Source organism: Mytilus trossulus, chromosome 7 (assembly GCF_036588685.1).
Source record: "Mytilus trossulus isolate FHL-02 chromosome 7, PNRI_Mtr1.1.1.hap1, whole genome shotgun sequence".
NCBI classification, from domain to species: Eukaryota; Metazoa; Mollusca; class Bivalvia; order Mytilida; family Mytilidae; genus Mytilus; species Mytilus trossulus.
This window is the reverse complement of record NC_086379.1, coordinates 48,391,589-48,463,677: the sequence shown is the minus strand read 5'-3', so window position 1 is coordinate 48,463,677 and position 72,089 is coordinate 48,391,589. Positions and strand designations below refer to the sequence as shown.

Genomic DNA, 72,089 nt, shown 5'->3' with positions numbered 1-72,089 from the left:
AACAGGAAATTTATAAAAATGACCAAATTATTGATATAAGAACACACCCGCGAAATCGCGGGCATATACAGCTTGTGAATTGTTGTAGGATGATTCTTTGTAAAAGATATCATGTATGGAGAATTTCACAAAAGGTATCAAAAGCCTTCTCCCTAAAGTTTGATATTTGTTTTCGTGTTTCTGGCCTCAGATCACAATTATTCTTCTCCTTTGCTACGATGCTTCTTTTGGTAAAAGTCAAATCAAATTAAAAAATTTCATTGTTTCAAACATGAAATAAATGTAACTGCTTACATATAGACCATTATTAATCTAAGAAAATATGCTTCTAGAACAATCCATCGGTGATTTTTCTTTTGAGAGCCTTATTAACATGCCAATGGTATGATATGAATCTTGTATAAATGACTAAGACCGACTAAGGCTAATTTGAGGGGTGGTCGGAGAGGTCATAATCCCGAAATCCCGGGCTATAAACAATGAAATCCCGAAATGCAGAATTGAAAGAAATTCATATCCCGAAATCGAAAAAATATATTCCCGGATCCCGTAAGGATCAATCCACAAATCCCGATGTCTCGATAAGGTCATGCCTCCCTCTAATCTCTACCTTACTTTCATTTTTGCCAAATCACTTTTTTCCCTTTCAACAATAAATTTGTATGCCTCTTTTATGGGCATTCTGTTTCTATAGTCTGTGCATCCGTGCGGTTCGTTCGTTCTGTCGTCCGTCCGCCCGTCTCTCCCGCTTCAGGTTAAAGTTTTTGGTCGAGGTCGACTTTCTATACTTACATAGAAAGTCCCTGGTAGAATACAGAGAGTCTCTATATATTTTAAAAAGTATTACAATCGTAGTTTACTTATAAATAAACGCGAAAAGTAATTGTCCTCTCTAAGGAGGTTTAATAGTTGTGGTTTATTGCGATCTAAACACCATGATATGAAACGCGAAAAATAATTGTCCTCTCTAAAGAGGTATAATAGGTGTGATCTAAACACCATGATATAGAGAATGCCATGAATCGCTTTTTTATTATCTATCATACGATTGGTTGTACTTGTGTCACATGTTTTACTTTTTTTAATATTTATGCAACTGGTATGACCCCTTAAATAGTAAACATTTCGAAGAGAACAGTAGACAGAATACAGGGAGTCTCTATATATTAAAGTAGTATAATCGTACTTAACATGTGGATAAACGCGAAAAATAATTGTCCTCTATAAGGAGGTATAATAGTTGTGGTTTTTGCGATCTAAACACCATGATATGGAGAACGCTCTAATTGGCTTATTTATTTTTCATTTTTGTAATCTATCATACGATTGATTGTTTCTGTGCATGTTTCAAACCGGAAGTCTTATCCATGACTAAAATTTAGTCTGATGACGGAATCATATCCGGACTCCTTTTTTTGTCGTTTTTCTCCCAAAATAACTCAATCTGAATAGTCATAGAATAGATCACAAATGCGACTACACATGTTACCTATAGGACACAGAGGCATAATGATTGATTTAGTGTGGAAGGAAGAGAAGCGACACCAAAAATGAGGTCTTCTCGTGTAATAGTATAGATTCATGGCAACGCCAAAATGTTGACTACTGGGCTGGTGATACCCTCAGGGACGAAACGTTCACCAGCAGTGACATCGACCCAGTGGTAAAAACAGGATGATAATTTAGTACGCCAGACGCGCGTTTCGTCTACACAACCACATCAGTGACGCTCATTCCAAAAAGTTGTGCCAAACACGACTAAGGTAATCTATACCTGGGATAATAAACATGTACTGACATAATACTGCCAAGTACAACATCACTTGCACATTTAGAAGAAACGACCAAAAGAAATACGACAAAATGAAATCAATGAGATTTAATGTTATTATCTAACTACTGATTAAACCTTACAGTAATGTCGCTTGTCATACCTATGTGTGCACAAGCAGTTTGAAAATTTCATTCCAGCTTGCAAGTGTTATTCTATGTCTTCTTCTTTCTTCGTCCATAGAAATTAAAATATTCACGGCAGTTCTTAAAACCAGTTTAAACCTAATACATGTAATAGCGGATACGTGTTATGTTTGTGAATTGTACCTTTACAGCGATACTCTTAGAAACCAATATGAGTTGATATCGGAAAACGTTTTAAGCGGGATATTAATTACGGAAAATATTGCTCTGCTCCAATGAAAGATGATGTCACACGATAATATGTAAGTGACAGTGAGATTTTGATAGGTTTCGGTGTAGATAATTTAAACCCTGTAGATAGAATAAGATAACATAAGGTTAAATGTGCATGACGTATCTAATCAGGCCAGTCAAACATGTCTGCTCCCTCATCCTGCAATAATCCAAATATTTTGTCATGCTCGTTAATAAATGCTATATCAAAAGGTGTGCGTCCATCACAGTTCGCTTTATTTAAATCGGCACCCTTTTCCAATAATAGTTTTACAGTTTCATAATGACCTGCCTTGCAAGCTGCATATAGAGGTGTCCATCCAAATATATTCACTACGTTAACTAAGGAATTTTCTTCGAGGAGTATCCGAACAATCTTATGATAACCACCTTTACATGCAACAAAAAGAGGCGTCTCAGCTTCTATATTAACCTTTTTGACACTAGCATGTTTCTCCATTAATATTTTAACTATTTCATCATGTCCACGGACACATGCGACATGGAGAGGTGTGTCTTTCGTAAAATTATAACAGTTAACATCTACATTCTCTCCTAGTAATAGCGAGACTATTTCAGGATCTCCACTGTAGCATGCGTTGTGGAGGGGGTAATTTCCTTGCACATCAAATCTATCTAAAACTGTTCCTTTTTTTAATAAAAATTGAAAAACGGAACTGTTTCCACCTAAGCAGGCGAAATGCATAGGTGTCTCTCCTTTTGAATTGCCTATATCAATATCAGCTCCCTTGCTAACCAACAGAATAACGGTGTCTGTATGTCCTTCACTGCAAGCAGCAACCAAAGGGGTCCATCCGAATTTATTGTACTCATTTACAGTTGCTCCGTTCTCTAACAACAGTTCAACTACTTCAGTATAGCCTGCTGAGGCCGCAGCATACATCGGGTTCCAACCATATTTTGTCGTTTCATCTATATTAATTTCTTTGTTCATTAGGATTTTAGAAATTTCAAAGAACCCCTTTTCACATGCAATATAAAAAGGTGTTTCATTATAGTTATTTGATTTGTTTATATCAGCATTATTATTTACCAAGAGCTCGACAATTTTTTCATATCGTCCAACGCTTGCAACATGCAAAGGAGTATCACAATAACAATTACTTTTATTTAAATCAGCCCCCTTTTCGATTAAAAATTCCGATATTTCATGATGACCCTCGCGACAAGCAACAAACAATGCAGTTTCACCAGAATCCGAAGCTACGTTTATAACTGCTCCTTTTTCTACCAAAATTTTCACAGCTTGGAAATTACCTACAATGGATGCATCGTATAAAGCTGAAAAGCCACAACCATATGTACTATTAATAATTGCGCCATTGCATACTAATAAATTGACTAATTTCTCATTCTGACACTTTACTGCAGCATGCAGAGGTGTCTGACCATCGCCCTTTTGGGTGTTAACGTCGGACTGTTTTTCTATCAGTAACTTTGCTATTTCGTAATCTCCTATAAAACAAGCAGCATGCAAAGGAACATAGTTGTTTTCAGAATAATTAGCCTTGCCCCCTTTTTCTAGCAGTAACTGTACAATATTCTCGTATCCCCTAAGACAAGACACGTACAACGGTGATCCGCTATTTTCGTTTGTTGTATTGATTGATGCTTTCTTGCTTAAGAGTAGTTGGACTATAGACTCAAATCCACCGTTACACGCAACGTTCAGGGACGTGTTTCCAGATTTTGTAGCATAATCAATTGTGGCACCATGTTCTATCAATAACCGAACAATATTTTCATGTCCTCTCTGGCATGCAGCTAATAATGGCGACTCTCCATTTTGAAATGTTTTATTCACTGATGCACCTTTGTTGACAAGTATGATTACTATCGACTCAAATCCTCCCCAACTTGCAGCGAAAAGGGGAGTATTTCCAAACTTAGTAATATGATTGACACCTGAACCTTGCTCAACAAGCGTTTTAACTATGCTTGCATGCCCACCTGTGCAAGCAGCATATAAAGGTGTATTCCCGTTTTTATCTGCTTTATTTAAGTTGGCACCTTTTTTAATCAATAAGTCAACCGTAGAAACATTTCCAGATCCACATGCAGCTGTCATTGGAGACAAACGTGTATCTTTTCCAAGAATATCAGCGCCCATGGAAATAAAGTACAGAGCAATGTCATCATAACCATTTAAACATACTGTTATGAATGCATTGTTAGCATTGTTATCTCTTTGATTTATAATTCGTTTTATGGAATTCTTGCTTATTGGCTTGATGAGTCCAAGAAACTGTTCCCTGTAATTTTTGTACTTCATATTCACGTTGTTTAAAGCATTTTTTAGGCTGTCATGCCGAATATCGTTTTGGAATCTTTGAGAATATTCCCTCTCATATTTCTTTTCAATAACAACGGTATACCTATTTCGACAAGCTTGGGAGGATTTTAATTGAATAGTACGCTCTATTAAGACATCAATACTTGCGTACTTTATTACCAATGAAAGTCTATTTTTACCGAAATAGTAACAAAGAAAGTCGAACATTTTGTCATGTATAACTTTATAAATTTTCCCTATTTTAATGAAATAAGTGCCTACACAGAAATCGAGTTTATCCCGTATTAAAGATAATGTTGAGCTGTTTTCAATTTTCAAACTTTTAAATACATTCTTAAGTTTATTCCTATCATCTTCACTTGCTTCATAGAACAATGATTCGTTGATTGTACCATTAAAAATTACAAACATGAACAGTAAGCAGTACTTATGCGGATCGTTACCTTCCAACGCATCCCACTCAGAACTGAAAATGTTAAAAGGCTCATTTAAGAGTTCATGACGGGTAATGGTTTCGTATTTTGAAAATAAAAAGCACAGCAAGGGCGAAAAAGCAAAACTCCCTAGAACGTCTTTAAGATTCTCACAATCTTCGCTGTTCATATATTTTCCAGCGATGGCTAATTTTTCTTTTGGAGAAAGTTTGTATTTGGAGGAGAGATCAAAGCTATAAGAAATAAACGGCTTCAAAGATCTTTGTACTTTTTCCTCATTAAATATTTCTAAACGAGACGATGCTAGTATTTTAATGTTGCCTTTTCCTAGCATGATTTTTAATTTGTTTATATTATTGATCCAGTTGTCAATATCAAATTCGCTTACTGCGTATTTACCACATATATCATCAATGACGAAAATAAGAGACTCATTTTTTTTGTAATGGTTTATTACTTCCTGAGGACTATGGCAAGGTATTATAGTCCGTCCGCCTAAGTGGCAAATTTGTAACGCAATATGGTGAATGATCGCTGATTTTCCCATGCCAGACGCACCAACAACAACAACGAAATTTTCCGTTTCTAAATATTTGATAATGTCGTTTACTATATCAGTTTCAAAGAACGTGCTATCATGTTCTTGCCACAAACTAACATCAAACTGGTGTGCATCTAGAGTAAAAAGAAATATTGCCAGTTTAATCATACGCCCCTCTTTTACTTCTTCCTTTGCTTTGTAAAGATGCATGTAACAACATAAGGAATATTTATCTAAAAGTGTTTGACACTATTTTCCGTAATTTAAATTTATTCTATTAGGTCGGATTACTAATTTTGAAACTAGATTATATCAACATGTTGATGACTAAAATTGTGTCATTATTTATTACAGTTTACATGAACGAACAGATACTGAAAAAGCAATTTAAGGATATTCCCTGAAGATAATGTGATAAGCATTAAACTTGGATTACTTTGAAGTAAGGGAAGTACTGCCAGTTGCATGAAGACACCATTAAAGTTGTGAGAAACACTAGTTGCAGCAGGCCATGTTAATTTCTCTATAAATTTACATAAAATGCAACCACAAATTATGACATTAATTCGAGAGTATTCCGAAGGGAATGCACCAAGTATTGTAACTATATTCAATAGAAATTCTTTATGTAACATAATTGAAAGAGTGCCAAGTTCCGTCGAGCTTTATCGATAGTTTTTAAAATGTACGAAAACTTACCATGACAAGGACATGGTGCATGGGTAATCAGGTTCTTCGGTTCAGTCGGATCTGGAATGTATATAGCCATTAACAAATAATGATAATAATTAGTTTGTTTGATTGACAATATTAAATCTTAAATTAAGAAAAAGTACATGCAGGAATAAATCACACTGATAATAATTAGGTCTTTCCACTTTTCTGTGGAAAGACCTATTGTTTTTCTTCTGATTATTTTTTTTTTTTTTTTTATTTCCGCCTAATTTTGTTCTTGCGATAAACATTTGTTTCGCAATAAGTCGCTTATATATTTGGTATATGATATCGAACAGTTTATGCGCTTTTGAAATTTACCCTGCGTAAACGAATACTTTTCTTTATAGGAGTTATCTCCCCAAACACTGTTTTTCTTGTTAGCGCAACTCCTTCGCAACCGTAAAATATTATGACAAATTTATTTTACAAAATTGCTCGTTATATCCTTAGCATGATTTGTCCTATTTTGACCGAAGTGATATGAACGCTCCATATGAGAGTTATTTCCCCTTATGCATTTGATATAAGTGAATTGCATTTCTAACTGGTAAACCATAATTGATAGAGACTTAGGATCTTTTGATTTGAGGTCCTTGGTCCAAAAAAAATGAAAATTAGGTCAAGGTCAAAGGTCAAGGTCATATTCTAATTTTTAAATTTGGCTCATTTCCACTCATTTACGGAAACCTTATGAGATATCGACAAATTATTTTTTCTAAATTGTTTGTTGCTACATGTCGTAACACGTAAATTTTGCTTGCAAGGGTACGTTGAATGAAAAAGGGAGTTTTCTCCCCTTTGGTATTTAAAATACGCGTATGGTGATATAACTCATTAACTAAACATAATTAAGACCTATGGTCTTTTGATTTGAGGTTCTTGGTTAATGACCTTGAAATTGATCTCAAGGTCATAGTTTAATTTGACGTTCTAGATTTTGACCTTTGCTTTTACCTCATGTGTATACATGATAAAGCCATGAGACTTTTGGCAAACGGTATCAAACCATTTAACCTTGAAAAAACAACCAGAAGTGACCTTGTGTAAACCGGAAGTATCTATTTATTGTACTTTATTAATATAAAAGTATATAGAACAAGATATTTTTGGAATCAGTCTCAAGTTAATAGTCAAATATTATCGGAAATAGCGTTTTTTTAACCGGAAGTAAGAAATTATCTCCCTTATCTAAAAAAATTTTGTTTAGAAACCATATATTTTTGGAATCAGCGTACAATAAGCTATCATTTGACGATTGAAATGACATTTTTAACCCTATTTTTACACTTTTCATATTAAAATACATTGTTTTGGTGGAAAGACCTTCAATTGTTCTCTGAACAATTGGTTTTTAATTATTCCTGGCATTTTTTCTCATTTACACAGTTGACAATACTAAAATATATTAACCATTTTATATATTTTTGAAGACAAAAATAAAAGTAAAACAATTTAGAATGATTTTTAATACACGTACATTAACTTACAAAATTAATCTACATGTAAACAGATGTATTTACAAGTCACCATACCACCCTTAACAGGTCGCAAATTTACATAATTTAATCTAGTGTTTATATTTGTCAATATGTTGATGCGATTAAAATCTAAAAACCATGATGTTTTCTTAATTTGAATTAAACAATAAGTTGCATTCAGGAATATGTTACCTTAGCTGTATTTGGTAAAACTTTTAGGAAAGTTTGATTCTCAATGCTCTTCAGCTCGGTTCTATATTAAACCATTTTACCTTTCAGATTCGTGCGTCACTGATGAGTCTTTTGTAGACAAAACGCGCATATCGTGCAAATAAAAAAATGTCAATCCTGGTATCTATATATATGATGAATGATGAGTTTACTTAGTTGAATTTTAATATTTAGGGCACAAGTTATCAATGCATACCTGAACTGCTACATGCTGAATCTTTCTGAAAAAAAATCGAAGCCAAATAATAATTACATCAGCTCAATTTCTTAAGATTTAATTTAGTGACTTAAACGTAAAATGGTATAAAAATTACATATGACATAATATGGTTGATAAACTGTGTAACTATAGCTGTTTTGACATACAGATGTAAAAAAACATAAAAAAAAATTGAATAGGAATTAAAAAAAATGTATTTTTTTAAGAACATTCGTTTTTCTTTATACTATTGATAAGATGCCTCTAAAATAAAAATAAAATGATAGAATTGGTTTGTACTCTGCCAAGACGTAATATCTATTGATATATGTTTAAAATTATATTCAAAATGATTGGTCACCGTGCATTTTATCAAGCTACAGGTTGTGACAAAATGACACATTTTGTATGGATTATACAGGAAAAACACTATTTTTTTTTTATTAGAGACTAAACAAATGATAAAATTGTAAAATGAATTAGAAAAAGATAGCATTCAGACAATGCTTTGAGAATATAAAAAGAAAAGATTGGGTCACCTTACGTTTCTGGCTAAAATACAAAACAGGAAAATGCCATGTAGTTTCCGTCTGAAAATGCACTGTTTTAGAGTTATCTCTCCTTAAAATGGCAAGTCAAAAGCATTTAAAAACAACCAAAAATAATCTACACTTGTAAACATATTAATATTTATAAGTTCTTTTCTTCTAAATTGGCTCTTTAAAATGAAAATTCACATTAAATATCTACATTCCTGCATCAAATTTTGCTAACTTGATTGAAAATGTGGACCTTAGGTTCTCTGTTTTTTACAATTCAAGATAGCGAAAAATACCAAAACCACCTTAAGGAGGCTCGAAGGTATAAAAATTCAGCAACATTTTACACACTTTTTTTTTTCATTACACATTTATTTCATTACACTATTCGTTGTTACTCTATGATATGGTACAACAATCAACCAAAATAATCGATTCGTTTTGGCCCCAGATATTTTAAAAAGTTCATATCATTGAAAAAGCTCAAAATTATCTCCCTTTGGTACTGAATTGACATATTTTTTGCCATATACTTGAAATATCTTTTTCATCGGCGACCTATATTTTTTATTATTTTTCTGTTCTTAAACTAAAAAATGGTAAACTTTAATCGGTTAATTTAATATGGTTCTTTTTTTTTATATTCCATCTATTTCTCCTACTAGTTCAACAGAAAAAAGTAACTTAGCAAAAATGCATGCTTCTTTCAAAGGCAAATTGTTAGCTTAAATGAACAGTGACCCCATTATTTTATTTAATTTTTCTATTAAGTTTATGATTAAGTTCATTTAGAGAAAAAATAGCAGAATCCTATATTTTTAAAAAAAATGGATTTACACCCTCGACCCCCTTAAATTTGACACTTTCGCTCTTACTTGTAAGTACACCTTTGTATTGACGTGCAAAATAGCCAGATTATTGCAATGAATTAAACCCTTACAACATACCTTCAAATAAAAGTTTCAAAGTAGATTAAAAATTCGAATTCATGAAATAATAAAACACAGATATATGCAAAAACCGAATTATACATACATCATAACCTTCCATTAGATATTTTCCATTATCAGTCATTAGCTTATCAATTTTTTTCTCTATTTTAGTAAGTTCTTTTTGTAGTTCAATACACTTTAAAGCTGTTTCCTTGGATTCATGTTGAGAAGCGTTAGCGTTTTGAATCATACTAACTAATTCCGCCCCAAGTAAGGATATGTTGATGAAATTCATACCTAAAACAGAATACAGTTGTTACATTCCTTACACGTCAATACGAGTTATCAAGTAATTCTGCTTTCATGAGACATGCAAGTGCATCTATTGGATAAAAACATATTCGCGTTTGCGCTGCATCTTTTATTTATATACTTATATTATGATCATTGTTGTCTTATGAACATCTAAGTTGGTTTTGTAATTTGTCAATTTGTAAAACGTTTTTTAGAACGTTTTCGAACATACATATTACACACCGTGACATTGAACATCTAAAAAAAAAACATAATAAGGCCGTACGGTGACCTATAGTTGTTAATTTCTGTGTCATTTGGTATCTTGTTGATAGTTGTCTCATTGACAAGCATACCACATCTTGTTATATAAAATCTAAAAACATAGTCTAAATTAAAAAGTCTGAGCACTATTATTTCTGTCAACTAACTTACCATTTGTTTTACAATTGTGTAAGTCACCTAGAACTCTATTTTCTTCTGTTGCGTTTACGTGCAAACTTTTTATAAAGCTTTCCAAGCTGGAAAGACGCATAGAATTTCGCTATATCCCATAGCATAACATTACAGTGTGCCCAACAGTTCCTTATTACTGTACGAACCTGAAATTGTTTGATAATAAATTTTCACTTGACCGGCAAAATAAATCATCAAAGATTTATATACTAGTATATATATAGGTTGCAGTCTTGTAATTGACTGCTCCATAGGCTTACATGCAAAACAGCTGATCTTTGAAAATAAAAAAATAAAAAATGCTACATAGAAAATAAATTTCATGTTCATATCATGTATGTACTAATTTGAAATTGTGATTTAATCGAAAAAAAAAAGGGTGTTTTGCCACGAAGAATAAAAAGTTACGCAATCTGAAGTCAAAACATTTATTTTCTACTTTCTGTTTGCTATTTGTACTAGGCCGCACCACTTCCAGTAAACATGATATCCTTCCACTTTCCTGGATTGATATCCCCAAAAGATACAAGATTTTTTTTAAAGTCTATATATATGTTTCAATTCAGCATAAACCTATAATCAAATAGAAAAAATTGAGTTCAGAAAAAAATTCAGAAAAAAATGCACTTTTTTGTTTCCCTCCATGTTTTGGAGTTGTAATACAAGACTGGTACCTATATTTAAATGCTGTTAATATGGATGTCATTATTATCTAATTAGTTTAAAGTCGAAAACCTGTCTAGTTACTACACTAAGTATTGGAAGTCATTCGCTTGGAGGTATTTTGAGATTGAATTTTCGTTTCAACACCATTAAGGATGATTGCTTGTCATGTTTTGAAATTTTGTCACATTTTCGAAATCTTCTGGTTTTATCACATTGAATTTGCCCATGGATCCCCATTGTTCTTTTTATAAAATCTTTTATATGATTGTATAATAATAAGCCATTTGTAAAAGTTTATAAAATCTTATTTATTTTAAATAGTTTTTGAGAACTGGTCAATGATAAAGCTATAAAAAAATCAAGAGATAACATTTACCGCCAAAATTGCAATGACTAATATCTCGAAAACAAGCACATTGATCCCTATTCTGTTTTTGCTTTTTTAATTCTTCAATTAATTCCCTATCAATTTATACTAGCGTTATGGAAAGCTATTTATTTTGAAACTGAGCATCGAACTTCCTGAAGTTAATTTCTCTTATGTTGAATGATATTAGTTGTTTCAATCTAACTTCGTATGGTGACTTATCGGAATTAACAGGGTTGTGTCCAAGAGATTTTACGTTGACAGCAATCCATCAAATCTGTAACAAACATAGCGATTAAATATATCCTTAATTTTCTGCGATATATATTTAATAACACATACCTTAATGGCATCCTCTTGAACAGGTAAAGGAAACTGATCAATATTTATAATTATCGCTAGTAATGCTGACGCATCGCATGATTCATCAAATGCTACGTATTCGGCCATGTGAGTCTGTAGGAAAAGCTTGGATAGGTCAACAGGATTTTTAACATTATAGTCGTATATCGACGTCTGTCGACGATAACGCTTTTTATTGTCATTGATTTGTTCATAGTTTAGCATCGTATTTGTTGGTGGGTATTTGTTCAGATAATTTTTAAACTGTTGATTATCAATATTGTATTGTTTAACCAATGATTTATACATCTGGTCAACAATAGGAGTGACATATTTTCTCAATGCTGGAGTCAAGACACTGTTCAAACAAATCCCTATAACTACCCATCTCTTGACATCGTCATCAAAGTCTAATATACCTAAAACATACCAGTTTATTTTATGGAAGGGTTACTCAATAAAAACAGGTTCTAACTCTAATCCAACATATGTTTATGTTCTATGTACAGCAGTACTCTCAATATCATAATTATAAAAACTCATTTTCTTTCATGTTTTTGACTAGATAACAATTTGTTTTTTTCAAAGCTGGCGCTAGGTGATATTATTTACTAGAATTATTAATTTACGCAATTTAAATAAAACAAATAGTCTTTCTTAGTATAAAAACAAGATTTATCTTATTCTAATATAGGTTTCGACTCAAAGTAATGTTATCGATATATAAATATTTCATATTTACAACCTTTGCTGCTAGAGGCTGATGCCTGGAGCTGTCCTTGTATGCAATGTGGCAATATTGGCTTCAGTGATGACATGAGGTTTTTTACTGCCATTTTTTCTATGTCAGCTTTTACTCTTTTATGCTATCTTCGTTGATTTCATATCTTTATCGTTACTATACAATATAAATGAACAGAACTGCAGAACGATTAAAAGGTTGAATTGCTCGCAAGCTGTGTTGGAATTTTTGTTTAAGCGTTCTAATCATTGTTGAAATTTAGATGACAGTGGTTATTTCTGTATGTTACCTATATACATTTATTAAATTGAACAATGCATAGTTTCATATTGTGTATTGTAAGGATCAAAACCTTAGATAATGCACCATGTAATACATATTATTTTAAGCTGTATCATTTAAGAATTGATTGTGGGGAAAAAAGATCAAGTTTAAAAAACGGAATAGGAAATAGTTTGTGCAATTCTGAATGAAATTTAAAATCATAAACTTTTTCGGAATTTTCCCGCTGAGGTCCAGGTTAGCTGTATTTGGCAAAAAGTTTAGGAATTTTTGGTCTTCAATGCTCTTCAACTTCCTACTTTATTTGGCCCTTTAAACAATTTTTTGATTCGAGCGTCACTGAAAAGGTGTTTTTTTTGTAGACGAAACGCGCGTCTGGCATCAATATAAAATGTAATCCTGATATCTATGATGAGTTTATATTTTAAGATCCTTTGGTTGGATATGGCTGTTTTCTGTTCTTTGGTTGGGTCTCTGTCTGTTTCACGAATTCCCCTTTTCAAAAGATTATGCTATCATTATATGAAAATCAAGCATTCTCCTTGCCTGTAGGGGTTTAGAATCAGTCTGTCATAAAATAAATGAAGAGAACATAACCCGTATCATGCCAACAACTGGTTTTAGAATAAATGTGTTTATTTCCGATAAAAAGACACTATGAGTGCATCTGCCACGAAGAAGAAGTTCCCTCATAATATGAATTTTAAATAGAAGAAATGTTCTGAAATGTTATTGCCACTGCAATGAATATTACAGTATATGTGTATAACATTATAAATGGTATAAAATTGAGAGTGGAAATGGGGGATGTGTCAAAGAGACAACAACCCGACCAAAGAGCAGAGAGCCGTGGTGTAGTGGTTAGTGCATCAGACTACTAACACAAAGGTTCCTGGTTCGATTCCCGTTTGGGATGAAAATTTCAGGAACTCAATTTTCGGCTCTCCCTTGACACCATTTGCGAGTATGGTCTTGAGGAAACGAAGATAGTCCGTCGGACGGGGACGATAAATGACTGACCCGTGTTAAGAGAGAGCCATATCTCTTGCACGTTAAAGACACCCTTGTAGATTTCGAAAAAGAGTAGGCTAATGCCGCTACAAGGCAGCACTCGCACCCGAAAAGTGGAAAGGGATTAATATATTAAACTTGTAAAACTTGTTTCCCAATCCACTATAAACAAATATGTTTAAACTAAAGAGCAGATAACCGCTAAAGGCCACCAATAGGTCATCAATGAAGCGAGAAAATCCCGCACTCGGTGGCGTGCTTCAGCTGGCCCCTAAAGAAAAATGTATAGTTCAGTGATAATGGACGAAAGATTATGTCTTTATCATATGAATATCAAGCACAGGATAAAATGGATGAAATCATTTCCTGGATATACACATAGAAAATGGATAAAAGTGAGGTTTTTTTTGTGTTTTTTTTTTTAATCGATTTATGAATTTCGAATATACTACTGTTGCCTTTATTTATAATCTTGTAATAAGACATTATACAATAATGGATAAGAATTTCTTTGAGAAATCATCAAATTTATAAATTCAGCCGTCATAGTTTTAATTTATCATTGTTATAATATAACTTTCTCTGACATTATTTGTTTTTGACACTTTTAGCCATAGAATTCTTTTGATTATTTTCTTTCTTCGTGTTAATAAATTACTTTTCCACTTTGTAAGGGTTATAAAAGGCATTTATTTATACTCAGAACATGGAAATGAAGATAATATATTTATAGTAAAGGGAATTCTCCAGAACATAAGACCCATAATTGTTATTTAAAGGTTGATTGCGTATATTGTATATTTATCGGTAAAAAAAATTCAGTCGTCCTTAAATTTCACCGCATAAATTATATAATTTAATAAATACATATAAAAGGAAGTATTCTGCAAGTAAGTACAAAAGTTGTTTGTATTTAAGATTTCTATCGTGGGATTATAAAAAGTTACAAAAGCATGATTATTTCCTTGTCATAAAAGTTTATAATGGCATGTACTATTTTGTGAAAATTCATAACGTTTTCATAAATGTTCAATTGGAATCATTCGATGACAGTTTATCAAACTCAGCTATAAACTATATGATAAATATGTCCATTTTAAGTAATATGATGATTTAAAAAAAAAAAGGATTCTTATTAAGATCAATTTCATTTCAAATCAGAAAGGCATTCATAGGACTCGATTTTCTGAAGAAGTCTACAGGTCATTATGAGGGTAGTGTATAGTGATAAGTGTAAAAGGTAAAATAACGAAAATACAGAACTTTAAGGGACATTTAAAACGGAAAGTTAAAAATTGAAAATTAAAAAGCTTAAACATAACAAATAGATAGAAAACACTTGTCATATTCCTGATTTGGTATTGACACTTCCTTATGTTGAATAGGGTGGATTCAATCTGGTTTCATAGCTACCTAAACCTCTCACTTGTATGACATAGTCTCATGGAATACTATTATTGACAATCATGTGTGAACAAAGCAAACATAGTTTTTGGTACAGCAATCAACATTGTAATATAATCTGAAAACAAATAACAATTTCAAAAAAAGAAACACAATTTGGCATCTAACAATCTATTAATTTTTGTTACTCAATTCGCAAACCTGTGTTTTTACTGCAAATAGCGCATACATCGACAAAAAGAACAGTATATGTTTTCACATATTCAACTTGAATTCTTGATATATTTCTTAGTTAGCTTTGAGATTAAGATGTATATCCTAATTGTTCCACATGAACTGGTAGTAAAAAAAGTTCAGGTTTTGTCTTCAGTTAGTTGTATTTTGCCTCTTTTTTAAATTATTATGAAAAAATGAATCCTTTATATTTCCTCTCTGTCTCTCGGATGGAGCTGTTATTTATAGGTACAGTTAGTTATATGTCCTTATATTTTAATTTTAGATATTGTTTACATTAAGAATTCAAATATCTTTAAAATTTTAATCTGCTATCTTTTATATGAACTACATGAGTTTCTTGTGCATCTAAATTCACCGACTTTTTCACAATTGCTGTTAAAGCAAGTAAGTTTCCTGTAAAACGTTTTGTTATTATAATAGTAATTTGCCTTTTGATCGTTTTTACTTTTTCAAAAATCAAGATTGTACATACTCCTATACACTGTCACCTGACAAGCGCGTTAAAGAGTTAGATATAGAAAATATAGCAGTATACACTTTGTGTTGCTGAGTAATTGATTGTTCTCACTCTCTCACACACTTTTTTTCTATAATTTTCAGACTTTTTAATCCTTTTTCGCTTCAATAAATATGTATCATGACTTACTTGTTAAGCAATTAGCCTTAAAGACAAGCATAACTTTGCTCGTACCATATGAATATTTTATTTTCATCAAATTAGAAAGTATGAAACAATATTTAAGGAAGTTTTACATGTAAAGGAGACCATGCATTTTTTTGCACAGACTTGGATTGTATTATTTTTCTTACATTATCACCGTGTAGAACGCCACATGCGGGGTGTCGACTATGTTTGACATGGGGTGGCTATTTTGAAGCGACAAAAAAGTAACAAGGTAAGTTCAAGCATCAAAATTTCTTATTTTAAGAACTCCCAGTACCATAAAATGTATTGCACGGAAGGAACCGCAACGTAACCTATTTCCTGAAAGCAGAAGCAGTCGTTTTCAGTGCTTAGTTTTCTCAAACACCTCGCCCTAGTTTTCCGTGTTGCAGATTTTGAGGCTTTATATGCAAATTTAGGTATAAAAAACTTCTTTACACAACTACCCTCCGTATTATTTATATAGGATTGTATTCCTCTCATGGACATCTACCAAATACCAGTTTCTTAGTTAAAATTAATTGGTTTTAAAACTATTATTCATCAAAATATAAAGTGTCGCTCGGGGTGTCAGATTTTGCATGTCAAGGGGTAGAGGCTTGTCATAAAAAAGATATATTTGCATGTAAATTAGTCTTCATATGATACATTTTATTTCAGACACAACGCCTATACTATGACAAAATAAGGTTACTTCATTTTGCCTGTTTTAGTCTTATAAAAATATGCTTTTGATTTCATTCATAGTACAAAATGGCTCAAAATATTAAATTTTAAAGCTGGTAAATGATTTCTTTTCCTTTACAGTTTACCATGGTCAGACAAAAGTCAAGGCTATGGCTCAATAAACCAAAACCTGGTGGAAAATCACAAAATAGTTCTCAATATAAGATCTGCCCGAAACCTCCACCAGCCAAACTGCATCATACTTCATCACCAGGTTCATCTAAAAAGCACTCGTGCACGCCGCAAAAATGCATCACTCTAAAAAGAATTAGAATAATCTCTCCAAAGAAACACTCACCGGCATCGTTTTCATCGAATGACAACACAACTTCAAGTAATCCTGAAGACAATGATACTACAATTTAAATTATTTCAAAACAGCTATTAAATTTAAAAAAAAAAAGTTAATTTGGCTGCTGAATTTCTATCATTTATCTAAATGGTAAAAGACAATACATTTCCTCTAGACGATATTTCGCTTTTTTCCTGGAAACAGTCAGATTCATGTTAAATAGAATAACATCAGATTGGTCTGTTCAAAGCATTTCATTAATTGTATTCCTATGCAACTTAATTTAAATCATTAATGATTTGATAATAAATCGGGTACACCCTTCTTCATTCATACGTGTAATTTTCATATTCTTGCGTGCATTTGTCAATATTTTTGTTATTTAAAGGTATGATATAAAACAAATAACATTTCACTTCTATTCATATACAATATTATTTTTCTACTTTGAGGCTCTATTTGCTATGTTTATCAATAAAAATGCACATTACTTAAAAGACTAAAATATGGACCAAATGACATACCTTAAGTTTGTAATTTGTCATCATAACAGTGTAGGTGTGTTTGAATTAAAAAGTATCAGACAGAGACCGATTTATAAGAAAATGTATTCTTTTTTTAATGACAAGCCTCTACCCCTTGACATGCAAAATCTGGCACCCCGAGCGACACTTTATATTTTGATGAATAATAGTTTTAAAACCAATTAATTTTAACTAAGAAACTGGTATGTGGTAGAAGTCCATGAGAGGAATACTATTCTATATAAATAATACGGAGGTAGTTGTGTAAATTAGTTTTTTATACCGAAATTTGCATATTAAGCCTCAAATCTGCAACACGGAAAACTAGGGCGAGGTGTTTGAGAAAACTGAGCACTGAAAACGATTGCTTCTGCTTTCAGGAAATAGATTACGTTGCGGTTCCTTCCGTGCAATACATTATATGGTATTGAGAGTTCTTAAAATAAGAAATTTTGATGCTTGAACTTACCGTGTTACTTTTTTGTCGCTTCAAAATTGCCACCCCATGTCAAACATAGCCGACACCCCGCATGTGGCGTTTTACACGGTGATTATGATAATTAAAAAAATGTTACTTCTTGATCCTCTTGCTAATTTATTTGGTTTTGTTTCATTGAATAAAAAAAACATGTACAAAATAATGTTTCACTATATTTGATAAATACAATGCCACAATAGGAATTTGTATTTTTTTTAATATATTTTGGCTTTCACCTTACACAAAGTTTTGTCTTAGAAAGTATCAACGGTGTTAGAATTATCCAAATATGTTTCAAACAGTTCTCTTTAATGGCAATTTTCAAAGCGTAAATAGTATGATACTAAACCCCTAACGGGAGGGATTGTGCTTGATATTTATATGCTGAAGACATATTCTTTAAATCAGTTCAATTGAGGTCTGTAACTGGCATGTCAGTAACTGCTAGTAGTCTTTTGTTTATTTTTCTATCATTGTCATTTTGTTTAGTTTCTTTGGTTACCTATTCTTACATCGGACACGGATGTCTTTGTCCCGAGTAAAGAGCCTCTGGCTTTGTTAGTCTTGTATGATTTTAAATTTTTGTTTCTTTTACATAATTAGGAGTTTAGTATGACGTCCATTATCACTGAACTGGTCCGAGAACACATTTGTTTTGTAGGGCATTTCTATAAGACAAAATAAGAAAATTTAAAAATCTCATCTGCGCTTTCTGAAGAATATTTTAACAGTGTGTTGTACTACTTTTGAGACAAATTATATCAAAATTATAGAAAACTTCATCAGCTCTAACCCAAAATATGGACAATTTTATGGTTAAGGGGTCTTGAAATGTTTTTGACAAATTCCGAAATTCTAATTTAAAACTGTTTCAGCTGGACCAAATGACTACCTTACTTTAGAATTCATAACCCAAATTATTTTACAGTGTAATTTTATCCTCCTGCTTTCTATTTGTTGCATAAAAGAGGAAAACATAAATTTGGAAGGGGTACAAACAAAAATTGGCAAGTACACACTATCCACGCTAGGGACTATATTCGTGGACAACGAAAATCAAAATACGATAACGGTGACTGGATTCCCGGACCAACTAGTACACATTTTTGTTTTGAACCAGCTGAAGTACGCATCCGGGTGCGGGATTTTCTCGCTGTATTGAATACCCATTAGTGGCCTTCTGCTGTTTTCTGCACTTTGGTCGGGTTATTGTCTCTTCGACACATTCCCTATTTCCATTCTAAATTTTATAAGAAATCTAAAACAGCTTTTCCCCCCAGGAGATGTAAAACCCTTTCAGCACCATATTGAATAAGATCTGTAAGTAACAACTATTATCAAGCCACTACCAGGGTGTTTCACACAACTGATTTTCAAATAGAATATTAAAGGAATGAAGATGTACGTAATATCATATTAAGTCAAACATGTGAATATAACTTAAGAATTGAATGCTTCTTTTTGTAACTTCATTGGGGTGTAAAAGCGTTGACCGAAGTACATTTTATATGAAGCGCGGAAGCGCTTCATTCTAAAAATGTGCGCACGGTCAACGCTTTTACAACCCTATGAAGTTACAAAAAGAAGCATTCAATACTTATAATTACATTTTATAGCTATGATCATGAAAACACGCATTTTATAATTGTTTTATTTAATTCACCTGTGCACTTTATTGTGGGACCTCGTGTCATCATGAATGAAAAGTTTTACTGAGTAATGCAATTGCTTAAGGAATAACACGTGATGTGCAGTTAGCCAATCAGAATAAAGTATTATAATGAAACATACATCTAATGTAATTATTTAAAAATGTGTTTCAATTCCACACGAAATCATAAAACAATAAAGTGATCTAAGTTAATCTCGAATGGGATATGTTTAGCAATGCAGGTATTACGTATACCAACTTTGAAATAGCTTTTGACTTAATGTAAATAAATGATGTTCGCTAGAATTACAGAAAGCACTTTAATCTCATTTGTAAAATATTTTCCGTGATGCCGTTCAAATTTATTTTTCATATTTTGCATTGTTATTTTTTTTTTATAGAAATAACATCTCTTTGGTATTATCTCCTCTATCTCTGATTATAATACTTAAACAGTATAGACAGAACATCTTAACATGAACATTGTTAGTAGTTTACCTTACTTATGTTAAGGTTTTAGGGAAACACATAAGAATTTTGAAAGAGAATCGTATCAACAATATTCAGAAACTTTGCTATATCAAATAATTTATCAGAATCTTAATTAAAATACTATCTTAAAAACTTAATTACGATTACATACCAACAAGAACGAAAATGACCATGACAATCTTCTAAATAGTTACACTCCAAATAAAAAGGAAGTAATTGGTAATTATTTAACAGAAACTTAAAATGTAATGTACTTAACAAGGAAGGTAGCATAAAACACTCTTTATTCAACACATATCTAAAAATAAAACAGAGTAATCAAAAATTTAGTTTATAAATTAAAGGTTAAGTTCACGTCATTTTGAAACGCACAAAAAAAAGTAAAATGAATGAAAAATACTTTTAAACAGAGATGCAAAAAAAGGAAAATGAAAGAAAAATAATTTTTAAACAGAGATGCAAAAAAAGGAAAATGAAAGAAACATACTTTAAACAGAGATGCATGTCAGTATGCTTCCAACTAAAATTTACACCTAGAAATGGACAGAAAAGGACAATTTAGAACTAAAATTTACACCTAGAAATGGACAGAAAAGGACAATTTAGAACTAAAATTTACACCTAGAAATGGACAGAAAAGGACAATTTAGAACTAAAATTAACACCTAGAAATGGACAGAAAAGGACAATTTAGAACTAAAATTAACACCTAGAAATGGAGAGAAAAGGACAATTTAGAACTAAAATTAACACCTAGAAATGGACAGAAAAGGACAATTTAGAACTAAAATTAACACCTAGAAATGGACAGAAAAGGACAATTTAGAACTAAAATTTACACCTAGAAATGGACAGAAAAGGACAATTTAGAACTAAAATTAACACCTAGAAATGGACAGAAAAGGACAATTTAGAACTAAAATTTACACCTAGAAATGGACAGAAAAGGACAATTTAGATTAACACCTAGAAATGGACAGAAAAGGACAATTTAGAACTAAAATTAACACCTAGAAATGGACAGAAAAGTCAATTTAGAACTAAAATTTACACCTAGAAATGGACAGAAAAGGACAATTTAGATTAACACCTAGAAATGGACAGAAAAGGACAATTTAGAACTAAAATTTACACCTAGAAATGGACAGAAAAGGACAATTTAGAACTAAAATTAACACCTAGAAATGGACAGAAAAGGACAATTTAGAACTAAAATTAACACCTAGAAATGGACAGAAAAGGACAATTTAGAACTAAAATTAACACCTAGAAATGGACAGAAAAGGACAATTTAGAACTAAAATTAACACCTAGAAATGGACAGAAAAGGACAATTTAGAACTAAAATTTACACCTAGAAATGGACAGAAAAGGACAATTTAGAACTAAAATTTACACCTAGAAATGGACAGAAAAGGACAATTTAGAACTAAAATTAACACCTAGAAATGGACAGAAAAGGACAATTTAGAACTAAAATTAACACCTAGAAATGGACAGAAAAGGACAATTTAGAACTAAAATTAACACCTAGAAATGGACAGAAAAGGACAATTTAGAACTAAAATTAACACCTAGAAATGGACAGAAAAGGACAATTTAGAACTAAAATTAACACCTAGAAATGGACAGAAAAGGACAATTTAGAACTAAAATTTACACCTAGAAATGGACAGAAAAGGACAATTTAGAACTAAAATTTACACCTAGAAATGGACAGAAAAGGACAATTTAGAACTAAAATTAACACCTAGAAATGGACAGAAAAGGACAATTTAGAACTAAAATTAACACCTAGAAATGGACAGAAAAGGACAATTTAGAACTAAAATTTACACCTAGAAATGGACAGAAAAGGACAATTTAGATTACCACCTAGAAATGGACAGAAAAGGACAATTTAGAACTAAAATTAACACCTAGAAATGGACAGAAAAGGACAATTTAGAACTAAAATTTACACCTAGAAATGGACAGAAAAGGACAATTTAGAACTAAAATTAACACCTAGAAATGGACAGAAAAGGACAATTTAGAACTAAAATTTACACCTAGAAATGGACAGAAAAGGACAATTTAGATTACCACCTAGAAATGGACAGAAAAGGACAATTTAGAACTAAAATTAACACCTAGAAATGGACAGAAAAGGACAATTTAGAACTAAAATTTACACCTAGAAATGGACAGAAAAGGACAATTTAGAACTAAAATTAACACCTAGAAATGGACAGAAAAGGACAATTTAGAACTAAAATTAACACCTAGAAATGGACAGAAAAGGACAATTTAGAACTAAAATTAACACCTAGAAATGGACAGAAAAGGACAATTTAGAACTAAAATTTACACCTAGAAATGGACAGAAAAGGACAATTTAGAACTAAAATTAACACCTAGAAATGGACAGAAAAGGACAATTTAGAACTAAAATTAACACCTAGAAATGGACAGAAAAGGACAATTTAGAACTAAAATTAACACCTAGAAATGGACAGAAAAGGACAATTTAGAACTAAAATTAACACCTAGAAATGGACAGAAAAGGACAATTTAGAACTAAAATTAACACCTAGAAATGGACAGAAAAGGACAATTTAGAACTAAAATTAACACCTAGAAATGGACAGAAAAGGACAATTTAGAACTAAAATTTACACCTAGAAATGGACAGAAAAGGACAATTTAGAACTAAAATTTACACCTAGAAATGGACAGAAAAGGACAATTTAGAACTAAAATTTACACCTAGAAATGGACAGAAAAGGACAATTTAGAACTAAAATTAACACCTAGAAATGGACAGAAAAGGACAATTTAGAACTAAAATTAACACCTAGAAATGGACAGAAAAGGACAATTTAGAACTAAAATTTACACCTAGAAATGGACAGAAAAGGACAATTTAGATTACCACCTAGAAATGGACAGAAAAGGACAATTTAGAACTAAAATTAACACCTAGAAATGGACAGAAAAGGACAATTTAGAACTAAAATTTACACCTAGAAATGGACAGAAAAGGACAATTTAGAACTAAAATTAACACCTAGAAATGGACAGAAAAGGACAATTTAGAACTAAAATTAACACCTAGAAATGGACAGAAAAGGACAATTTAGAACTAAAATTAACACCTAGAAATGGACAGAAAAGGACAATTTAGAACTAAAATTTACACCTAGAAATGGACAGAAAAGGACAATTTAGAACTAAAATTTACACCTAGAAATGGACAGAAAAGGACAATTTAGAACTAAAATTAACACCTAGAAATGGACAGAAAAGGACAATTTAGAACTAAAATTAACACCTAGAAATGGACAGAAAAGGACAATTTAGAACTAAAATTTACACCTAGAAATGGACAGAAAAGGACAATTTAGAACTAAAATTTACACCTAGAAATGGACAGAAAAGGACAATTTAGAACTAAAATTTACACCTAGAAATGGACAGAAAAGGACAATTTAGAACTAGAATTTACACCTAGAAATGGACAGAAAAGGACAATTTAGAACTAGAATTAACACCTAGAAATGGACAGAAAAGGACAATTTAGAACTAAAATTTACACCTAGAAATGGACAGAAAAGGACAATTTAGAACTAAAATTTACACCTAGAAATGGACAGAAAAGGACAATTTAGAACTAAAATTTACACCTAGAAATGGACAGAAAAGGACAATTTAGAACTAAAATTTACACCTAGAAATGGACAGAAAAGGACAATTTAGAACTAAAATTTACACCTAGAAATGGACAGAAAAGGACAATTTAGAACTAAAATTTACACCTAGAAATGGACAGAAAAGGACAATTTAGAACTAAAATTTACACCTAGAAATGGACAGAAAAGGACAATTTAGAACTAAAATTTACACCTAGAAATGGACAGAAAAGGACAATTTAGAACTAAAATTAACACCTAGAAATGGACAGAAAAGGACAATTTAGAACTAAAATTTACACCTAGAAATGGACAGAAAAGGACAATTTAGAACTAAAATTTACACCTAGAAATGGACAGAAAAGGACAATTTAGAACTAAAATTAACACCTAGAAATGGACAGAAAAGGACAATTTAGAACTAAAATTAACACCTAGAAATGGACAGAAAAGGACAATTTAGAACTAAAATTAACACCTAGAAAAGGACAGAAAAGGACAATTTAGAACTAAAATTTACAGACAAACAGATCACTTCAATTCCATAAGTAAAAATTTTCATATTATTTCAGCACTGGATATTGAGTGTCACGCTTTTACTATTTCCTCTTCCTATTTATTTTCACATTATACATAAACTTATTGTCATTTATTGACAATACGCTTCCTTATTTCTGCCTTTTAAAAAGATAATTTTTTTATTCTCTTAATTCTATATAAGAATACATAAAGCATAAAAAGATGCCTCACGACATTTAAATATTGTCGCTTCATATTCAGACTACGAACAGTAACCCATTTGATATGCACAGCGCATTCATGAATGACAATTTTTCACAAGGTACATTGAAAATATGATGTATATGCAGTCGATTTCATTATAAAAGAATATATGCACGATTAACATAGAGACAACTAATTTAATGAAGTGAATTTAAGCTATTGTCTATTATAAGACGTGTCTGTTTTGCTTTCGCATTTGTATCAAATGATTAGGAGGATTCAATGAAAAACATACATTCTCATGAACTATAGTCGCCGTCAGCTGAAATTCGTAGCGGTTATCAATTAAAATAATCTAAACTATCAACCACGTTCACTCGAGATATAGTTTTTCACATTCCATTCATAAATCGCAAAAAGAAAAACCACCACTGACCTACCTTTTAAGTGATTGCACTGTGATAATCCTGACCTTCACATTTTCCAAGACTATTTTCAATGGTGGAATCCGCCATTGTTTTTTCCGGAAGTGTTCCCCTGGAGTTCAATTTCATAACATTTGCATAAAGCGCGGGAAACCGTATCACATCAATGAACATTTCAGGAAACTGCGTAAATGACGAATTTCACATGTAAACAAATGATCCTCATAGAAACGAAGATGGCGGAATTACAATGGAAAACATTCTGGAAAATGTGAAAGTCAGGATTATTACAGTGCGATCACTTAAAAGGTAGGTCAATAGTGGTTTTTCTTTTTGCGATTTATGAATGGAATGAGAAAAACTATATCTCGAGAGAACGCGGTTGATAGTTTAGATTATTTTTACCGATAACCGCTACGAATTTTAGCTGACGGCGACTATAACTAGCTATCAGAAGATGTGCTATGTGTTACTTGTGTAAGTGATTGGCAGTTTTTAAATGGTTGACATGTTTATAATTGTTAAATTTCATATAATTTCAGAAAAGGGGATCTCGAGAGGTGTAAGATACATATACAATATTAGGTCAATGTCAGAAAAATATCAACTTGTTTTATGAGGCTGAGAAACTTGGGAAGGGCGAGGTTCTACCGAGCCCTTCCACAGTTTTGCATCGAGTACAAAAAAGTTGATATTTTTCTACTATTGACCTAATATTTTTATACTGCAACTTAATTAAATAAATTCATAGCTATTTAAATTGTAACACAATATTCAAACTTATTTTCATCCCTTAATGGACCCCTGGCCTGATTGAGGAGAAAGTATTCCATGACAAAATTGACATTATACAAAATATAGCTATATTACTATATTTAGGAAATAAACACAGGTAGTTGCAGTATAAATAAGGTTTATGCAAACCATACATGTAGTTCAAACCCAAACTAAAGCCATGGCAAAAAACAAAAAACGAAGAAAAGGAAAACAGTACATAAAACACAACAAAGAAAATAAAACTAGACTAAGTAAAAGAGCCCAGCCAAAAACTTTAGGATAAATTTGGACGCTCCGGAAATGGTGAGCAGATCCTGCTCCACATGTAGCAACTGTTATGTTGCTCATGTGAGTACAAAACTAGTGGTGAGGTTAATTCGGTAGGTCACATTTCAGGTAACGACGACATGATTGTAATTTAGACAATTGGAACATTCCAGCATTCAATTTAAATGAACATTAAAAGGTGTAAGTTTAATAAATGACCAACGAGAAAGAAATAGGTATAATAATGAATATCCAGGCTAAACCGTCTGACGTGATTAGTTGGAAAAAGGCTTTCTGAAAAAATTTAATTACTTTTACTTGAAAAACCGGTATATTACTGTTGCCTATATTTAGTCTAAAATTATATTAAATAGTTAATATACATTTAAAGATGTGTGTAGAGTTTAGAGGAAACGTAATAATGCATACTCATATAATATCCTAGCTATCGCAAGCTTCATATCATAACATTTTGATGTGTTAGTATTATAAATATTTTTATGAAAAATTGTAAACCTGCATAATTAATTGTGGCTATGCAGACACATTCAGATGCTAACGAGCCAAACAAAACTATTAATGTTTCATCTATTTCTTCAAATTTTAAGAAAGACAGACGGAAGATACAAAAGGTAAAGTCAAACTTAACAGTGAAAAACGAAATGACAATTATAATATCATGACATAAAACAAACACAAAAAGGACAAAAAGAAAACCAGCAGTCTACCAAACACATCAAAGAAAATGAAAGACTGAGCAAAAACTATTCAAGAACCCCAACAGCATTCACAATTGTGAATCTGTTCATTCAATAATCCTGATTTATCCTGCAATATTGAAATGTTTCTGAAATTCAGAAACTTCGTTCAAAGCACTTGAAATAATTATCTAATGATGAAAACTTAAAACAAAACGCAAATTCTACAATATATAACGTTAACTACAAAAAATTAACGATACATGATTGTGATATTTTTAGTTCTCAACCAAGCCTCACTGATAAAGTAGAAATTTAATTCAAGGTGTAAAACTATGCATCAGTAGTATCATTAATTCGAACTACATATTTCCCAGTAGCTACGATATTCAAGGGCTCGTATTCCTAGCATATTTTTCTTGGCAGAGGGTTTTTGCTCACAAAGGAGCTATAAAAAATAAGAGTCCCATGTGGTGAAGTAAACATCAACCCTTCGTAACTTGTTTTCAAACCACGAGTTGGATGTTCGTTATGATATATCTGTTTCACAGATGACGACGGATATGTTCCAATAATCGCCTGCCCTCCTTATGCGACGTATAAAATTTAACTAATCACCGTATTTGTATTTGCATCATAAACACGACGGATTTCACATGTGGAGCCGGGTCTTTTTATATCGTATTTGCAGCAGGAATTTAAACTTTATAACAAGCAAGTTTCAATTGATTATGGCTTTTGAAGTGAAATCCTGCATAGTTTCGTAAATGTTAACAAAATTGAATTTCTAAATGTTCTTTTATACAGATAGCCTAGATATGAATTACTTATTTAGTGTTCTAATTGGTTTCATAATAATCGATCGTAATAGCGTAGAGACTGGAGGTATGTAATATATTTCATTTTGTATAAATACATCTTTCACATTGTATTAATAAATCCTTCACAGTGTATAAATAAATATTTTACATTGTATAAATAAAATAGGTATGAAAAATCTTTCACATTGTTTAAATACAATGGACTACATAGGTTTCATTTAATAACAAAAGGACATATTTGCTCTCACGTAGACACCCAAAAAAAGTTCAGGTAAGTATTTACAAAGTCAATATAAACATGGGTATTACCCAAGGAATTCTATATATCTATCGTTATATAATGGAACTAACTGAAGTCAACGAACACTTTTTGCATTCATATAATGTACGACATAAAAAATTATAAAATCATTTGTTGAGTAAGCACCAATGAAAATCAGTTAAACAGAATCATATGCAAATGTAGCACCAATCGAAAATGCATTTCAACAACGGTCAACCGCTCGCATTGAATTAAAAGCCATGTAGAGTAAACGTCTAAAAACCGAAGCTCACCACGACAAACACACCTAAAAGATATCTAAATAAGTCAAAATCTTATCTTCTATAATGGAAAGGCCAAACAAAACACTTTAAAAACAAGTCTTCTTAATTACCGCTAAACTTGAATCGTTGTGAATAAATTCATCACAGAAGACAAAATATCTGACACATATACTGACATTGCCACTAAGACAACTTCCAAAAATGAGAACAAAATTCGGACACATGACACCTAGACTTTCTGGTAGTAAGACACTTTTGTGATTTATCAATCTTTCCAACTTTCAATATCGACCATTGAAAATTAAAATCCCATATTTCAAATAAACCAGATAAAGCATATGATTCAATGGCAATACAGAGATTGATGAACTCAACAACACACATTTGACAACCCTGTAGGTTATAAAAGAAAGCATGCTTAATGTTGAAATTCCCCTATTGTAAAAGAAACAATCAGTACTATTTCAGATAATATAAGGGATACATGCATTATATTTTTCGATTTATAGTTTAAGTTCAACGAGCCAAAGTTATACCAAAATATGTGACTTTGCTCATCTACTGTAACGTGACCTTAAGATGAAATTATTCTGTTTTCTCGAATTCTGATGGCTGGCAAATAAATTATACAGATTTCCATCTCCATGTATCGAGCAGTCACTTTCTTAAGTCGAGAGTCAAACTTTGCAATCGCATTTAAGACTTTAGCATACTAGAGTTTAACACTTAACTAATTGGCTAGGTTATGTTGGTACAGTGGATCGAAAGTGACAACAGAAAGACATATAAGAAATTTGTTTTGCACTGTCTGAAAAAGAAAGAAGGCTGGATAATGTACCCCAAAAAAGTTCGAATTTCGATCAGAATTGATGTGAACAAAAACAGTCACCCTATTACAATACGAGACTGGAAGAAGTAAATAAACCAAAAAAAACCTTATATAACGGACTTGAACGAATGATTCCGTTTTAGTCACACATGTATCTATAGAAGAGACAAACACACTGTTATAGTAGTGGACGGTCATATTATTGCAATTACGAATATTTACGTTTTTTGGTTTGGGATCTTAGTTGTATTTTACAAGATATGATATGATAGAGTGGGGAATGAACCCAAACATGCAAAAACATTTGAAGCACGAAAAAGGACTTGAGATGAGAATTTCGAATAGTTATAATAGGGTTGTGCTATTGACAGTTTTAAAAAGAAGGAATAAATTAATCGATTAATTAAACAAAAACAGTACGCACAAGAAAAGAAAAAAAAAAGTTAAGACGCAGAGCTTTAATTGCCTTTCCTCATCTCAGTTAAATAAATTGCGTCTTTGAGATGAAATCACATCACTGTAGATTTAAGGCGAAGGAATCTAACAAATACTGTCAAAATTACAAGAAAATCTAATAATAGAATACATATTTATTTTTATTTTTATTTTTGCTTTTTATTTTCTATTTTGTTTTATTTTAACACACCATTATTCTCCATTTTTTTTTATATTTCCTATTCTTTATTTCTCTGTTTTATAATATTTCAGTCCAATGTTTAGAAGATTTGGCCAATTAGTCTCTATTCTGTTAATCTAAGACAGTCTCTCTTCTTTATGTCTTTTTATAGATTGTTTCCTCTGGTGATGTAAGCGGGCTACAATACCCCCATGACTTATGCACAATACATTCCGCAATTATGTTTTTTTTGTAACTTTTCATTTTTTGTATTCTTGTCTTTCATGTTTGCTTATATGCTTTATCTACAGGGTGTCGTTTTACCATTTTGTTTTTCTTCGTTGACATAGTTATATTTTGTTTTTATAGTGATTAAGATTATGATACACTGTTGAATGCAGTAGCCTAATTTTGACCTTTTTACCTATTTTGTCTTTTATTTTGGTCAAACGTGTACATTGTGGCCAATATAATGGAATTCTATGTGACTGTCATAGAGGTGAGCTATTTTTTTAGCTATAAGTTCAGGTTTAATCCACCTTTTTCTACAAAAGGTAATGCCTGCACCAAATCAGGAATATGACAGATGGTTTCCATTCGTTTGATTTGTTTGAACTTTTGCCTTCTGATAAAGGACTTTTCTGTATTGAAATTACCTTGGAATTCGTTATTTTGTTATTTTACTCTTTGTGAAGTTTATTTTAAATTCATCTTTATTGCTCAAACTCACAAGTCGAAAAAAAACAACTGACTACCCCATGGCAAAAAAAAAAACCCGCCGATAAACAGAAAAAAAGACAAACAGTAGACAAAACACAACATACAAAACTGGGCAACACCAAACCCCATCAAAAACTGGGATGATCTATTGTAATCTGGAAGAGTAGGCAGATCCAGGTTCATTTTGTGGCAACCTTCATTTTTTTCAAGTGAGTACAAACCCGGGTATAAGTCCATTTTGGATGATCACATTTGGGAAAAAGGGTACGGAATTATAGTTACAACAGTGATAGCGTGCATAAAGTATGCGATGGGGTGATTTTAATATTTGGTTTAATTGCTTCTTGTGGGCAGCAACCCTTTATCAAGGAAAACACGATAGGAAATACAAGCCCTACGATAGTATATCAACTTGGACATATACACTCCGTATGCAGCCGCTGAAGTAATGTTGCTACCTAGATATAGAAAGTTCACAATATGAAAACTGAAATCATCTCTTTTGTCGGGAAATGTTGTTTTCATCTCGAGTTAAATAGAATAGATGCGTTCAACATAGTCACCAAATTTGCATTATTAGGTCAGGGAAAATCATTTATATAGCGGAAATTGAAGATAAAGAATACTGCTTACGACTCTTTATGCTTCCTTATAAATTCCTGTATGTACCCAGCCTCATATGAATATTTGAATAAAGGAACAAGTATGTAAAAAGAGGAGTACAGTTGGTTCCCTGAGAATGTGCCAACACAATCGGCAGACTTTTTAGAATTCAATGTGTAATAATACGATTGTACTGTATTACATGTAAACTACGAAATTACAGAACCACAAACAACTTTTAACTAATATATATTTTATTAGTTTTTATTAACTCTTTTCAATAAATATTTTAATTCCAGAAGCGTCCAAGACATTTTATTTAAAACGAGTATAAACGGTTTAGTCGCTTTTTTTTATAGATATTATGTATATCAAATCAAATACGTTTCAGATCACTAATTGCAATACACGGAAGTGTTTTTAGTCTATGAAAATTTAATATTCCATGAAAAAGGTTCATACATTTTAACGATTATTTAATCTATTTGTGTTATCAGTAAAGTCAGAAGTTGGTAGATTTTTGCCTTACAAAATTTATATATTTTCAGAGCCATCTATAAGTTCGTCAATGATATGTTATTAATGATAATCCCTGAGAAAAAAGGAATGTAAATCCTTCATTTAGTAATTTCACCAATAAGACATAGCAGTTCCCACTGATACAAATCTCTCATAAATTTCACCGTATGCATCATCGGCATAATCTGCTGGTATATCGATATTGGAATGATTCCTCTATGTAAGAGGCGTCCTTTTCTCTATACATGTACTAGAATATGGCCTTATAAAAGACGCATTTGCATTACATGTCGGAGTTGAATTATTGGTGGTAGATAAAATGTGCAGGGGTAGAGCACAGTCTTTTTACTCAGTATATCTTGTTCTTCCTATTATTTTTTTATGATCGCTATAACTGTTAATTGGATGCCTAACTTTAATATTTTTTTCCCGCTTGTCTTGATGATAATGGTTATTACTGTTTCAATACGTTTCCCTAACTGTTGCTTTCGTGCACGTCTTGATGAAAACGGTTTTTACTGTTTCAATACGTTTCCCTAACAGTTACTTTCGTGCTCGTCTTGATGATAACGGTTGTTACTGTTTCAATACGTTTCCCTAACTGTTGCTTTCGCGCTCGTCTTGATGATAACGGTTGTTACTGTTTCAATACCTTTGCCTAACTGTTGCTTTCGCGCTCGTCTTGATGATTACGATTATAACTGTTTCAATACGTTTCCCTAACTATTGCTTTCGTGCTCGTCTTGATAATAACGGTTATTACTGTTTAAATACGTTTCCCTAACTGTTGCTTTCGTGCTCGTCTTGATTAAAACGGTTATTACTGTTTCAATACGTTTCCCTAACTGTTGCTTTCGTGCTCGTCTTGATTAAAACGGTTATTACTGTTTCAATACGTTTCCTTAACTGTTGCTTTAGTGCTCGTCTTGATTAAAACGGTTATTACTGTTTCAATACGTTTCCCTAACTGTTGCTTTCGTGCTCGTCTTGATGATAACGGTTATTACTGTTTCAATTCGTTTCCCTAATTGTTGCTGTATCAGTACACTAGTGTGACTGCCGGAAGGCTGCAAATGAATGAAATAACCACGTAATTCGATAATGTGTCTAGTCCAATCAAAAAGTGTTCAGTTAACTGGTGTTCACAACACTTTGAGCGCTTTTGTGTTCCATATTTAGCCGTCACAATCTGTCTGCTGATCTTCTAGAGCTTAAATATATATTCCACCGGTTCTATTGTTATCGTTCCTGCTCTGTCTTCTTACTTGACATGTATTTGATCTTATCTTGAAAGTGTACTCAAGTTATCAAACTCTAAACAAGATAAAATTTATTGTTCAGGCCATTCACAAATGTCCGCTCCCTTGTCACAAAGTAATTCAGATATTTTCCTATGATCGTTTATTGTTGCTATATGTAAAGGTGTTTGTTCATCACAGTTAGCTTGATTTATATCGCCACCATTCTCTAATAAAAGTTTTACTGTTTCGTAATGCCCGTTTTTACATGCTGCACAAAGAGGTGTCAACCCTTCAAAATTTAGCATGTTAACAAAAGATCCAGCATTGATGAGTTTTTGAACAATTGTATGGTACCCACCTTCAGATGCTACAAACAGAGCCGTTTCAGCATTTACATCGACCTTATTAACATCGGCATGTTTTTCTATTAGTTTTTCAACAATATCCGAGTGTCCACCAAAACATGCTAAATGCAGTGGTGTGTTTCTCATACTATTAATGCAGTTTAAATCAACATTTTCTTCTATAATAAGCATAACTATTTCGGTTTGTCCATTTTTGCATGCGTTATGCAGATGATAATTTCCATTTACATTAGAAGTGTTTATAATTACTCCGTTTTGTAGTAAAAGTGTAAAAATATGACTGAATCCACCAAAACAGGCAAGATGCATAGGAGTCTCTCTACTCGCGTTAGCTATATTAACATCAGCTCCCTCGTTAAGTAACAGAATAACGGTGTCCATATGTCCTTCACTACAAGCAGCTATCAAAGGAGTACACCCGGAAGTATTGCACTGATTAACATTCGCTCCGTTCTGTAACAACAGTTCAACTATTTCTTTATGACCTGATGAGGCGGCCGCATATAAAGCACTCCATCCATAACTTGTTACTTCATTAACATTAGTTTTATTGGTCAGTAGTGTTTTAGCAATTGCATAGAATCCTTTTTCGCATGCAATGTAAAATGGCGATTCTTTATTATTATTGGTAAGATTGATGTCAACTTCATGTTTTACTAAGATGTGGATTATTTGTTCATATCGACAGGCGCATGCAATATGCAAAGGAGTATCCCCATTCCAGTTACTTTTATTAATATCAGCCCCCCTTTCTACTAGAAATTTTGATATTTCAAGATGTCCCTTACGACAAGCACCAAGCAATGCAGTTTCGCCCGAATGTGTAGTAACGTTTAAAACTGCACCGTTTTCTATTAATATTAACACAACTTGTAAGTTTCCTGCGATGGATGCCTCGTATAAAGGTGTAAATCCACAACCGTAAGTTGCATTTATTTCTGCACCTTCACATACTAATAAATTCACTAATTTCTCACTATTGCATGTACTTTTAACTGCAACATGAAGAGGTGTCTGACCGTCACCCTTTGGATTGTTTATCTTCGATTTATTTACCATCAACAACTTTGCTATTTCATAATCTCCTATATTACAAACAGCATGCAAAGGTGTATAGTCATTTTCAGAATTATTAACTCGGGCCCCATTTTGTAACAATAATTGTACAATATTCTTGTATCCTCCTTGACAGGACACGTATAATGGCGATCTGGTTTTTTCGTTTACATTATTGACTGAAGCGCCATTGCTAATTAGAAGTTGCACTATATGCAAAAATCCACCACTACACGCAACGTTCATAGGTGTTTCTCCAGATGTATTTACATAATTAATCTTTGCACCATTTTCTATGAGTAGCCGAGCAATATTTACACACCCTCTCAGACATGACGCAAATAATGGCGACCCTTCATTCTCAAATGTTATATTAACCGATGCTCTCTTGTTGATGAGGATTCTAACTATCGATTCATATCCACCACAACACGCAGTAAACAAAGGACTGTTTCCAGACTTAGTGCTTTTATTCACATTTGCGCCATGCGACACCAGCATTATGACTGTACTTTCATCTCCACCGTTACACGCAGCAAACAAAGGTGATGCTCCCGATTTTACAGTTTTGTTTATATCAGCTCTTTTTTCAACTAATAATTCAATAACATTTTGAAATCCTCCAAAACAAGCTTTATATAAGGGTGTTTCCCCGCATTTATCTGGTTGGTTTAAGTGGGCGCCATGTTTTATCAACAAAACAACGGTAGAATAATTTCCAGAGCCACATGCAGCTGTCATTGGAGACAAACGTGTATTTTTTACGTTAACTTCGGCTCCATCGGAAATAAAAAACTGTACTATTTCATCATAACCGTATGCACATGCTATGATAAAGGCATTGTTACTGTTTTCATCTCTTTTATTTATAATTTGTTTTAATGATGATTCCTTACAAATAGATTTTAAAATATTTAAAAAGTGTTCCCTACAAACTTTGTACTTCATTTGTACAATATTTAAAGCCTTCTGAAGTCCATGCTGTATATCTTTTTGAAATCTTTGAAAATATTCTATTTCATATTGACTATCAACTACAACGATATTCCTGATGCGACATGGATATAAGGTGTTAAAAGATTGTAATTGAGTTCGCTCACATAATACCTCAATATTTGCATACTTTATGAAAGTTTGAGTCATCTTTTTACCGAAATAGCAACAAAGTAAGTCAAACATTTTATCATGTATAACTTTATACATTTCACCTATTTTGATGAAGTAAGTACCTACACAGAAATCTAATTTTTCCCTGATGGTAGATAAAGCTGTGCTGCGTTCAATTTTAAAACTTTCAAATACATTCTTAAGTTTCTTCCTTTCATCTTCATTTGTTTCATTGAATAATGATTCATTGATAGTACCATTGAAAATTACAAACAGGAACAAAAGACAGTACTTATGAGGATCGACGACTTTTAACTCATCCCATTCTGAACTAAAAATATTAAATGGCTCATTCAAGAACTCATGAACGGTAAATTGTTCGTACTTTGAGAATAAAAAACACAGTAGAGGGGAAAACGTGTCATTTCCAAGAATTTCTTCTAATTTCTCGCAGTTTTCAGTCTTCAAATATTTCCCAGCTATGGCAAATTTTTCTTTCAGCGAAAGTTTGTATTCAGTTGAAAGATCAAAGCTACTAGAAAGAAATGGCTTTAAAGATCGCTGTACCTTTTCTTCATTATATATTTCTAAGCGACATGAGGCTATTATTTTAATCTTGTTTTTTCCTAACATCATATTTAATTTATTCCTATTATTGATCCAGTTCTCAATATCAACTTCGCTTACTGCATATTTACCGCAAATATCATCAATGACGAACATAAGAAACTCAAATTCTTTGTAATGACTTATTATTTCCTGTGGACTGTGACATGGTATCACAGTCCATCCTTCAATAAGGCAAGTTTGTAAAGCAATATGGTGTATGATTGCTGATTTTCCCATGCCCGATGCTCCGATCACAATAGCAAAAGGTTCCTGTTCTAAATATTTAATTATATCTTTAATGATTGCAGTTTCAACGAACTTCTTATCATGTTCTTGCCACGTATCCACTTCAAGCTGGTGTGCATCTGCAGTAAAAAAATCATGTGTTAGTTGTTTTATGATACTTATTGATAGAACTTTAATATATTAATTCTGTATATAAGGAAACAATGCATTTGACAGCATTGTAATCAGATATTTCCGATTTTCTGTCTATAGATTTGTTCTAATGGATAAGAATGACACTATTGACTAGTAGTATTTACGTTGTTTGGACTTAATCATATGATACTGGTTAAACTGTAATAACCAATGGCAAATCAACATACAATTATATCTCAATATTCGAATGTTTTCGCATATTTTACAACAGTAGTATTTTTGTAGCAACTGAATTCATCAATGTGTCTTTTTTTCCAACGAAAACAAATTGTATATATATTGGTTTTCGCAATCTCCAGCCTACAATACTGATAACATGTAGTAACTAGTTACAACCCATTCTACACTTTTTTTTATCTAGTTAATGGAAGACTTTTTTATTTCTTGTTGCGCATGCTTAAGAATAAATAGTTCGAATCCCGGAGAGGGCAGATTTAACATTGTTGTGACGTTATGTGTGCATATGTAAAATATATTTACAGTCTAAACAAGTGACAACTCTACAATAGATAAATCCATCGGATCACCATTGAAGGGGATTACTACTCTAAATATCAACACAACAATGTTAAATCTGCAAATTTGCGGAAGCATTTTTCTCTTCTTTCCTCGCCGTTATTCGATTTAATACTATTGGGATATCGAGACAACTCCGACTGCACTGTGTCCATCGCTTTAGACCACTCGGCCACCTTAAGTGAACTTATAATTCAGCTTTTGGTGGCCGAGTGTTACCTTTCCTCATCAGTAGAATCTAAAGTAGCATCACGGTACATGATATATCAGGCATGAACATATAATTCATTGCAGATTAGTAATCTATTCCTGAGGAAGAAACCCCTTAATTTATCAAAAAAGTTAAAGGGTCATCCAAGCTATAAGTAGAAAAATAAGTAGCCATGGCTAAAAACGAAAAAGACAAACAGCAATACACAAAGCACAATATAGTATCTAACGGCTGAGCAACACGAACTCCACCAAAACCTGACAGTTATCTAAGGTGCTCCGTCAGAATAAGCAGATAGTGCTCCACATGCGGCAAGTTATATTCTATGTAGTACTAGAGATAAAAAAAAACACTAAAGATTGATGTGCTTTTAACTAATTATGTAATTTAAGATTAATTTTTTTCTATATTTTACTCGATCAAACCCTTGTCTTATGCGAAAAGGAGAAGCACATTTGGATGATTTTGATCAACAATTTTTATTACGTAAACTTACCATAGCACATACGGTTTGAATGGTTCGTTTTGTTATTTACTTCGGTTATATCTGCAATGTAAATAATTACAGAAATAAGAGTTTGTTATCTTCTCATTTTCTATGACTATTAATATTTGATTTCATTTTCAGAAACTGTTTATGTTTTAATGGGCTTTCATACATGTCTTAATCGCGATATAAATTCCTAATATCTTTCATCTGTTCATTTGACAGTCTTCTGTGATTTTTACAAAATGTGAACACCAACACCCTAAAAAAAAAAAAAAAAAAAAGAAGGATTCAATTCTTATAATTACATTTTTATTATTCGACACTGAAATTACGATTTGTATAACAGCTTTGTGTTTTTTTTCCTATCCATTGCTGTAATGGAAAGCTCGTGTTGTCATAGATGTTGAATTTCATTTGGAATGTCTCGCATAAGTCCGAATCAAAATTACGGATTCTTTTATAACACAGATGTAAATCGTTTATTAATTCATGAAGCGTGTTAATCTGCTTTGATTTGATATGATTCACAATGAGACACTTTTCTGCCAAATTGTTTAAAAGTGTCTTGTCACCGTACGACCGTCAGGAATTACATGTAGAAAATACATACCCTAGTAATGTTCATTCTGATTATAAAATTATTGATATTTTGATACTTTATGAATGCAAATGATTGAGCTTTGTTTTAACCAAATTACATCGTTTCGTTATTAAAATCAGTATCTCTTTATTCAATACTTTTATGTAATATATACGTGTTTCTCGTTTCTCGTTTTGTTTATATAGATTAGACCGTTGGTTTTCCCGTTTGAATGGTTTTACACTAGTAATTTTGGGGCCCTTTATAGCTTGTTGTTCGGTGTGAGCCAAGGCTCCGTGTTGAAGGCCGTACTTTAACCTATAATGGTTTAATTTTTAAATTGTTATTTGGATGGAGAGTTGTCTCATTGGCACTCACACCACATCTTCCTATATCTATTATATGTAGCGTTTTGAATTTTTCTGTACTATTTATAATTTATCTATAAAGATATAAAAACGTACCTGTATTAATACTACAATCTGATAATCTCTGGAAAAAAATACGAACAAAATATCATTCAGCAACAACAATTCATCAACAGAAATATACTAAATTCAAATGTTATTTTACTTGAAAAGTTGGCCTTATATATCTAAACTATTTAATTAGAAGAACTTATTTTGTGTTGCGTTTCTCTTACTTCCACAATAAATTAATCAGTATGCCTTTGTGTCCTATAGGTTACATGCACAGTCACATTTGCCATCCTCGCGTATGATTATTCCATCTGGGTTTTTTGGGGATTATGTTGAGAAGAAAACGAGAGTGAAGGCATCCGGATAATGTTGCCGTCATCAGGAACATGACATTTATGTCAACTAAGCATAAGTTTCCATGGAAATGAGATATGCAAATGCCTATACAACTACATAACAAATATCATTCACCTACCACTAGTGGTTCACCAGACTAGATCTAATCACAAACTAATTCCATTCTCAATTTTATTAATACTAAAAAGTAACGACACCGCCGACGCAGTAAATAGCATACCTATGTATCGCTTTTTTATAGCTTTAATGTCATAATGTTACACGTTTTGCATAAACATGATCAGTCTATCTATTAGTTCTGACCATTAAATTCCTTTGCAAATGAATTAACTTGGTAACTGTCTAATTAATGTTGTCAAATGTTCATTGATAAGCTTCACCATAACCACTAAAATAAAAGGAAATAAAAACATACAGTGCCTATTTCGTTTAGCCATTTTCCTGTATTAGTTTTAAACTCCTCAAATTTTGTCTCAATCTTGATGAGTTGTTTCTGCAGTCGGTGAAAATTTGAATCAGTTTCTATGGAGGCATCTTGAGTACATTCAGTCAAGGCTTGTGTAGCGGTTTGAATTTCGCCAACCAATTCCGCTCCAAGCATAGATATATTCATAAAATTCATACCTTAACAAACGAAATAAAATGATTAGACTTATACAACCAATGAACATTCAAATATGAAATTTCAGAATTTTCAACAATTGAAAAGTTTTTTTGTTTCTTTTGACTTTAATTTGATATGGTCTAAGATGTCCCAATTACATTTTCACATTTAAAAAAAAACAATCAATGAATTGCACATTCAAAGGATTTTTTTTATGATACTTACATAGAAAAAGGTTTTAGGAAAACTCATATTTCGACATATATATTGTAAACCTTGAGCTTAACATTTTATAAATATAAAATATATGCAAGCATGTCATATAATTTTAATTTTTAGCACTAGTCTTCCTTTTTCTAATGTTCTCTTACCGTCTGTTTTCCAATTGTGTATATCACCTAAAATTCTGTTTTCTTCCGTGGCATTGACACCCATCTTTTTAACAAATCTTTCCAAAAGCTGGAACGATGCAACAAATTTTGTGGGAGTCCACTGCAAAAAGTTACAATGGGCCCAACAGTTCCTAACTGAAGTACGAACCTGAAATTGTATCAAATGCATACACCTTTCAATTGAGTGGTTTGATATCGTTTGGAACGAAGAATATCGGTTTTTTTTTTCACTGTCATACCTATCTATTAATAATATAAATCTGGATGTCTGTTTTTTGTAGACCCCAAGACGAGGGACGACAAGTGACCTGCTTGTTTGTCTTTTATCGATCAGTCGTCATAAAATGTCAATAGAATAAATAAAATCATCATAGATACCAGGTTTGCAATTTTGCATCTGTGCCAGATGCGCGTTTCGTCTACAAAAGACACATCAGTGACTCTCGATTAAAAAAAGTTAAAAAAAACCCAAATAAAGTACAAAGTTGAAGACCATAGAGGACCAAATTTCATCAATGTTTAGCCATAGTAAAATAAACATATTGCCTGGTTATGAGGGTAATTTAATATTTGTTGTTTGTAGACCCAGAACTAAAGACAATAAATAAAATTGTGGTATAATGTGGGTAACTGCACATGAAGATAAAAAAATCAATATAGTTATGGAAAACTCAAAGCTCTTAGAGGATCCGAGATGTAATAACAGGAGAAACTAACGCACAGACGGGAAAAAGAAAAAAGCCAGAACACATTTAAAAAATATCCCACCATCTTGTTCAACATATTTTCATTGGGTCAGATTGTGTATGTATTTCACTTAAATAAAATGTCAGGCAATTTTAAATGCATTTTAATTATGACAAGCATTTTACAAAACGACTTAAAAAAAACATTACTCAATATAATAACTGGTCGGATCTAGCAGAAAGTAACATCACAAAAAATTCCGAGGAAAATTCAATCGGAAAGTCCCTAATCACATGGTTAAATCAAGTGACAAAACACATCAGACGAATGGACAACAACGGTCATATTCCTGACTTGGTACAGGCATTTTAAAATGTAGAAACTGATGGATTGTACCTGGTTTTATACCGCTAAACCTCTCACTTGTACGACAGTCTAATTAAATTCCGTATATATACAACGATGCGCGAACAAAACAGACATAATAAATCAGATAGTGAAAATATGGATACAGCAGTCATCACTGTGTCACAATCTCAAAACAAACAAATATACAACAAAAAGCATCTATCAGCTATCATATTTAAAAACACATGCATTGCTTCGCGTGTTTGACGTCATAAATTGCAAACGTAACATATAAAGAAATATAAAATAATTTTGCCGTTCAATGTTGAAAAAAAATTAATATTATTTCACATGGGGAACGGTGGCATCTATCTGGTATTAAATTATCTCTATTATTATAGAGATGTCTTTCCTCCTTCAGCGCACAAAACTTATAACTAGCAACAGGGCGGCTGTCTTGAAGAAGCAGGAACTGCTCATTTTTCAAGAAAACCTGTGTTCATCTCCAGCTTTTTGGGGTTCGAGCTGTTCGTTGATGTGTGTACATGTACGTTTGTTGTGTTATATGTTGGTTGTCTGCGTCTTTGTTGTTTTTGATGTTCTCCGTTTTGGTCCTTGTCTTTTGGGCACTTTGTATATACATAAGATGTGATATGAGTGTCAAAGAGACAATTCTCCATCAAAGTCATAATCAAGTTGGGAACAACCCCTCAATGAAATAACTATCCCTTTTGTGAGGGGTACATTCCAAGTAATATACAGATTTTGTTTGTAAAACCACTTTTTAGTTCAAAAGGGCACATTTTTATATTATTTAAAGATCATTTTCCAAAAGAACTATACATCTCTCTGGTACTAAATGGTCAACACATGTCCAATAATTTTGTACTATTCCTTGACTTTAATATATCTTCTTTATTATTAAAAGTTGAAGGCAACACTTCTACTTCTGTGTACTTTATTCTAACTACAAATATCAGCATGATATTGCAGGTGAATATAAATAATGGGGTAGGAAACCAATTAGTATGCTGGGATCGCTTTTCAACTTTTTACAACAACAAAAAACGGCGTGGAAAATAGACACGATTCCTTTTCCGGATGCGGGGAGTGGGAATATATTAAAAAAAAAATCCGTTGTTCGGGCGGATCCGTCGAACTTAGAAATAAATTGGTGTGGCCTAAAGAACTAGGAATTCAATTTTGTAAAATCACGTGTTTTAACTCTTCAAAGCTTCAGTTTTTACTAGGCAAAATGCTAACATTTTCTTGTTATGTTCTTTTACCTTTGCTATTATAAGAAAACTATTACCTCTTTCGCTTCTTCCTGTACGAGCAATGGAAACTGATCAATATTGATAATAATCGCAAGTAATGCTGACGAATCGCATGTGGAATCGAATGCTATGTACTGGGCCATATGCGTCTGTAGGAAAAGCTTCGATAAGTCAAAAGGATTTTTAACACAAAGGTCGTATTTCCATGTTTGTCCACACTAGAGAATTTTGTTGTTATTGATTGCTTCGTAGTTTAGTTTCGTTTTTGTTGGTAGATAAGTTTTGAGACAGCTGTGAGACGTTTGTATATTGATTTGATCGGTTGCTACTAAGGAAGTATACATCTTGGTAACAATTGGACTGACATATATTCTCAAAGCTGGAGTCAAGACGTTGTGAAGACAAAGTCCTATAACTACCCATCTCTTAACATCGTCATCAAGGTCTAGAGTACCTTTAGATATAGAATGTTATTTTAGAAAAAAATCAAGAAAAAAATCAGATACTTGAAAAAAAAAATGATTTTTCGATATGAATTTTTCCCGTTTTATAATTTTAAAATATAAGGGTCCTGTTTTAGTTTTGTTTTGCCTAAATCACTTTTCAGTCTTTCATCGTTTCGATGATAAACGGCAAATGATGATGTAATGCTTAAGGTGACTCGGGTGTTATCCTCCATGTTGGATTTTGAAGTAACAGATAGAAGTTGGTATATATCTTAAATGAAATGTGTAAATTTTGAGAGCAGTATGTAATTCATGGGTTAGGCGTCTAGTGTTTACGGCTGCATTTAAAAAAAAACCACAATACTATTGTTGGATACATTTGTTTTTCCATTTTTCCAAAATGAAGGGAGATAACTCAGATAATTTTTTTTTACAATAGAAAGTGCTATGAATTTACCTTTTTCAATATGTAGCAAGAAACAAGTCTGGTGACCCCGTTTTTTTTCGTATCTGAAGGCATGTTATAAGAGCTATCTCCTCACAATTTATCTTAAAATTCTATGGTGTAGTTTTCTTTTGGTCACACGAAACTGGATTTTTCATGCATAGTCTATACGAAATCGGACAATTTTGCACACAATCTGTAGCGTAAAATAAGTCCGGTTACCCATACTTTTTATTGAATCTTTGATAAAAGCATGATTAAAACTTCATTTTGACAAATAATTAAAACATTCTATGGACTCCCACAGCCACCTTAAGAAATAACTATACATGTAACTACTTAAATGTTATCTTCCTAAAAATTAAAGTAGAGTTTATGTCAATTTGGCGTAAGATTCGATTGCATTAAAAATTGTCGAGATATTAATATACTGGTTTATATTACCTGTGCTGCTGGATGCTGATTGCTGGATTTTTCCTTGTATGTCTTGTGGTAATCTTAATTTTAGTGATGAAATGATGCTATGTACTGCCATCTCTGTTTATCTCAGCTTCTATCGATTACATATCTATTTCTTGAAGTATATATGTAATAGAAGGACTTAATCAAAATGAATGAATTTGAGACAACCTTTATTTATATGTCTCAAATGTAAACTCACGACTGTCAATTGTAGATTGTTTATTATCTTACCTCCTATGCATTTCTTGCAATATGATTGGTTAAAAGCAACCGCGTTGAGACTGTGTATATGCCATATCAGGTTAGTAAGCGGGACTTTTTTTAAATACACGGTTAGTAGTGGTGTTACGTTCCTTATAAAAACAAAGCGGATCTAAAAAAACCCATAATGGTTTCAACAGACGAAGAAATTGATGATGAGATATTGAAATAAATTCATAAAACACTTTTGAAGCTAACAAGTTGGCATTTGTTTTTGTATGACAAATAGAAGTGGGACATTTAAAGACGTATCGTATATGTATCTTATACGTTGACGTATCTGATCGTATCTATTGGTTATTGTTAAAATATATAGCAATCGAGAGAATATGAGGAGTTACGCCCCTTCATATTCATGATACATTTATTAAAATTACAGAAAGTATACAATATAAATTCAAGAATAGAATGAAAAACGTATATTTTGAATAATTCAAAATAAAATCATTGCTTGACTTTTTATTTCTGTTGGTCTTTTTTGTAAGAGATTAGGGAATTGATATTGTATATATAAACAAGTCTAAATTAAAAAAAATACGTTCGAACCTATGATTGCGTTGAATAAAAACCGCAATTTTTATACGTGTGCAAGCAAAACAAATTTCGTTGTAGAAGGGTCTAAATACAGCACAAACAACATTTTCCAAAAGCCCAAAAAAAGTGAAAAAGTATATTTTAACAAAAGGTATTTGACTAAAAGGTGGAACAACTTATGTTCTAAAACCTTGTTGACTGCCATTAGCGATTGTCTACAAAATTGATCACAAGATGTAACAAAATGGATCTTTATATTAATTTAATACTAAACAGAAAACAATAAACTTGCGGCAAAGATGTTCTACCAATAACTGTTCTTATTTTAGTTTTTATTTGATGTGAATTGTGTATTCATCTACTTATTCTTTGAAAAGAAGTTATTACAAATTCGAAACATAACAGAAAAAAAAAGATTGAAATACCTTATAAATGTCATGCGTCTGAATATATTAAGAATGGAAATGGGGAATGTGTCAAAGCGACAACAACCCGACCATAGAGCAGACAACAGCCGAAGGCCACCGATGAGTCTTTAATGTAGCGAGAAACTCCCGTACCCGGAGGCGTCCTTCTGCTGGCTTCTAAACAAATATGTATATTAGTTCAGTGATAATGGACTTCATACTAAACTCCGAATTATACAAAAGAAACTAAAATTAAAAATATGCAAGACTAACAAAAGCCAGAGGCTCCTGACTTGGGACAGGCGCAAAATTGCGACGGGATTAAACATGTTTTTTGATATCTCAACCATCCCCCTATACCTCTAGCTAATGTAGGAAAAACAAACGCTCAACAATACGCACAGTAAAACTCAGTTTAAGAGAAGTCCAAGTCCGATGTTAGAATATGAAACAAAAGAAAAGAAACAAAATGACAATAATACATAAATTACAACAGACTACTAGTAGTTACTGACTAAAGCACGTTTCTGGATTTAACTTTATCAGGAACGATCAACGCAAAATACAAATTTGTTTATGTCAAATAATTTGTATTTTTAATTTCGTTATCTTTCGATACTTTCCTCTAAAACTTATATTATTTCGTGGCACTTGATAATCAATCCCCGTTCGAGTTATTCTTTTTTTCATATTTGGGCAAGCGTCTTTTTTTTCTTTTTTTCTTTTTTCTTTTATTTCGTACAGTGACGCGTCTGAACACCAAGGCATCATCGGGAAACCATTTCTCCGAGTGCACTAGTATTCTGAAAACTGCACTTAGATTGTGACGAGACAATGTTAGAATTGTAAATAACATACCATCGGAAAGAAGAAGATGTTGATGGGGGGTTTTACAGAATACAGAACGAGGGACAACAAGTATAACATGTATAAACAATAGAGAAAATGGACCACAAAAAAAGAAGAAAAGAGATTAATAAGGTGCTTGAATAAAATAAATTGATTATAACAGGCAAAACATTAAAGAATAGGCAATAAACGGCATAAACAAATTAAACAATACAGAAATGAAGGAATCCTTCCAGGTCCTCATAGAACTTTTTGTTTTAACAATATAACCTAATTCAAGTTCGGCATCGAGTATGTTTCCTTGTAAATGCGTTAATCCTTTCTTTATTTTAATAACAAAATTATTATATACAAAATATGTATTTATTTGTTTATTCAAGTAGCTATAATAAAATAATTCTTCCTCGTCTTAGTCCTCCTCTAACAGTAATTAACTTATTCGTTATTTAATATTTTCTGTCTATAAAGATTATTCATATCTTTTTCTTTTATGGTCAACACTCTAATTGTGTTGAATGAAAAATCTAGTCTCTTGCACATTCTAATATGACTCATATGTCCCTTTTCCGGTGTCAAACTTTGATATCAGACATTTTAAGACTTTTTGAAAGCTTCAGAATGTAATAAAATTTGACAAAAAGAAGATTGTCAGGTTAAAAGTGTAAGTGTTTTGTATTTTATGGAAGAACTCACATATGTCCGTTGTCAAGGACGAAATTTATATCGTCGTAATCTTTGAACGTCATCAATGACATAACGAATAGCTAATACTAATATCGTCTAATGATGCTTGATAGACAATCAGATTAACGTGGACTTTTTGAAAAGTCCTTGTGGTGTGATACCGGGAAACTATTCATGCAAGAAATAGATAACAGGCCACAACCATAAGAGACATGTATTAAAATCATGGCATTTCCAGGTATATGCAAATATATAACATCTCTCTCTTTTTCTCATTCCAAACAAATACGTTAATCTTCTTTCAAAACATTCTAATTAAGGATATTAGAATATGTATTTTTTAAACTATTAAGTCAAAAAAAGTTTACAAAGCCATGATCAAACGAAAAACGACCATGCGACAAACTACAGTGTTTAATCACTTAATAGAAAACTAAAGACTGAGCAATAAGAACCTCACAAGGAACCAGCTAGGGGTGGTATCAGGTGCTCCGGCATATCACAGAAGCTGTCCCCGTCTCTATACGTAAGACCTGTCAATTAATCATGCAATGAATTGTTACAGCTCATAAACATTTATTATCTTAAAACTAAATTTTTAAATTAACATATTTGTGCATTTCTAATCGATTTAATCTAGACAATCTGTAAGAAAATGCTTCAAGATCGCAATACAAATAATTTAATGATCCTAGGATTTATTTACGGCCAATTATTTACCCCCTACCCATAGATAATATAAACAAAGCACGGTTGTCAATAGAATCTGTCATATGTGATTTAAATATTGCTTATTTTATGTAAGCATATTATGTATGAAACTGGTACAAAAATTATATTTATATTTATTTTTTGTTTTGTATTCGTTATTCGATATAATACACACAACATCATGACATGTTATTCTGCTTGAAAGAGTGAAAAACGTAACGTTATATCTTTATTATATTATAAGTGGTTGCTCAAAGGATAGTTCAATAATAATATATTCAACATTAATAATTCCTTAGGTACAATCCAATTATGATAAAGAAAAATGTGAAAAAATCGGCAAAGAAAACACTCGAAACAAGTTCCTACTTTAACAGTGATAGGCACCGTGGAATACCTGTAAAAATACTTTGATGATTTATACAAGGATTCAGCATTTATCGAAAAGGTGTAAGAAAATGTTTTTTTCTCAAACTTTAGAAGCAATCCATTAAAACAGTTGTCATAGTTAAGTGTCATACTGTAGTGTTTTCTCTATCCATTCGAATATTTGTATGACTCTTGTCAAGGCATTAAATAATTTATTTTCTCATACATTTTTTATATTCTTGCAATCAATACCACGCGTTAATATGGAATGTACCTTCTAAATGATATTTCTTGTTTGAGATGTGACTCCACTAAATATATCACAATTGTAGTAAAAACAAGGAAGTGTATATTATTTTTAGATTAGGGTATTATCAAAGTGCATAAACCAAAAATGTTATTTAAAGCTTGATTTCGTCTATGATATATTTGTCAATGAAAATTTCCATTCATCTTCACACTTTAATCACAGAGAGGTACAACATTTGCTATTGTGTTTTATCATTACAGTTTACAAAGATTTCTTTAAACCCCAGTTTAGGTTGTGACACATACTAAAATTAAACTCAAAAGTCAGCACAAATGAACTTAAACAGATGAAAAACAATCAAATATTTATGAGACGCACATTATAAAAAAATGTTTTTATGTAACCTTTTTTTTTGAAAGAAATTCGAACTAATATCAAATAGTTTTTTATGACAAGAAAAGAACTTTTATTGGCGAAAACTATTCGTGTTTTTGTTTATCAATGGGAAACTGCATAGATAAGAAACCAGTGATGTCAATTTTTAAGAGCAAATTTCCCGATATAAGATTAATAAATACAACTAATTTAAATTGAGAAAAAAAACTAAAAATTATATACTTTGTTTTATATATTTTAAAACGTACTTAAAAATATAAACATAAGGAGACAATAGGCATTCTGGAAACCCTGGTTTAGGTTGTTTAAACTGTGCTAAAATAAAACTTAAAAGTTGGTACAAATGAACCTAAACAGATTTATGTAGACCATATTGTTAATCATCCGCACGCACTACAAAAAAATCATACATTAGGGGATTTGACCAATCAAAGATCCTAGAAATGATATTTATAGTTTAATAAGCATCTATTGATTGGTATCACACCAGCAAGTTCTGTCATCAGAAATATGTTTTTAAATAGGAAATATAAAAACTGTTCATTTTTATATCGATGTAAATATTAGAGCAAACATCTTAAAGCTAATGAGTAATAGCTTAAATTTACAAAATGTACTGTATCAGACAGCGATATGTAAGACGCACAACAAAAATAAGGACTTGTCTACCATACCTTTTCTGTGGAAAAACCTATTAGTTTTCTTCTGATTATTTTTTCTTCTTCCGCAACATTTTTTTCTTACAGTGATTTGTGGTTTTGCAAGATGTCGCTTAGTTTTTATGCATATGATATCGAACAGTTACACTGACCGTAAAAGATAATGACAAATGTATTTCAACAATTTGCTCGTCATATCTTCATGATCTTTAGAAAATTTTGACCGAAGCGGTCCGGAGTATCCATAAGAGAGTTTTTCCCCTTTAGTATTTTAGAAAAGAAAAATGTAAATGTAACTGGTAAACCATAAGTGATAGAGACCTACTGTCTTTTGATTTGAGGCCCTTGATCTAAAACAAGGAAAACGAGTGAAACTGCGAGCTACTGCTCACTGATGATACCCCCGCCGCAAGTGAGAAAAATGTGACGAAAATTTTCAACTTGGCTATCATGTGTAAAATCATACAAGTGTTCGGTAAACAGGAAGTTGTCAAGTGATCAATCTGAAAACGCATCACACGGTATAGCTGACTTATATAAATCCTGAAACCAAATTTCAGAAATTCTTGAATTGTAGTTCCTGAGAAAAATGTGACGAAAATTTTCAACTTGGCTATCATGTGTAAAATCATACAAGTGTTCGGTAAACAGGAAGTTGTCAAGTGATCAATCTGAAAATCCATCACACGGTATAGCTGACTTAGATAAACCCTGAAACCAAATTTCAGAAATCCTTGTATTGTAGTTCCTGAGAAAAATGCGACGAAAAATATTCATGGGACGGACGGACTGACTGACGGAAGGACAGACAGAGGTAAAACAGTATACCCCCCTTTTTTTAAAGCGGGGGTATAATAAGGTTAAGGTCAAATGTCAAGGTCATGTTCTAAATTTAGATTTTGGCTTATTTTCAATTCTTTTCAGGAACCGTATAAGACATCGACAAATAATTTAAACTACATTGTTAGTTTCGACTTGCCGTAACAAATACATTTTGGTTGAAGGAATGCATAGACATTAAATGGGAGTTTTATGAAAATAAAAGATATTCTATTCTATTCTATTCTATTCTATTCTATTCTATTCTATTCTATATTTAGAATTATGTGTATAGTAATATAACTCATTAACTATATATAATAAAGACCTAGTGTCTTTTGATTTGATATCCTTGGTTTATGAACTTGAAATTGATGTCAAGGTTAAAGGTAAATATTTTGACCTTTGCTTTCAATTCATATCTATACATCATAAAGCAATCGGACTTTGGGCAATATGCTTAATCGTTATAAGCCATATGACCTAGAAAAATCAAAAAGGAAATGACATATTGTAAACCAGAAGTGGCTATTATCAAACTAATATCACGTAAGAGTGTATAAAATAATATATCTTTGGAACCAGTGTCAAATTAACTTTTGAACAATAACGAAAATTCCATTGCTCTGACCAGAATTAGGAATTTATCTTCTTTATTTCAAATCAAATTGTATAGAAATCATATTTTTTTTTGGAATCAGCAAACAATGAGCTATCATTTGAAATTTGAACTGACACAACCGTATTTTAATGTTTTTATATCCAAATATATCTTTAGGGGTTGCGAAAACCATAACTGTTCTCTGAGCATTTGGTTTTTAATTGTTTTTGTTTTATTGCTTTTTAGCATAAAATCAAACAATTGTGTTTCTTGATAGTTCACAATACTTATCTGGAGCCTGTAATTCAGTGATTGTCGTTTGTTGATGTTTTACAATATTGTTTTTCGTTCATTTTTTGTGTACATAAATTCGGCTGTTAGTTCTTTCGTTTGAATTGTTTACATGTCATTTTGGGGCATTTCATAGCTTAAATGAAATTATCTTCAGTATTTTCACTCGATTCTTTCTCAAAATTGACTGTTGTAGTTGGACATACAATCGGGGTAAATTGTCAATGAATTCACATGTCAATGTGAGTTGATTCAGACGTTGCCGACTCTGATTTATATCTGAAACTAATACTGTTCAGTGTTGCATCAGTGTTTCGTTAGGAAACCATTAAATTGTCAAACGTGTTGTTTCCAATTTTTTATAGGCCTTTTTGTTAAGCCGCTGACAAGGCGATCGAATAAACTAATTTTGAAATCACCGGTTTCAATCCAAATTTTACTATTGTTATTGTACAAAAAAACAAGAAAAATTGTCTATGATAGCATTTGTTAATAGTAATTTGATTCAAAAACTTGTTTTCATTTGATATTTTTTTATCGTTTTTTGTCATGTCGTTGTATCGACTTATGAGTGTATATGTCCTTTTGGTATACTCTGCATCTCAATTCCAGCGTTTAAGATTGTTTTAATAATATTTTACATAATTTTTTTTATTTTTTTATCTGAATATCAACACTTTATACAGACATTTGTGTGTTGTTTGGTATATTATGTGCTATTACGAAATAAACTGCAAATCATTTGTAGACTTAACCTTTCCCTTTCGATGAATAGATTATAAAAATACTAGATTTCGTATGTTGCCAATGAAACAATTATATGACAAAGTTAAATAATGTGAAAAACTTCAGGTAATTTAATGATGAACAAAAAAGTATGCTGATAATAAAAAAAGAAATAGGGTGAATATAAGAAGAGAGATTTAGAAATTTTGTTTTCGTATCGTTTCATAAGTGGCTTTATAAAAGCCGAAGACGTTTCCTGATAAACACTGTTTCAATTCTATTAATTTCATACATCTATCAGAGTTTGCAACGTCTGATTCAAATTACTTATGACAAATGAATTCATTGACAATTGATCTCAATTGATTGTACAATTACAACAGTCAATTTTTAATTAAAATCGGGTGAAAACCAAGAAAGGTGATTTCAAAACAAGTTTATTTAATCGTGCTGTCATTGGCTTAAAACAATGGACAAGATGCTCACTAGCAAAACGCTGATGCAACAGTATTAATACAAGACATATTTAATGTCTGAATCTACATACCATGAACAAATTAAATCTTGAACAATGTTATCTCAATTGTTTGTAAAAATTGGACAGAAAAGCGTTTGCAGAGAGAATTCGGGTGAAAACATGTTTTTCATGTTCATACTATTTGAAATGTTTTATCCATCATTATTAAATTTACTACTGTTATTAAGATATCATCAGCTTTAACTAATTTAATTATAATAGTTTAAGGTTTTTGTTTAGCCCGCGTCACACTGTCCCGATTTTTACGCCGATGGCAACACGATTATGGAAATTTTCAAAATCGGGACTGATCGTATCCAGATCGGGCTATTCGTAGTGCCATATTTAACCATCGTAGAACCATCGGCCACTTTTTCTAGCCCTCGGTGACAACTTCGGGAAGGGTTCTAAATATTTTAACATGTTAAAAAATCCCCGAAGGTGCGTCCGATGTTGAGGGCTTGTATTTATTTCGTACCACCATCCTCACCATCGTAATGTCACCGGGAATACATCTTTGAAAATCGTATTGCATTCGTGTTTCCATCGTTTCCATCGGGCAGTTTTGATATTACGATGTCTACATGAATGAATCACGAAGCTACCCGAAGGTCTTACGATGGCAACACGACTTCGTGAAGACCTCGTAATCCCGTCGTGTTGTTATCGAATACAAGTACGAAGGCAACAAGATGGAACAACGACGGCAATAAATCCAGCTAAATGTAAGTTAATTTTCGCGCTAATATATATTAAAAGTGTCATGCGCGATATGCACTGGTCAGTCTAATGCGACAGTTAAGAAAGACGTTCACAAAACATGGAGCTCATATCATATCATTCCATGAGAACAAGAAAGGCGACAGCGTTGTTTCTATTAATTCAAATGGAACAAGGAGAGCAGTTTTTACAGGCTCAGAATTTACTTTTACAAGTAAAATATTATTTTTTGTCAATTTTTCATATCAAGTAACATAATGAAAATCATAAACGCTCCTCGTACACCAACACTACAGGTACACGTATATAGGGAAACCAACCTTTTCTTCATCATTCTGATTTTTTATGTATCGTCTGAGTTGTTGTCACACGAATGTTTACTCCGTAACCATTTTGTTTTCTATATGTCATATTTTCAATTTGCCGCATTTGTTGCTTTCCCCACATCCTTCATTTTGTCTATATTATTATGATATTCTCCTAGAAAGAGCTCTTTTTTTAATAAAAGGGATTAACGAACCTATTACCTTACCTTTAAGATAGATCAGTAAACATTGGCTTAATAATGAGTGATTATTCAGACTAGTGCACACATTTTACAGTTCAATTGTTTGATTGATTGTTGGTTGCTTAACGTCCAGTGGCTATTATTTCAGGACGAGAACAAGTTCACAATAAATACAATAGGTAGGTTGATACGATAGAGGCCATCTGGGATGATGGTCGGGGAAATTTGGAGTGCCAAATGAGGGTATCTTGGATAGGGACAGAAACTTTGCTTTGCAACAGGACACCTACGGATCCCTCAAATGAGTTGTAGCAAGGGTTCTTAGCGTGCAAAGAGCGTTGCACTCTCTTTACACGAAGCATCGGATTTAACGTCCCCCTTCTGACCGGACGTGACTGCGAACTTGATACATCCCGCACAGCCAACCGGACGCCCACTTCGGCAAGCGTTTTACTGCCGGTCGGGAGAAGACCAAGTGACCATATTTCTATACCCCAGTCACCCTTGGGGGGTTTTACAGTTCAAACAAGGCAATGCCGAACGTGGAATCCCCTCGTATGTAACATATTGGGGACAAATATGGACACTATATTTGTATATGACACATATGAAAATGGTAAATTAAATATGCATATTTGATACATAAACTATTTTTTTTAGAAATCAACCAAAACATTCAGTAACTGGAAATATCTTCAATATTGTCGTTAGAACCAGCAGGTAAAAAAATAGCAACCAATTTCCTGTGTATTATGCTGTTTCAAGGAGAAAAAAAACCAATTCCATCTGCATGACTTTGACCTTTGGGATTGAACGTAAAAATGTCAGATCATTACAAGGAGGAACAATATACCAAATGTGGTTAAAATCTTTTGAAGCATTTTGGTTTTAGAATGTCCACAAGGGTGATATTGCTTTACATTACAACTGCCACTGTGACCTTGATCTTTGAACTTTAAAGTTAATAGCGCTTAAGATATTCTTAACGAGTAACACCATACCAAGTTTTGGGCATTTTGGTTCTAGATTGTCCATATTGATCAAACAATTTAAAACGCGTGATGCCTTCGGTATATAATTTAATGCATCGTAAGCTGTACACGACGTCTTTGAGACATCGCATGGCCATCGCGCCATCATCGTAATCCATCGTTTGGTCTTCGTGATCCATCGTGTAGGCTTTGGCTGAGATCTGAAGCGTACATACCCGTCTTCGGTTAACCTTCGTATGTGCATCTCTTGCTATCGTATATAATTTCGGCACCATCGTGTAGACTTCGTTATTCATCGTACTTGCTTCGGTCACTTTTTGGTATTTTAACGAGATCGGGACCAACTTCGTACGAACTTACAATTTTCGCATTCGGGTGTCCATCGTTTATAAAAATCGGGACAGTGTGACGCGGGCATTAACGAACACACTAAGCGGTAAGGATATGGTAAATTCCCCTTAATTTTATATTATATTCTTGCTTATATTCGATTTTTTTCCAAGCAGGTTTAATGGATACTAAATAAACTCATCCTAGATACCAGTATTGAAATATTATATTTGCGTCAGACGCGCGTTTCGACTACAAAAGACTCACTAGTGACGCTTTAATAAAAAAATTAAAAGATCAAATAAAGTACGAAATTGAAGAGCATTCATGATAAAAAAAATCCTAAAAGTTTTGCAAAATACAGCCATAAAAACCATTTCATTAAACAAACTGGAATATAAACGGACTTTTGTATATAAAACAGCAAATCAACGGAAAAAAACCTGTAGATCACAAACCTTTGTATTGACTGTATGAAATTTATGAATCGTTGTTTTTATCTTTTATACTGTGAGTTCAAGACGTTTTACACGTTTACAGTCACATTCTTACACTTGATATCTCGTGGGAATAATAAACATTTTTTAAAGTTTAAACAAAACTTAATTTTTATACTTACGGATGTATGAAAATAACAATTACAAACTTATTACTGATAAAAATGCAATAAGGAAGAATTAAACATGGAAATCTGTCAATTGGTACTTTCTATAGAAATTAATGATTTTATAAAAATATGATTTCTAGTGAGAAAACTATCCACCAAAATAACCATAGTTCGATCTTTATTTTTTTCAACAATATTTTTGTAGTACAAATTTTGCTTTAAACAAGGTCAAAACGAATGCCCTATTAGCATTCTGTATAGATTTATTTAGAATTACAATCTATTTCCAAGTTGTGTCCAATCGTTTTCCATTTTATGATAGTTTCAGATTTTTAAACTCTAGTTATAACCTATAATGATATGGTGGAAGATTTTTTTATCATTGAAATTAGTGTGCAACAGTTATTTATTTTTTCGAAGAGATTTTTATGAAGTTAATGCATACGATGTTCTTTAAAACTAGTTGAAACTTGTAGTATACTAAAAGCTTAAGCTTCCGCTATCACTCTTGTAATGAAAATAAAACAACACACAAAAATCGCGTTTATGCACTAAAAGAATGAGACAGTATCACAAGCCCTGAAGTCAGGACTTATGTGTTGAAATGGATTATCAATCATATGGTAATAATCATAGATTGAATGCATACAAAACTTTATATTTTCGAAATACTGAAGCTTTTCTACCTCAGAGATTTTATGAAGTTTTGGTCCTCGAATGCTCGTCACCTTAAAAGTTTGTACTGTATTTGGCCTTGTTAGTTCGTTTGATTCGAGCGCAACGGATTACTCTTTTGTAGACGAAACGCGTTTCATATCATAGCAATGCAAATATGTATGGTTTATGTTAGGGATCGAACAATGTTGAATATATTTAAAATTAAAGATATAATGTAACAGGGCAGGACTCCCGGCGACAAGCATCTATATGTACTATAAAAGTATTGTCTGGATAATAAGGAATATATATTATAGGGATAAGATAAGTACATCTTACATGGTATTTTTTCATTATACCTTCAGAATAATAAAATTTACTCAGAATGTTTTAATTTATAGAGTTTTCATAAATATATGGATATTCTAAAACGTTTTATTTCAAAGATTAAGGATAAGCACTTACCCCCATCAGTTTATTTTGCATTTGGTTTTTCTACTTTCTTTTTTTTCTAAATAGTCTTCTTATTATTTCTTTTCATAACCGAGTATTTATAACGTGTAACATGACACTATATACAAATAGCTTGTCGGTCTTTACAGCTTGAATGGTGTTTTACATCTGAATCATTTGTTAAACTTATATTAAAATGAAAAACATTTACAAAAATCAGGTTTTTTTAAATCAAAAGTCAGTTGATGATAACATACAGTATAATAAAAATTACCCCATTCCTACACAAACATAGTCTTATAGAATTACATACCAGGATCTAAAGTTTACTTTTTATAGAGGCAAATAGGTTTCAAACCTTTGAACTTCAATACAATATTTAATTTCTAAATAAGTAAACTGCAACACTTACGAATAAAATGAAAATATCCATGACAACCTATTCAACAAATAAACTTCAATACGGAAGTGTTTCACAGGTACTATGCAGACCTTATATCCAACGAACTAAACAAGGAAGTGCACACTAACACACACTTTTGGGTCAAATATCTTTGTTGTACCTACATCAAAATACATTAGGGAGAATTAATCAAAACAAGGATGGAATATATCACAGACAACCTACGAATATTACTTATTTTGAGTTTAAGGACGAATGATATTTATATTTTGTTATTTTTAAGAAACACCTTTCTTCCTTTTGTTAAGAGGACTTTTTCAATATCGTTCCTGGGACCAATAATAATCAAATGTACATGTAAGTTGGGCTAATTTTGAAATGCAGAACAGAATTTTCCTTTCAACAAATAAACATACAATTATCAACAAATATTTTGTATACAGTAAGAGTGACTATGATCAATAAAAAAGGGGTAGGTATTTTTACATCAACTCAATGGGTGGTGAAAATCAGAAATGAACACTAAAACCTTCAAAAGATTTGTTACAGCAAACGCAATTTACCTACCCTCCTATTACAATGATAGAAACACTAACATTTTAGTCGGTCACTCTTTGGAATGAGTTTTGATCGACCCCTCTGTATTTTCGTTTAATTATCCATGAGGAATAGTACCAATATTTGAAGGTGTCATTTGTTTCCTGGGATTTAGTTTGGTGTGTGTTATTCGGTATTTGGACCGTGAATAACAAATGATACCCATAATTTAAAAATTTTGATAGAAACACTTTTATAAATTTTATGAGTTCGAATTCCTTTTCTAGATTGACCATCATAATGAACGCGTAAGACTAAATATTTTGATGCCAATGATGTACTGTGGATTCATTATTATTCGTTGGATACCAATTTTCGTGGATTTCGTGGGAACAGACGAACCACGAAATTAAATGTTCAACGAATACCAAATTTTCTACAGGCTTGTATGCAGATTTTTCCAAAACCACGAAATTAAATATCCACGAACATACAAGTTTTCCTCAATCCACAAAAATTGGTATCAACGAAAATAAATGAATCCACAGTATACTAATTGAAACATCCAATTCCAGATAAGGTTAACTTGGACTAAGATTTGAAACCTTAGCTATTTTATAAATAAAACTTATAAAAGCTAACATAAGACAGGTTACATTATAGAATCATAGACGTGCCGGATTACTAACAACAGGGCTTCAGGATATCATCGGGAAATTATGGAAGCGATATTTACTTAATTTTAAACCCTCACAAAATTGAGTTATGTGTTACTATCAAATCTATAAAAAGAACTCCATGAAGATGTACACTAAACATATAGGTAGTTAAGTCCTCTTTGTAAACAAAAATACGGCAAGGTGAATTCAAGAAGAAATTAACAAGAAATGTGAATGAAAAAATATATCAAGGAAAGGGGGGAATATAGTATATAACATGTATAAGATAGGGTTATAGTTTACCGATGATGAAATCTATTAAAAGGTCGAACCTTCAATCGTGATTGGTTGCTTTTATGAATGACTATATCAAAATTTAAAAACCTTGACATACTTAATCGAAATATAAATATTTTAATCATGTATATAACTTGTCCGTTAAGCAGAAAAGTATTCATCGGCACTTGATATAATGGGTTATTTTTATTCGTGCTTACGAGAAAATAAGTAATCCTTTTTAAGTTAAGATTGTCATGCAAAATTTATTTAAATTACTAACGAAGCAAACACATCACAAGTTCTTTTTTTTTTATTCATTTCCAACTATCAATCAAATATAATGCTATTTTCTAAAGAAAAAAAAAGCGATTTATAGAGGAAAAGATCATGTATGAAATATCATAAATCACTGTACGGGAGGGTACCCATATTGCACCTATTTTAACAGGTTTTTTAGCTTGCGTTTATTGATGACAAACACAAGTTTCTATTATGTGTTTATTTTGTATTAATATTTATTTTCCATACAGCTTTACAAATCAATTTTGAAACCATATTGGATCCTAGAGAAATTGGTTCGAATTGACCCAAACCATCCATATTTCTGTGATGGAAATACCCAAAATTGCATCCGACTTATGCCCACCTTGATTCCAATTTTGTTTTCAAATTGTTGATTTTTAAATTTAATATCGGCGGTCGATATCAGTTACATGATATACATTATATCTTCAATCTTGTACAACTAGAGCATAAAATAAGTGTACAATTTGATTCGAATACAATAGAACAGTTTACTTCTTATGTAATGATTAATGTTCAGGTAAGTATAATAGATATGAAGTAATGTGGGAATTTCCGACCGTATTTTGATGAGGCACAATAATTAGTCATAGTATCATTCAATAGTAAACAGATCTCTTTACGAAAACGCAAGAGAAGAATTTTAAAGAAAGGAATTGTTTGATAAGTGCTAATGCGAGATCAATCGTCGAACCTAAGTTAAAATATCCAGATATGCTAGGCTCTGAACAATAACAAACTCAAATCCAATAAAATGAGGGTCATACCACAATAAAAGATATACCTTACGCCATAGAAAGAAAAATAGCTACATTTTTAAGATGATATATAAACTCATCATAGATACTAGGACTAAATTTGAATTTAAGCCAGACGCGCGTTTCGTCTAAATAAGACTCATCAGTGAATCCAAAAAAGTTATAAATAAATATGTTAAAAACTAAAAAAGTTAAAAAGGCCAAATAAAGTACGAAGTTGAAGAGCATTGATGACCAAAATTCCTAAACTTTTGCCTAATACAACTAAGATAATATTTGCCTGAGGTAGAAAAGCCTTAGTGTTTTAAATATTCAAAACTTTATAAACAGTTAATTTATAAATATAACCATATCAATGATAATTCATGTCAGCACAAAAGTGCTGAATACAGGGCCGGTGATACCCTCGGGTAAAAAAAGATCCACCAGCAGTGTCATCGACCCAGTGGTTGTAAATAAACTCGTTATTGATACCAGGTCTTAATTTGTATATACGCCAGACTAGGTTAGGCGCGTCATCAAAAGGAGGAAAGTATCAAAAATATATGAAAACTTTCTAATTGCAACTGCCTGAAATTTAATTGGTAAGGTTTAGGAATTGTGCTCAATTTACAGTACTTAGTCCTCTTGTTACGGCAAACGTTCTTTATATTTTCGTTCGTTCGAAGTTTTATTACTGTAAACCAACTTATTTTCGCGGATAATTTATTTCGCGTTTATGACAAGCTAGTTCACTTCGCGGCGATTTAATTTCGCGATTTTCTAATTTACTTGATGTATTTTGATAAGGAAAGATCCAAGTTAAAAATATTCGCGACGATTTAAATTCGCGTTATATTTCTACTCGCGAAAATCGCGAAAATTCATCGCTCGCGAAATTAAGTTGGTTTACAGTATTTTAAATTTACTTATTTATTGTTTTATATCGTCTCTCTGCTTTTTAAAATATGTATACCAGCTTTGGTAAGTTTTTGCAAGACTATACATTTTTACTTCTGTTATCGCTTTGTAAAACAAAATAAAGGTCTCCATTACTGTATTCCTAACAACACAATTGTTTTCATATAACTGTGTACATTATTGTATTTGGCGGCGTTTTGTCAAGAAGAAAGGTGTCGTTCAGAAATTTTCATCATTCACACATTACTTTTTGTATTTACATTGTCATATATATCAAATTTAATCGTTCAGTATATATTTATTTGTTTGTGTTGATTTGTCTTTTGACTAAGATAAGCCAGTACAGTTGGTATTTTATAGTGTGTTTTTCTAAGTTAGTGACGTAACAGTATTTTTTTCATGTAAGGGTGAAGGTTGGTGCATATTTAAGCGTTAACAACCGCTGCATAAGGTAACACCTGTCCTAAGTCAGGAAACCTGATGTTTATGTGTTGTTTGCTGATATGGCTGTTTGTTTTCCTGCTTGAATGATTTTACACTAGTCATTTTTGGGACCATTCATAGCTTGCTGTTCCATGTGATCCAATGCTCCGTGTTGAAGACCGTACTTTGACATATAATGGTTTACTTTTATAAATTGTAACTTGGATAGTGAGTTGTCTCATTGGCACTCAAAACACATCTTCTTTTATTTATAGATAAACAATTGTTACAGCTAACTTTAACATGTTAAACCAAGTATTTGGTTACCTGATAGATATCTGATAATTTTAGATATTAGTTGGAAATAGTACACGATTGCGAATGATTTTTTTAATATTTTTAATTGGCTTTGATCTAGCTTTAAATTATTCTTAGATTTTAAGTTTGTTTCTGTTGTCGTTATGTCAGTGTGTTTAATCTGATGATTCGAAGCATTTCAAAGATTTAAAGAGTTTGTTCTTATGTTGTGCTGTGATATTACTGTCCATGGTAAGTAGGGTTGATCTTTTAATGCCACTAAACTATGTCTGCTCTAAGGCAGATCACTGTTATTCTGTAATTGGCGTTTGTTACTGTTTGTCTTATTTGTTTTAGTTTATTTATTATATTAAATCAAGCTGTTAGTTTTGTTTTATTTTAATTGTTTCATGTTAGTTTTTTAGTTTTTTGTTTCATATCTAATTTTATTGTATTACTTTACTTTAATAGTCAATGCGCAAAGTTGATAGTACATAATTCATTTGTTGTTGCAAAAACATACATGCATGTTTTCTAATAACCATCTTGGTTCCTTTGAAAAATAGCAGTTGCTACGGTTTTATTCCTTTTCTTTTATAAATCTATAAAAGTTAAGTTGAAATATTTTAATTTGTATTTTGATTGGGAGAGATCATGAGTTTTTGTAAATACAATGGAAAGTTTGACGAGTACGCTTCAAATACTAAAGAAATCACATGTGTGTATGAAAAAGGGACGAAAGATATCAGACGGAAAATCAAACTCATAAATCGCGGAAATAAACTGACAACGTCATGCCGAAAAGTGACAAACAGACAAACAGACAAACAGACAAACAGACAAACAATACTACAAATGACACAACATATAAAACTAAAGAATGAGCAACACGAACCCCAACAAAAACTGGGGTTGATCTCGGGAGCTCCACATGTGGCACCCGTTGTGTTGCTCATTTATAACAAATCTAATAAAGAGTCTAATTCGCTAGTTCACATCCACGAAAGGGAAGGGGATTGCAGTTACGACGTGGAGAGTTCACAATTAGAAGGCTAAAATCATCTATTTTATAAGGCATGACTTAATATTGAAAGTGTAAGTCCTTTGAATATATTTTTTTGACGAAAGTCGCACATTCATTTCAATGATTCCATATGAAATGAGTGTCATGCTTTTTAATGTTTACCAATTTTAATACTAAGACTTAATTATATAAGCTGGCCTGTCTCAAGGACAACGTTTTGTTACTTATCCAGAATTAAAGCCTTCATCCCGTCATTGATTTCTCAGATCTATATTTTTTATATGTCATTCAGTGAGGTATTTTCATGACTATTCGCTCTTTGAATATTAATCCAAAATGTTCATACATTTTTAGTCTCTTTCTCAGAATTGCGTAAAATTAATCATCTCTATGACGTCATTTTATATTTTTCTAAGCAAGTAGACAAGACTTAAATGAAAAACAAATGTCACACTCCTGTCTTTGAACCGGAATTTCTAGGATAGAAATGTAGTTTTAATGATATCTTTTTCCAACCTCGGTTGATAAAGAGTTTTTTTTGAAATTTGAAAAAAAATGTTAATCTATTATATCATGATATATTTTTTCAACAATGATATATCTAGAAATTATATTGCAACTTGTCATCTATTCTGTTACAGATAATTCTACAAAAGCAATTTTTTAAATAATTAGATTCTTTGCAGACGATTTAATCAAACTTTGACAGGTACCTGTCATATGGTGTAAAATAACTCACAGTATGTAAAAACAAAAAGAGTATCTGATAATGTTTGTATATTAACTTTTTAGAATATATAGACTACACACAACTTATTTTGTTTAACATCATACAAGGTAAACGATATTTGCTAGAATACAGACTCTTGTATATGATAAGCCTGGTACCTTTGCAATATCTGCACGAACAAATCTGTGAGGGTAACTAACTCATGTAACTCTGAATTCCATATCTAGCTGCAATTGACTTTTCAATCTACGACAGATAAAAATAGGTTACAGGTCCCGCTTTGGCAAACATATATCTGCAGTAATAATTGTCAATTAGTTTTAACTATTAAATGTTGAACATATGTTGTCTAAGGCCGTGTTCACACCAAACTCCGTGTAGAGTAAACATGTTTACAATTAGTTTAGTGAAGTGTACACTTGTTTCACATTACATTTGTTCACATCTATACACCTTGTTTAGCTACCTGTACATAAGATTTGTTCCCACTTGTAAACTATATGTCATTTAAATGTTCATTACGTAGAACTGAATTCAAAATTTTTCGAAATTTTTTCTAGCGGTAAGGAAACAACCCTTTGACTTCAAAAGGGGGTTGGGGGATGGGAATGGAAATATTCCGATCACCAATTTGATAAAAAAAAATGGTCATATAGATGATAAAAAAAAATCGGAATCAAGTGTTTCCCCGTACATTATAGTGTTAAATATTGAAGAAAAAAAATTTGACTCAGATAAAAAAAAATAACCCTCCCCCTTTTTAAGTTAAATGGTTGCTACTTTATGAAAGCCATTTTTATAATTTGCAGTAGTTTGAATATACTAGAGATGTCTCGATAACGCATTAGAAAACGTTAGCTGTAACAGCGTGCTTACAGCCGAAAAAAAGGATTGAGATATTAGGGAGCACTACATTTGTATCTTTTCTGTTCGTTTCAAATGGTATTTCTTCTCCAAGGAGTATTTGGTAAAGGAATAGGGTAACGTTTTTTTTATTTATTTTACGTGTTATTTAACGGAACTGAGATACTAGACAAACATATCATTTACCTCACACTTTTTTATTCATGCATTTATGCGTGAATCGTTTTTTTTTAGTAAAGACCAGTGGCGAACATTTCTGTGTACGTCAAGTCGATTCGGGAAGACCTTTTCAAATGAATTAGGCAGCAACTATTTACTTCATTTTTTGTGGAGGAGGAGGGGGCGTGAGCTATTGATTTTTTTCAGGACAAATTTTGGTGACAAGTCGAAGTCAATTTTAGCATTATATATAGTGGCAGCTGAGGGTGAAACAAACACATTTTTTTTCAGGGCCAAAAACCGGAAACATTTTTTTTGTTGTTTCCAAAACAAAATCCATAGCTCACCACCCCCACCCCCTTGCCTTTATGCAACTATATAATAGCCCCCCTCCCCCCCGAAAATCAATTGGTTGCTGCCTTATGGGTTCGGCAATGATGCTGCTTTGAGTCTTGATTAGGGGTTAATAAAGTACGTTAATTTTTTTTAACAAAAAAAAAATCTGTAAAATTTAGACAACTAATAATTATCAAAAATATCAATTTTACTCAAAAAAAGTTTCCGCGTTAAATATATACACGATAAAACTAATGTCCTAAATGCCTAGTTTTGTGTACACTTAACCTACACAAGGCCTACATTGACTATCGACTGTGTGTAGGTAAAACATGATTTAAACTACATGTAAACATTGAGTGTTATCAATGGGAACGCAATTGTGTTTAGTTTACGTGTGAGTTACACTAACACAACACCGAATTTAGGTCAATGTGAACACGGCCTAACACTATAAATATTTCCCCGTTAGAAGATTTATAAGGTTCTTTGTCAAACCAATGTCCTTTCATTTTCAAAAAGATGTATTTGATTTTCTAAATATATCTTACATGCCTTAGTGATACAATAATTTATATTTAGAATCACTTAAGTTATGCATGTATTTGATTGGTTTAACAAATCTATGGATCCAGATAGTGTGAACTAATCAAACATGTAATAAACATGCATGTGTATAAAGAAAACAAGACAATTACGAAATTTCCAGTTGTAAAAATGATCTACATGCACATTTTAAGTACTAGATAATATAAATGATAAAATAGTTTATATTTAGATCAATAAAAATCCTGTTTTCTATAATTATATTGAGGTCAACCTTATTGAAGGTAAATACGTTTCCCCTGATAACAGACCATTGTGGATCATAATGGAGCTAGAATGGTTAGGTCATCTTGTTAGAATGGGAAGTGAAAACGACTTGTCGAATTAATAAAAGAAAATCTGCGAGGACAGAGAGTACTAAAATTCGTGTTGGGGGCCTAGGTGGAAAGTCATCAGACTTAGATTTAAAGTGTTTATATCATAAACTGGGAAGATTAAACATATATAGAAAAGAAAGTTATTTTAAAAAGATGATTTTGAGATTGTACAAAAAAAGTGGAACTATTTTTCGTTTTCCAATAATATTGAAAAGACAAGTTCGCAAGTGCCATGACCATGAGATTAAGACTAAATATATACAAATATAAAATGCATTCGAAAAAGATACTCCAAAGAGAGTTTGTGAAATCTAGAACTATAATGATTTTGTTTTCGAACAGACTTTGCAATTGGCTTGAGCATGATGATGATCCAGTTTAACGTACGAAACCTTAGATGGATATGAAATAAACAAGCAGTGCGAGTCGTTTGTTTTTATTCGTGGAACTTAAAAATATATATATATTAACAGTTATACCATACAAGTGTTATGAACATATTTGTTAAAGAAATATTTCAATATTATTCGTACTTTTGATAACTTTTTAAATGTCAGATTGTCTTTGATTTGATAGTTGATCCGTATATTTTGATGTTTTTTTTTTAATGTAAAAGTTATATGAAAACATTATATGAACCGATTGTTTTAGAATAAACATTATAACATAGAATCAAATTTGTTTGGTTTGTACAGTCTTATAGTATGATATTACAACAAGGGTTACAAGAAAGTAGTTCAGTTTTAAATATCTGTGTCGCATATAAGACTACATGGATGTTTCAAATGTCGTTACTACTATCCCGTCCATTTCGACTCGATTGGTGACATTATCGAAAACGACTAAAATCGCACTTTGTTTTTTAGAGTTCGACGGTTGTCATATACGGATAAGATATCATTTATCATCAGGAGCTCTTATGTCATCCCGGTTTTTGATGGGGTTTGTTTCCTTAGTCTTTGGTTTTTGCATTTGGTGTAATATTTTCTGTTGTTGTGATTTATCTACGATGTCGCAGTAGCATGAGTTCGAATCCCGGCTCACGCAATTTACAGAACTAACACTGTTGGGCTGTTATTTAGACGAAATATAAATAAACATAGACTTACTGATGATGCTTCCGGGAATAAAGACACTCACACAATTTTACATGTATTGTTGTCGATAGTAAAAAAGAAAAACAAATCATGAACTACATCCATCTATAACTGGTAATTATGTTTTTCAAAAATTTCAAAGATTACGCAATTCAATTTAACTATGTAAAACTGAGCTCAATTCTTTCCTTTATACACCAATTTTTGTAAGGATATTTGGCTATATCTTGTCTAGAATACTTTTTTCCAGCAGGATATCAAATCATCGATATTCGGTAGATATAGTCAGTAACTTTAATTACGATGCATGTTTATTTATTGATGCTTTGAAAAGACTTATTCTCTAAGGTATCTTCTTATCACTGTGATAAGATTTTTGAATATCATCCCTTCTTGCATTTGTAATTTTATCAATGGATTAATAAAATTAACGGTACCAATTTTCTTGCACCAGATGCACATTTCGACAAAACATGTCTCTTCAGTGATGCTCTTGGCCAAATTATTTGAAATCCAAAGCTTATATAAAAGATGAAGAGCTATAATCCAAAAGGTCCAAAAAGTATAGCCAAATCCGTGAAAGGAATCAGAGCTTTGCATGAGGGAGATACATTCCTTAATTTATAAAATTTCTAATACTTGGTAACAGCAAAACACAAAAAAAACCGTATGTTCATGCCAGTACCAAAATACTGGCTAATGGGCTGGTGATACCCTCGGGGACTACTAGTCCACCAGCTGATGTATCGACCCAGTGGTAGTAATAAAATTAACGGTACCAATTTTCTTGCACCAGATGCGCATTTCGACAATGCATGTCTCTTCAGTTATGCTCGTGGCCAAAATATTTGAAATCCAACCTATTTAAAAGATGAAGAGCTATAATCCAAAAGGTCCAAAAAGTACAGCCAAATCCGTTAAAGATTATTTACTTTTCTACATTGTGTAAATTTACTGACATATATCATGCCAGTATGTTCAGTTTGGAATAACACAAGGTTATGTTTTTGCAGATTCTTTTTAACGTCTTTATACAGCTGATTATTTTAGATATGCACCGATTTTTCACAATTGGTGTGGTTCTTTATACTTGAATTGGTGTGGTTCTTTATACATGAACAGAATTCATTTACATATCCTTTTTTTAGTTTCCATTGAGAAATGTAAAGCGTCAATAGTATGTAAAAAGTAGAATCACAACAATACTGAACTCCGAATAAAACTCAAATCGGAAAGTACCTAATCAAATGGCAAAATAAAAAAACCCAACACAAATGTCATATTCCTGACTTGGTACAGGCATTTTTTTTTAAACATACAACTAGCAGCTTAAAGACTTATAATAAATTTGGCACTATGTTTTTTAAAATTATGCATGAGGCAAATGAAGCCGCAAATCTGTTCTTGCGTGTATAAATAAGAAAATGCAACGAGAGGATGGATATTTTTTTACAAAAATATTGAACATTGAAGAAAATTTTAAACGACATTAAGTCCCTTACGAAATGGAGAAACCAAAAAGCTAACACACATCAAACGAATGGATAACAACTGTCATATTCCCGATCGGATGTTACTCTTTAACTTTGAAATTGATAGAGTATATTATACATGTTATATTACCCATTGATGTTTCTGTTTCAGACAACACAAGGTGAGTAACATTTACTAAACCATAGCAACTCTGCATGCATAAAATAACATGAAAGTAACTCTGAATTCAATGTCTTACTATTTTAATTTTGAGTTTAAAATAGGTTAGTAAACGTAACGGCCGTTGGAAAAAATATACATTCTTTTTTAGGGCATCGCAAGATCTAACTATTTCGCTACCTGACGTGCGACATGTTTCCAGTTAATAAATTCAGTATGAGTTAAACCAACTTTGAAACAAGTTGATGTTTCAAAAGGTTATAATATATTAAATTTTCTAAATACAAACTTTTGATACATTTCTCCAATCACATACTCATAATTATATTGAACAAATCATTGATAAATGATTATTTACATTAACCTGAGACATAAAAACATGCGTATTTAAAAAAATGTGTAGAAATTTAGTATTCATATTTTTATATTCTTATCTGTCGACATGATATGCATGCAAATTCTAAGTATAATCTTATTGTTATTTATACGTGATCTATTTTTAGATACAAAAAATCCCCATGTTACATAATTACGATTATCACAGTTATGGATCAATGATATATAAATAGTATACATACATGTTTATAAATTTTTCAAGTGATCTATTTATATAATTATGAAAATTCCAATTGTCATTAGTATCTGTTAGGAAAATCTCTTTTCTAGAACATTCATCGTGTATATAAATCATAATTACCAGTATACGCAATATTAATCTTCAGTAGATTTTGAAACAAGTATTACTTATGATTTGTTTTATGGAATATTTACAAAATGCCATTTTACAGTCTCAAGCCATCGAACGTTTTATACTCTCAAGATTCTATTGCAAGCAAATTCAGAAGCGGCCGCCTGATAGGAGAAATTCGGGATGACATTTTAGATGGGATTATATCTGTCAAAGACTTACCAAGGATCAAGGTTAAACTAATTGACGGTAAATACGTTTCCGCTGATAATAGACGTTTATGGGTTCTGAAGGAGTTAGAGAGGTTAGGTCATCATGAACATATTGAAGTTATTATAACAACTAAAAAAATGGACACGAAGAAATCTGAAAGGACAGATCAAATAAAAATTCGTGGTGGTGGACCTGGTGGAAGGTCAACAGATATTAAAAAATATGATTGTAAAGTAATGATCAGTGAAGAATAGACATATGAAAAGTAAAGAAACAATTATTAAATAAAGTGACGTTCATAGAGATTGCCGAAAGTAGATACAGTTGTTGTTGAACTGAAAAAGACTAATTAGTAGGAGTTGGAAACGATATTGGGAAACGAAATGTAAGCAGTGTTCTTTGTGTGTATTCCTTTGTGACAATTGAGAAATTTATTAAAAGTGGTGAAAGTTAGATTGTATATGCACAATATGTATTCATTAATAATGTCAGTTTTATTAAAAAATTTCATTCAACCATATAAGATTGTTATAGATGAATAGTTTGTCAAATGGATTTCTACTATTGTTGTATGTAAATTGGGTGTGTTAAATTTGTGGTCTTGAAAATGTTAAAAAGAAATAAAAAGAAACTAAAAAAATAATGCGTGGAGTGGTAAAATGATAAAAGAAATCAATATCCTGAAATACGAAGGACACTTAAAACATCAACAGATAACTCTGTATATTTGCATTTCAAATATTTACTATGTTCGTTAAGACATAGGTAAATTAAGTGTGGTATAAATCGAGAACGGGTTTTAAAACCCCGACACATTCACTGTGTGTCTGTCTCAAACCCTTATCCTATGCCCGAGATCCTATGAACTATTTTACGACGTACATGTAGGTTCGTCAACTTCAGGTTAGAATGAGTACCCGCTTCTCAATCAAAATATGAAGTATAAACACAATCGGCAAATTAAATGATCAGACAATTATTCAGTTGTCTAAGTATGTAAGAAGGGAAAATATGAAACGAAACAAAACTTCTCATTTGTGCTTTTTTAACTAAAGTTACATTTCGCCTTCCATGTCTGCTCTGGAATAGAAATTGAAGCGACATTATTGAAATACTACAAAACAAATTTTAAATGAATTTTCAAAAACTTGAAAGATATATCTAAATGATAAAAGGAATCTATTTACTACAGCTTTATACGTCATAAAATATATTTTGATAACCAATGAATCATAGATTATAAACGTTAATATGAAATATATTTATACATGTAATAATATTTCCGGTCTTGATAACAGCAAACAATCACCTATAATTACTTTATATATTTTATTAGAGATCAACAAAGCGCCATGTCACAACATAAAACCATTCACAATGTAATGTCTCTTCCCAGTAAGTAATGTTGATATACTCTAACATTTAATTTTGTCAGGTCTTAGGGATTTCCCCAGATTAAATTTAACTCAGAGTTCGGTATTTCTGATGTATATCTATACAGTGTATTTTAAATTTCCTAGAAATTAGTAGTGTAAGTATGCAGAAAGCCGTCTACAATAAAACAAATAATGTATGTTCTCTGTATATTTAGTACTTATCTGATGTCTTTAAGCGATTTAGGATAACAAGAATGCAAAATGGGTTCAGAATGAAATTAAAAAAAAATATTGAACGGTGAAAACCAATAGTGTATAAAAACGTACGTAGTCAGTTTAACCTTCATCATAACCAGAACACGTTATTGTATTCCTAATTAATGTTGATAAATTTCACGATTGTTTTTGTTTTTTACATCATCAAGACTTTTAATATTCGCGATCAGTTCTTTATATTATATAATTCTGCATATTTTTTTACTGAATCTCCAAGAAATGTGTCCACTTTACTTCGACTCCCTCTCGGATTCCCTTTTTTTCACAAAAACTGTACCCATGGAATACCAGGAACTGTTACCGTTTGCTTTTGAGCTTGTATCTACTTTCTTTACTGTCAATTTTCAAATTGTCATTTCAGTGAATGTCTATTATTTTAATTTTATAATGTTTTCATTATTTCACTTTTCATAATATTTATTTAAAACTTTTACTATTATCATATTTGTTTTGTCAATATAGACTCAATAAAACAACATAAATCATTTCGAGTAAAAGTAGAAGAACGTAATGCGTTTTTTTGTGTAGTCTTTTGGAACTGACATGGATGTTATGTCAAACAGTATCATAAAATGTATGCCCCTTGAAATTATTGATCACATGGAACATTGTATTGTCATGACTCTGATGTGTACAATTCTTGGCACATTTTCATGAAATTTATATAATAGATCTATATCAGCAATGATTTAAACAAGTTTGAAAATCAGTGTCAATCATCAATGTATCAACGTTATATCCATGGAAAGTATAAGTACTATGGACAATGGTTTCCTAAACGCTCTAACGTGTACAATTCTCGCCAGAAATTAATGAAACGTATAGCATGGGTTAATACCATCAATGTCTTGGGCAAATTGAAAAATCAGTGCCGTTTAGTTCCTTGTTAACAGATCTATTACTAGAGTTATGACAACATATTTGTTATGTTCGGAGAACGTGTTTTTCAACGGACTGACGGAATTCCAATGGGAACAAATTGTGCCCCTTTTCTTGCCAACTTGTTTATTATTATGAGGCTGACTTCATACAAGAATTTCTTAAGAAAAAAGATAAAAAGCTAGTTATATCCCTTAACTCTTCTTTCCGCTTTATAAATGATGTTCTTTGTGACTGTTTATTTAACGCATCATGTAAATATAACGGAATTTGATGAGACTGTTAATAAAGTGAGAGGGTTAGCGCTATAGAACCAGGTTTTATCCACCATTTTCTACATTTGAAAATGTCCATTCGTTTTGTTATTTGATTTTGCCATGTATTATGGACTTTCCTAATTGATTTTCCTCTGAATTCAGTATTTTTGTGATTTTACTTTTCACTAAAATTGTTCGTTTATAAATTTTGAAATTATCATGCAAATAAGGTTTCAACTTCCATTAGATGAATTACGCTATTTTTGTTTAGGTATTTGTAAGGGTATCACCAGCCAAGTATTCAGCACTTCGGTGTTGACATGATTATCAATAATGTGGTCATTTTGTTTAATTTACTGTTTACAAAACATTTTTCAAAAAATTAAGGATTTTCTTATCCAAGGCAAAGATAACCTTAGCCGTCTTTGGTAGAACTTCGAAGAAATTTTGGATCTTCAATGCAACTCTGTACTTGTTTGGCTTTATAACTTTTTAATTGAGCGTCACTGATGAGTCTTATGTAGACGAAACGCGCATCTGGTGAACTAAATTATAATCTTGGTAATTTTGATAACTATTTACACCACTAGTAGGATGCCACTGCTGGTTGACCTTTCTTTCCCGAGGGTATCACAAGCCCAGTAGTCAGTACTTCGGTGATGACATGAATATAAATAATGTGGTAATTTTAATCAATTTCCTGTTGACAAAACTTTGAATATTTCGATAAACTAAGCATGTTCTTATCCCAGGCATAGATTACCGTATTTTGCAAAACTTTTTGAAATTTTGGATCTTCAATGCTCTTGAACTTTGTACTTGTTCGGCTATATAACCTTTTCGATCTGAGCGTCACTGATGAGTCTTATGTGCGTTTTTGGCGTATTGAATTTTAAACCTGATGCATTTTGTTATCTATTAATCATGTTTTTCTTTGTCTAATATGTTCTCCTATTTATTTGTATTGTAGTCCTGTAACATTATGTTGTTATGTCAATGTTTTATTTAACTTTGCCATTAAAGTGCGAGGTTTGGCATGCCACAAAACCAGGTTCAACCCACCACTTTTATTCCCCTTTAAAAGTGTCCTGTACCAAGTCAGAAAGATGGCCATTGTTATATTATTGTTCGTTTCTGTGTGTTTTGCATTTTAACGTTGAGTCGTTTGTGTTTTCTCTCATCTTTGTGATATTGAGATAAGACGTGGTACGGTACTTGTCTATCCCAAATTCATGTATTTGGT

General features: G+C 31.9%; 3 protein-coding genes across 3 annotated transcripts; 1 reads left to right on the top strand and 2 right to left on the bottom strand.

The window, feature by feature from the left end:
- Positions 1–2,314: 2,314 nt before the first annotated feature.
- On the bottom strand, positions 2,315–4,483 carry LOC134726471 (ankyrin repeat domain-containing protein 17-like). Its single transcript, XM_063590876.1, has one exon. The coding sequence runs from the start codon at positions 4,481–4,483 to the stop codon at positions 2,315–2,317; it is 2,169 nt and encodes a 722-aa protein (XP_063446946.1).
- Positions 4,484–32,748: 28,265 nt separating this feature from the next.
- Positions 32,749–43,544, bottom strand: LOC134726468 (ankyrin repeat and KH domain-containing protein 1-like). The gene is made up of 4 exons (XM_063590875.1): positions 43,454–43,544; positions 42,484–42,572; positions 39,786–39,954; positions 32,749–36,161 (listed from the first exon to the last, which is right to left on the bottom strand). Exons 1-4 carry the CDS (start codon positions 43,542–43,544, stop codon positions 32,749–32,751), a joined length of 3,762 nt encoding a protein of 1,253 aa, XP_063446945.1.
- A 24,285-nt stretch (positions 43,545–67,829) lies between these two features.
- Positions 67,830–68,573, top strand: LOC134727089 (uncharacterized). The gene has a single exon (XM_063591477.1). The coding sequence runs from the start codon at positions 67,932–67,934 to the stop codon at positions 68,310–68,312; it is 381 nt and encodes a 126-aa protein (XP_063447547.1). The 5' UTR covers positions 67,830–67,931; the 3' UTR covers positions 68,313–68,573.
- The last annotated feature ends 3,516 nt before the right edge of the window (positions 68,574–72,089 follow it).

Coding starts and splice junctions, on each gene's coding strand:
- LOC134726471 (XM_063590876.1), bottom strand. CDS start 4,483: ATGAAGTACAAAAATTACAGGGAACAGTTTCTTGGACTCATCAAGCCA.
- LOC134726468 (XM_063590875.1), bottom strand. CDS start 43,544: ATGGCAGTACATAGCATCATTTCATCACTAAAATTAAGATTACCACAA. Junction 42,573..43,453: donor ATCAGCATCCAGCAGCACAG/GTAATATAAACC, acceptor CTATATCTAAAG/GTACTCTAGACCTTGATGAC. Junction 36,162..39,785: donor ACACAATTGGAAAACAGACG/GTAAGAGAACAT, acceptor TTTTTACTGCAG/ATGCACACCAGCTTGAAGTG.
- LOC134727089 (XM_063591477.1), top strand. CDS start 67,932: ATGCCATTTTACAGTCTCAAGCCATCGAACGTTTTATACTCTCAAGAT.